The 70,972-nt window shown below is 36.0% G+C and overlaps 6 protein-coding genes and 1 non-coding gene across 10 annotated transcripts; 5 read left to right on the top strand and 2 right to left on the bottom strand.

Moving 5' to 3' along the window:
* Positions 1–15,055: 15,055 nt before the first annotated feature.
* Positions 15,056–16,269, bottom strand: LOC140176206 (uncharacterized). The gene is made up of 4 exons (XM_072206120.1): positions 16,211–16,269; positions 16,048–16,140; positions 15,366–15,617; positions 15,056–15,269 (listed from the first exon to the last, which is right to left on the bottom strand). Exons 1-4 carry the CDS (start codon positions 16,267–16,269, stop codon positions 15,056–15,058), a joined length of 618 nt encoding a protein of 205 aa, XP_072062221.1.
* A 7,970-nt stretch (positions 16,270–24,239) lies between these two features.
* LOC140176207 (uncharacterized) lies at positions 24,240–31,192 on the top strand. Its single transcript, XM_072206121.1, has 13 exons — positions 24,240–24,305; positions 24,891–24,998; positions 25,156–25,463; positions 25,570–25,893; positions 26,304–26,497; positions 26,613–27,080; positions 27,637–27,777; positions 28,004–28,312; positions 28,399–28,725; positions 28,807–28,895; positions 29,002–29,122; positions 29,185–29,546; positions 30,923–31,192. Exons 1-13 carry the CDS (start codon positions 24,240–24,242, stop codon positions 31,190–31,192), a joined length of 3,087 nt encoding a protein of 1,028 aa, XP_072062222.1.
* LOC112722643 (inorganic pyrophosphatase TTM1) lies at positions 30,601–37,972 on the top strand. 2 transcript variants are annotated; one of them, XM_025773747.3, is made up of 12 exons: positions 30,601–31,091; positions 32,919–33,290; positions 34,462–34,576; positions 34,684–34,879; positions 35,011–35,124; positions 35,213–35,386; positions 35,788–35,982; positions 36,085–36,207; positions 36,277–36,389; positions 36,544–36,667; positions 37,041–37,307; positions 37,574–37,972. In XM_025773747.3, exons 2-12 carry the CDS (start codon positions 32,948–32,950, stop codon positions 37,790–37,792), a joined length of 1,983 nt encoding a protein of 660 aa, XP_025629532.1. In that variant the 5' UTR covers positions 30,601–31,091; positions 32,919–32,947; the 3' UTR covers positions 37,793–37,972. The 2 variants fall into 2 exon arrangements, with proteins under 2 accessions (XP_025629532.1, XP_025629533.1); XM_025773748.3 differs by having other exon boundaries at positions 36,277–36,377.
* Positions 37,973–38,296: 324 nt separating this feature from the next.
* On the bottom strand, positions 38,297–39,416 carry LOC112722646 (H/ACA ribonucleoprotein complex subunit 2-like protein). The gene is made up of 4 exons (XM_025773752.3): positions 39,265–39,416; positions 38,978–39,047; positions 38,699–38,804; positions 38,297–38,572 (listed from the first exon to the last, which is right to left on the bottom strand). The coding sequence occupies exons 1-4, from the start codon at positions 39,398–39,400 to the stop codon at positions 38,411–38,413; spliced, it is 474 nt and encodes a 157-aa protein (XP_025629537.1). The 5' UTR covers positions 39,401–39,416; the 3' UTR covers positions 38,297–38,410.
* Positions 39,417–39,910: 494 nt separating this feature from the next.
* LOC112722644 (phenylalanine--tRNA ligase beta subunit, cytoplasmic) lies at positions 39,911–47,620 on the top strand. Of its 3 annotated transcripts, none has more exons than XM_025773751.3 (20): positions 39,911–40,196; positions 40,282–40,337; positions 40,427–40,544; positions 40,689–40,818; positions 40,974–41,089; positions 41,418–41,484; positions 42,120–42,161; positions 42,358–42,399; positions 42,558–42,634; positions 43,368–43,494; positions 43,572–43,739; positions 44,158–44,286; positions 44,389–44,520; positions 44,666–44,800; positions 45,871–45,945; positions 46,060–46,167; positions 46,390–46,485; positions 46,604–46,687; positions 47,020–47,106; positions 47,250–47,620. In XM_025773751.3, exons 4-19 carry the CDS (start codon positions 40,792–40,794, stop codon positions 47,086–47,088), a joined length of 1,494 nt encoding a protein of 497 aa, XP_025629536.1. In that variant the 5' UTR covers positions 39,911–40,196; positions 40,282–40,337; positions 40,427–40,544; positions 40,689–40,791; the 3' UTR covers positions 47,089–47,106; positions 47,250–47,620. The 3 variants fall into 3 exon arrangements, with proteins under 3 accessions (XP_025629536.1, XP_025629534.1, XP_072063394.1); XM_025773749.3 differs by having other exon boundaries at positions 40,441–40,544; XM_072207293.1 differs by lacking the exon at positions 46,604–46,687 and having other exon boundaries at positions 40,441–40,544; positions 46,390–46,533; positions 46,996–47,106.
* LOC112725762 (small nucleolar RNA snoR135) lies at positions 45,212–45,354 on the top strand. Its single transcript, XR_003164847.1, has one exon. It is a non-coding gene; the product is annotated as a small nucleolar RNA snoR135 (small nucleolar RNA).
* A 7,152-nt stretch (positions 47,621–54,772) lies between the features above and the next one.
* On the top strand, positions 54,773–55,930 carry LOC112722647 (protein STRICTOSIDINE SYNTHASE-LIKE 11). Its single transcript, XM_025773753.3, has 2 exons — positions 54,773–55,317; positions 55,388–55,930. Exons 1-2 carry the CDS (start codon positions 54,806–54,808, stop codon positions 55,875–55,877), a joined length of 1,002 nt encoding a protein of 333 aa, XP_025629538.1. The 5' UTR covers positions 54,773–54,805; the 3' UTR covers positions 55,878–55,930.
* Positions 55,931–70,972: the final 15,042 nt, after the last annotated feature.

Consider the following 70,972-nt stretch of genomic DNA (forward strand, 5'->3'; position numbering starts at 1 on the left):
ACTTTACGTTTTAGATCATTTTGGGATTGCTGTACATATTTATGCTTTTGTAGATACTCTTATTTTGGTTGTTGCACACTTTTAGTATAGATATATATATTTTACATCTTAGTTGTTGATTGTGATTAGAAAATTAATGGATTACTGAAAGTCTAGTTGACCCTTTTTATATAAGAAATGTGTTTTGATTGAAAAAAGGGTAAATTAGGAGAATTTTTAAAAATTTTTCTAAATCACAATTTTGCATTAGAATAAGCTCAATCAATATGATGAAATTTCCAAGAAACTCATTTTTAGGGCACCACCCCAATTGGTTAAATTTTTTTTTTTTTAGAACTTGCTTGAAGTATATACTTTGTGGATCATGTTTTGAGCAAAGAACACAAGCATGTGAGATTTGAGCCTAATCGTGTGGTTACATCATATATAACCACTTATTTTCATTCTTGTGTGAATTATTCTCTCTCTATGATTGTAATCTTTGATTTGTTTGATTCTTTATGTCCATTATTTGCGTATACATGCATTTATATGATTGAGGCCATTGTTCAAATAGCTCACTTACCCAAATAGCCTACACTTTTATCTTCCATTGTTAGCCAAATGTTGAGCCTATGCTTAACCCACTTATTCTTAATTATAGCACACTACAAGCCTAAGTGAAAAACAATAAATGTCCATTGTTTGGATCTTTGATTAGCTTAGGCTAGTGAGAGTGTTCATTATTTGATTTTGGGAGAGTTGGGAACATTGGGTAGAGATAAAAGTGTGTTTATATTTTTATTAAAAAATTTTGGGAATTGGGTATATACTCATGTATTAATCAAATGTAAAACCATATGCATTAGTACTTGTATATATACTTTATAAAAAAAATAAAATAAAATAAAATAATATATATATATATGGAAAAAGAAAGAAAAAGAATTGCAATAAAAAGGGCACAAAATGCCCCAAGGTTCAAGGTTCAATAATAATCAATGCATATGTGTGGTGTTTAAAATAGAATGCATGAGTATGCGAAAAAAAAATGAAGAATGGGTAGTTAGGTTTGTTTAGAATTGTATAGGTTGTCATAGGTTAGGTGGGAAGTTTAAGTTAATCAAAGATTCAAATCTTTAGCTCACTTGACTATATGCATCCTACCTTGACCCTAGCCCCATTACAACCCATGGGAAAGCCCTCATGATATTTGTATGCATGCATGAATTAATTGTTGATTGTTAGATGAAAAACAAATCTTGGAAAGCATGATTAGAGGAGAATTGAGTGAATCAACCCCATACACTTGAGCGCATAGAGCAGATACACATCCGGTACGGGTTCGATCGCTCAATTACATGTTTCCACCCTTAATCATCTTTTCTTGCAAGTTTGTGAACTCTTTCAATGATTCAATCCAATTGTGGTTTGCTTGATTGCTAATACCTTAGCCCTTGTGCTTACATGTGTACTCTTGGAAATTGACTTGTTTTGACTGAGCCATTGCATTCATGTAGATAACTTGCATATAAATAGATTGCATTTAGTTAGTAGCTTGCATTGAATAAATGTGATACCCTTTGCTTCTTTCTTGATTTTAGCATGAGGACATGCTTAGTTTAAGTGTGGGGAGATTTGATAAACCCCGATTTTGTGCTTTATTTTATGCTTATTTTGGGGGATTTATCCACTTTTTCCCATATTTATTCAATGAAATAACATGGTTTTGTAATTCTCCCTTAAATTATACTTAATTGTAAAAACATGCTTTTTAGGCCTTAAATTGGTGATTTTAACCCACCTTAATTCCATTCGATGCCTTGATGTGTTTGTTAAGTAATTTCAGGTTCATTAGGCAATTATCGGATGAAAGAAATGAGGAGAAAAGCATGCAAAGAGGAGAATGCATGAAGAAACAAAGATTTGGAAGGAACCAATGGACGCGCACACGTACAAGGCGCGCACGCGCAAAAGTGGTCTCTCACAAGGACGCGCACGCGTACATGCCGCTTCCGCGCAGATGGAAATTTGCCAATCAACGCGCACGCGCACATGGCGCGCACGCTCCAACACTCGTACTTGGCCCACTTAATGGCAAAACGCTGGGGGCGATTTCTGAGCTGCCCAAGCCCAAATCCAACTAGTTTCTGAGTGTATTTCATGCAAAATTGAAGTCCAAGCAAAAGGGGGGGGGGAGTGATTAGTTGTAGGTATAGCATTATGTAGGTTAGTTTCTAGAGAGAGAAGCTCCCTCTTCTCTCTAGAATTAGGTTAGGTTAATCTCTTCTAGAATTAGGTTTAATTACATGTTATCATCTCATTTCTTTTATGATCTCTTACTTCTACTCCTTGATTCTCATGATTTTGTAGCGTTAATTTTACTTTTATGCTCTCTTTTACATTCATGATCTCATGTTGGATTTGTTTACATTTAATGCAATTTTACTGTTGATGTCTCTTTAATTGATGTTGATTTGAGCTGTGAGTTTACTTTTCTTGCAATCAATAGTGGTAGATTTTAGTATCATTGCAAGTTATGATGTAAATTTTTATTGCACTCTAGGTGTTTGATGAAATGTTTTCTTCAGTTCTTGAGTAGTTTTGTCAACTCTTGGTCTAGGCCAAGGGACTTAAGTGATCTTGAGTTTTGGATACCATGGAATTGGTAATTTGAGAACCCTGTGTGATCAATTTGAAGCCCATTGACGCTAATCCACTACTAAACCAATTGGTGGGGAGGTTAGGACTTATGGGTGGATGTGATTAAGCCTATTTGACATACTTCCAGTCTAGGAGTAAATGTTACGTACTTAAGGCTTCGAGAAGTAGACTTAATGAGTTGGCCTCTCATAATTGTCGATAATTGGTATTAACTAGGATTGTGATCTTAAGTACCCAATTCTTTGCGAAGAGTTCTTTAATTTGCTTTCTTTACTTACTCGCTCAATTTACTTATTTTCTTGCCATCTCATAAACAAAACCCCCTTTTTCCCCTCTATAGCCAATACATATGCACTCCGTTGGTTCCTAGGGAGACGACCCGGAGTCCGAAATACTCCGGTAAATTTTCATTGGGGTTGAACTTGTGACAACCCAAATTTTTGATTGGGTGAATTATTTGTTGGTGTAGAACTATATTTGCAACGAGATTTCAATTGTGAAATTCTATACCGACAAATTCACGTTCGCCCATCATGTTTTTTAAAAACTCCCACAAAAGGCCTCGTGGCACCTCAAATTTTGGGGGTAAACCCCCCCCCCCCCAAACAACCATTTGGTGGGGTTATAAACCTCCACAAATAAAAAAAAACTGTCACAAATAAACAAAAATCTTGTAATGGAAAAATGCTTATTTGGGTGGGTATCTGTTCCAAACCATCGGAGTACAGGGCGGCACCCACACCCACACCGCTCTGGTACTCAAGAGGCTCTGCTCTGACTTTCCGCCCCTGTTGTTGATCGAGTAGAACTTCCCCCCCCCCTTCATTTGCACGTCTAACCATCGTTCTAAACAACACAACAACGACGGAAAAAAATGAACACAAAGGGAAGAAGAAGAATAAAAAGAAGACGACGAAGAAGTGGTGAGCTACTACTGCAGTTAGGGTTAAAAAGGGGATAAGAGACCAAACTAGGTTGTATAGTTTCGATTGCCACCTCATATAACCGTTAGACAATCCAGTATGTCAGGTCACTCTCGACAGCAAGCAATTTCATTGGAAAATAGGTAAGGGACCACTTAGGTGCATTTTATTCAATCTTGGAAATATAAGTAGTACAATTAGGAAGTTAGAGGCCAAATTAGTGCATTTCGTAAATCTCAAGGACTAGTTTGGATTTAACTCCTTTGATTGGTGTAGACTTGAGCGTCTACTTTTGAATAAAGTTAAAGATTCTTATTCTATATAGTCCTAAAAAAAGATGGTTATCCTAAAATAAAATATTCGAAACAGACCTTACAATGAGAGATTTTTGTTTAGATAAAGTAATAACAGAGGTTTGGTGGCCTAAAACCAGAGCAAACAAGAAAGAAAATGAACAAGAGACGTATTTAAGAGGTATATTAATTTCCAAAGCGAATACTAGTCATATTAGATTGTTTTTACTTTTCTTTTAATTTGAAAAACATATTATTTTAAGAAATAAATAGTTATTTCTGACCATAAAAGATTCAGACATAGATAAAACAGACTACGAAAGAACTAACTAAATTTTATATCCATAAAAGATGAATTATGTTCGACAAAAATATTCAATTATTAAATTTTTATTAATTCTGTTTAAAAATCACACCAAAATCTAAAAGGTGAAGTCTATGGTGTAGAAGTCACTGTCTTTCTATATATTGTCTTCTACATATGTAAAAATGCCATGTATGATCTCACTGAATGACAAGTATTTTACTGAGGGACAGAATCAGTATTTATTGCAGGTTTTCTATGTTACGATAAGATCAAACACATGGAATGGATGTCCATTTATGACTTGGGCGGTGAACCATGAAAGGGTCATTTTTCAAGGATGAACTAAAATAAATGAGAGTTGAATATAAGAGCATTTTACCTGTATAAATAGATGGCATCACTCGATACATTTTACACACAGTGAAAAAACAACAACAACTGAATATTATTCTCTCTCCCTTTATACATATAGCAATAATAAAAGCAAATGCTATTTTATCTCTCTTTACTTTTTATACTCCTTTCTATCTTTATATATATATTTATGCAATTCTCTCTCTCTTTACTTTTTATACTCCTTTCTATCTTTGTATATATATATACATTACAACATATAATATTATTATTATTATATATATATATATATATATATATATATATATATATAAATTATTATTGAGCTAATTATTTTAATACTAGAGTCTTCTATTAATACATCTTTATTTTATATATCTTTTATTTTACAACACGTTATCAGCACGAGACTCTGATCAAATTTTTAGGAAGACTCAGGTAACAAATTTTTCATTATGTCGAAACTCTTTCATCTTGAATTCAATGCTCTTGATATATCTGGAAACAATTATTTATCATGGATATTAGATGCTGAAATCCATCTTGATTCAATGGATCTTGGAGATACCATTAAGGCTGAAAATAATGCATCCCAGAAGGATAAAACTAAAGCCATGATTTTTCTTCGTCGTCATCTTGACGAAGGATTGAAAAATGAATATCTTACATTAAAAGATCCTGCAGATCTTTGGAAAGACCTTGAAGAAAGGTATAATCATCAGAAAACGGTGATACTTCCTCAAGCCCGATATGAATGGACGCATTTGCGTTTACAAGATTTTAAATCTATAAATGAATATAATTCTGCAATGTTTTGAATCACCTCACGAATGAAATTGTGTGGAAAAAAAATCACTGATCATGATATGTTGGAGAAAACTTTCTCAACCTTCCATGCCTCGAATGTGCTCCTGCAGCAGCAGTATCGAGAGAAAGGGTTTAAAAAATATTCTGAGTTAATTTCTTGCCTTCTTGTTGCTGAACGCAACAATGAGTTGTTATTGAAAAATCATGAAGCGCGCCCAGCTGGCGCTGCCCCATTTCCTGAAGTAAATGTGGAAAATTACCCTAGAAGAGGTAAATGGCAAGGTTTTAAGAAAAATTATGGAAGGAAAAGGAATTATGTTCAAAAGAGAGGATCTCACCAGAAGTGGGATAAAGAAATGAATATCGGGCAGAATAAATCAACCGAGGATAAGTGTTTCCGCTGTGGTGAAAAGGGCCATTGGTCACGTACCTGTCGTATCCCAAGGCACCTAGTCGATCTTTATCAGGCATCTTTGAAAAAGAACGACAAAGGAAAGGAAACGAATTTTGTTTCAAATGATGATGAGAACTCCACCACTCATTATGATGTATCTGATTTCTTTGAGGATCCTGAAGGAAATATTGGTCATTTGATCAATGATGGAATAGTTTAATATGTGGGATTGTGAAGTATATATGTAAATAAATAATGTAAAGAACTTATTGTTAAGTTTTATTTAAGTTTCAAATGTGATGTACATAAATAATGAAATATTAATGTTTATGAATTTTGAAATTATTAAATGTGTCAAATTTTAAAATAAAATTTCAGTATATGACATTATTTTATGTACAGTGTTTCTTAGAAAAATTCTGATCAAGTATTCAATTTAACCGTGCATACTACTCATTTTATTATTATTTGTTTTTGAAGAGAATGGCAAGAATATGTAATGAAGATGTATGCCTTGCGGATAGTGCAAGTTCACACATTATTCTCAAAAGTGATATATATTTTACCCATCTTGTGCCAAAAGAGGAATATGTTAATACTATTATTGGCTCAGGCAATGTGATTGAAGGCTCCGGAAGAGCTATAATTTTGTTTCCTGGAGGAACAAAATTTATAATAAATAATGCATTGTTGTCTACCAAGTCTCAAAGAAACTTGTTGAGCTTTAAAGATATTCGACGAAATGGATATCATATTGAGACTATGAATGAGGAAAATCATGAGTATTTATATATCACAACTCATGATTCAAATAATAAAGTTATATTAGAAAAATTACCCTCACTTTCATCTGGGTTGTATTATACTAAGATTAGTGCAATTGAATCACATGCCATTGTAAACCAGAAGTTTACTAGCCCAAATGAATTCATAACTTGGCACGACCGTTTGGGTCATCCAGGAACAACCATGATGAGAAGAATTATTGAAAACTCTCATGGACATTCACTAAAGGACCAGAAGATTCTTAAAACTAGTGAATTTTGTTGTGTTGCATGTTCTCAAGGGAAGTTAATTTTAAGGCCATCACCAGTAAAGATTAGATTTGAGTCCCCTGAATTCCTAGAAAGGATTCAAGGTGATATATGTGGACCTATTCATCCACCATGTGGATCTTTTAGATATTTTATGGTCCTAATAGACGCATCTTCGAGATGGTCACATGTGTGCTTATTATCTTCTCGCAACCTGGCGTTTGCGAGATTACTGGCTCAAATTATTCGATTAAAAGCACAATTTCCAGAAAATCCAATCAAAGCAATTCGTCTTGATAATGCTGGTGAATTTACTTCCCAAGCTTTTGATGCTTATTGTATGGCTAATGGAATAAGTGTTGAACATCCAGTAGCTTATGTTCACACACAAAATGGTTAGCAGAATCACTTATTAAACGCCTCCAATTAATTGCTAGACCCTTACTTATGAGAACAAATCTCCCAACCTCGGTTTGGGGGCATGCTATTTTACATGCCGCAGCACTTATTCGTTTGAGGCCAACGAGTTATCATCAATTCTCTCCTATGCAATTAGCTTTTGGCCAACAGCCAAATGTTTCCCATTTAAGAATATTTGGGTGTGCGATATATGTTCCCATTGTACCACCTAATCGCACCAAAATGGGACCCCAAAGAAAATTGGGAATATATGTTGGATATGATTCTCCCTCTATAGTGAGGTATCTTGAGATACAAACTGGTGATGTGTTTAAAGCCCAGTTTGCGGATTGTCATTTTGATGAATCAAAATTTCCAACATTAGGGGGAGAGAATAAGCTTCCTGAAAAGGAACTTAATTGGAATGCATCATCGTTGATGCCTTTAGATCCTCGATCAGGGCAATGTGAACTGGAAGTTCAAAAGATTATACATTTGCAAAGAATAGCAAATGATTTGCCTTATACATTTTTCGATACAAAGAGGATAACTAAATCTTATATACCAGCGGAAAATGCCTCAATTCGAATGGATGTCCCAGTAGGACAAGTAGCCACTGAAGCAAAATCACGCCAGAAGCGTGGCAGACCTGTTGGTTCCAAAGACAAAAATCCTCGAAAGAGAAAAGAGGTAAATAATATTCCTGTTGAAAAAGACATAGTAGAGACACCTGCAGTTGTCCAAAATTCTAATATAACGCCAGAAGACGTTCAGGTACCTGAAAATTGTGAAAATGACGAGATCTCGATAAATTATGTCTTTACAGGAGAGAAATGGGACCGAAATAAGACAATTGTCAATGAAATATTTGCATATAATGTGGCATTAGATATCATGCATGAAAGTAAGGATCTTGAGCCAAGATCAGTCGAAGAATGTCGACAAAGGAATGATTGGCCAAAATGGAAAGAAGCCATGAAAGCTGAATTAGACTCACTTGCAAAACGTGAAGTCTTTGGACCTGTAGTCCGTACACCTGAAGATGTAAAACCTGTTGGATATAAGTGGGTATTTGTGAGAAAACGAAATGAGAAAAATGAAGTTGTGCGCTATAAAGCCCGACTTCTGGCACAAGGTTTTTCACAAAGGCCCGGTATAGATTATGAAGAAACATATTTCCCTGTAGTGGATGCGATAACATTGCGTTATTTGGTCAGTTTATCTGCATATCATAAACTGCATATGCATTTAATGGATGTGGTAACAGCCTATTTGTACGGCTCATTAGATCGGGATATCTATATGAAAGTCCCTGAAGGACTAAAGATATCTAAACCATCCAATGAATATTCGCAAGGGTTATACTCAGTCAAATTGCAAAGATCTTTATATGGTCTAAAGCAATCTGGACGAATGTGGTATAATCGTCTTACTGAGTATCTGGCCAAAAACGGATTCAAGAATGATGATATCTGGCCATGTGTTTTCATAAAGAAAACTACATATGGGTTCATTATAATTGCTGTGTACGTTGATGATTTAAATATCATTGGGACTCCTGAAGAGATTCCAACAATTATAAAAACTCTAAAAGAAGAGTTTGAGATGAAAGATCTTGGAAAGACTAAGTTTTGTCTCGGCCTGCAGATCGAGCATATAAAAGGTGGGATCTTTATTCATCAAACAACATACACAGAAAAGATCTTGAAAAGATTTTATATGGATAAGTCACATCCATTAAGTACCCCGATGATCGTAAGATCTTTGGATGTGAAAAAGGATCAATTCCGTCCTAAAGAAGAAAATGAAGATATCCTTGATCTTGAAGTACCATATCTCAGTGCCATTGGAGCACTAATGTATCTTGCTAATAATACGCAACCTGACATATCATTCGCGGTAAATTTACTAGCAAGGTATAGTTCCTCTCCAACCAGAAGACATTGGAGTGGAATCAAACAAATTTTTCGATATCTTCATGGAACTGTTGATATGGGATTGTTTTATCCATATGGATCTAAGTCACAACTAGTTGGCTATGCAGATGCCGGATACCTGTCTGATCCACATAAAGGGAGATCTCAAACAAGATACCTATTCACATATGGTGGTTCAGCTATATCATGGAGGTCCACGAAACAGACGATAGCATGCGCAGCAACCTCCTCTAATCATGCTGAAATACTGGCGATTCATGAAGCTAGTCGTAAGTGTTTTTGGCTGAGGAGTCTGATTCAATATATTCTGTCATCATGTGGACTGATTGATCATAAGATAGCTCCAACTGTCCTGTTTGAAGATAATACAGCATGCATTGCTCAACTTAAGGGTGGATACATCAAAGGTGATAGAACAAAGCATATTTCTCCAAAATTCTTCTTCACTCATGATCTTCAAAATCAAGGGACAATTGATGTCCAACAGATTCGCTCAAGTGACAATCTGGCATATTTATTTACAAAGTCACTCCCAAAATCCTCATTTGAAAGATTGGTACATGAGATTGGGATGCGCCGATTTCGAGACATTAAATGATGTCGGCAAGAGGGGGAGACTGTACTCTTTTTCCCTTGGTCAGGTTTTTTTCCCGTTGAGTTTTTCTTGACAAGGTTTTTAATGAGGCAGTCTCTATCACAGAGGATATTGTACTCTTTTTCCTTCACTGAAGTTTTTTCCCATTGGGTTTTTCTTTAGTAAGGTTTTAACGAGGCAATAATCCTAAATGGTCATCTAAGGGGGAGTGTTACGATAAGATCAAACACATGGAATGGATGCCCATTTATGACTTGGGCGGTGAACTATGAAAGAGTCATTTTTCAAGGATGAACTAAAATAAATGAGAGTTGAATATAAGAGCATCTTACCTGTATAAATAGATGGCATCACTCGATACATTTTACACACAGTGAAAAAACAACAACAACTGAATATTATTCTCTCTCCCTTTATACACATAGCAATAATAAAAGCAAATGCTATTTTATCTCTCTTTACTTTTTATACTCCTTTCTATCTTTATATATATATATATATATATATATATATATATATATATATATATATATATATTATTGAGCTAATTATTTTAAATTTTTAATACTAGAGTCTTCTATTAATACATCTTTATTTTATATATCTTTTATTTTACAACATTCTATAGTTTATTTTCACGTGATGTGAGTGATAATTGATAAGTGAATATGTTAATGTAGAACATTTGCAGTAATTGTGTTAGCATAACTGTGGGCATCTAATTTTGGCCTTTTTTGGTTTTTGAACAAAACAGTGAGTTTATCATATAACAGTGAGTTTATCATATAGCCCGTTGATGTTTCTAAATAAAATAAACAATTTTGTAGAAAAAAATATAATATAGTTACTTAATAGTAAAGTCCGTTTATTGATGAGTCATTAGAGGAACAAAAAAAAATCTATTTCTTATTTTATGGTTCTTATATTATTGTGTGAATAATTAATGAGTCCAAATATTTTCTTTTTGGTTTTTTCGTAATAATAATTATTTAAATTTTAAACTCATAATTCGACTGGTTTATGCTGTCATATTTTTTTTATAGCACTAATAGTTATGAAAAAACAATGGATAGCAAATAAAGTCATGAGGAATAGCATCTCACCTGCATTCACTTTATAAAGCTTTAAATATGTATATAAAATCATATGTTCTATTGCACGTAGACTAAGGTCTACAATGTAACGACTTAATTTTCAGTACGTCATGATCATACTGAAAATTAAGTGTCATTAACTTGTTCACCTAATAGCTAACTAAATATTTATTATTAAGCCTGTAATCGTATTAGCGCACGAATCAAATTTTTGGAAAAAAAATTTTATTTTATGAAAAGATTTGCGAGGACAGCTAATTAAACATACACAAGCCATAATAGGGAATCAAATATAACATACACAAGGCCAACATCATATATCAACATAACATAGAGTATAGATCATACATACATATAAAGGTACTACCATATATCGCATGAGTTAGCGTACAAATCTTCATATCTTGCTACTATATACATAGTTAACGCTCCGAGCCTTGGTCCATATAGGAAGCCCCTAAGCTGGCACCCGAAACAAGCCTAACCAGTATTTACAGCTCCTATTCTCTCGGTGGATCTATCTAAAAGTGAGAGACTAAATCAAAATATCTAAGCTACACTGTAGGCACCACCCAAAATACGCTACCAACTCTTACTGTCTCTGATCGATCATTGCAGCCAAAAGACGAGTTTTCTATCACCTTCATATCCTTTGCTGGGTCCTCGTATATATATAGGGGTAATCTTAACTAGAGTTCCTGTTTCCATCTGAAGGGGGAAGAGCAGGGGTAAGAACTGGGGAGTTCTTAATAGGGTCGGGGTGGTTAATTAAGTCCGTTTTTAATACTATACCCAGTCAGCAGTAACAACCGAATCACGCATCAAACACAATAACTAAAGAACATAAAGAGAAAACAAACACAACACATACACAATCACAGAAAACAAAATTCATAGAAGATATACTCAATCAATCATGATGCATGTCTATCCCTAGTGCAGGTAATGAGCTCATCTGTCGGTTTTGACCCGTTCCCGACGTAACTCAACAACCTTTGTCTGAGTTTGGTTTCCAGTGTCATAACCTCTATAAGCAACCTCTGTCTTACAGGTGCGACTCTCTTGAGCCGATGTATGCAAACATAACCTCTGTAAGCAACCTTTGTCTTACAGGTGAGTCTCTCTCTGGCCAATGTATGTATTGATAACCTCTGTAAGCAACCTCTGTCTTACAGATACGACCATCCCCTGGATTGGAAGATGTATCTCTGGAAAGCAAATCTCGATGGACTCACCACCATATCTTTGCTTTCCTGTGGCAGAGATCCCTTTAACTAATATATTCTTTTCTTGTCTTTTCTCATCATTCTTTTAATTCCTTACTTTTAACATCAAAAACTATCTTCACACTCTTCCTTCATCTTTCCCTAAATGTTTTATGAAGATGGGATCATGAGATCCTTAACTTAGATTTGTCTTTCTAAAACTTTTAGAAAAAACTTTCCTGTTTACCACTCTCTGTTTTATTTTTCATAATACATACAATAATATTTTTATAAAATAATATCTTGATAAATAATAATTTGTAATAATAATTTACTCTAATGTAAATGAATAATTTTAAACAAATATTTAAAATAATATTTATAATACTCTTAAAACTTATTTTATAAAACCTTATTTTTAAACTTTTATTAATTACTTTCTAAACCACGAATTCTTTAATATTTTATAAAATTATATTTAAATATTCACTTTGTTTCATATTTATATAAATAACTCTAAGCTTTTATAAAATACTCGTTTTACCCCTAAACTTTATTTATTACCCAAAATACCCGAAAAACTTATATAATTATAATATTAAACTCAATCTTTTTCTTCTAAATAAAATTTCAAATAAATTCTTAAGACTTAAAACAAAATTTCGGCGGTGTTCCCCCTAAAACCCATACTTTGCCACCCTTTTCGGGTTCCATCCAAAGCATTTTCCACACTCTTCTCAAACTATTTCCAATAGATCAAACTCGACAAATTTCAACATTTTCAAATTATCCTTCGTAATTCAAAAATTAAATTCATCAGAATAACTCAGTTCCTGACTGCACTAAAACCCTCTAAACCTCAAACTTATCACAAATATCAATATATCATAAAATTCAATATAAATTCAATCAAATTCAATCAACAAGTAATCACGACATCAATTCACTTGTCCAATATCAATTTAACCGGTGAGAATTTACCAAAACCCTACCTTCGTACGAAATCAAAATACTCGAAGCTCCGGAGAAGCCTTCTGACCGAGCCGTCGAAGAAAAAAGTGTCCGGAATTGTCTGTGCCTCCTAGAACTCTAGTTAGCCGAACTCAAGGACTAGGGGAGCTACGTTACCATCGACTTCCACCGAACAAAAGCGACACCAACACGTAGAAGAAGAGGATACAAACACTTTTACCGGATTAGATTTTTGATTGGGGTTACGGATTAAGTAAAATCAAAGAAAGAAAATGTTGAAGGGTTACAGTTTCTTTGATGAAAACTCTCGGTCACTTAGGGTTGAGTGCGCGCACAAGGTGTGCTAGCGCCTCCAACCGCATGTCATTCTCAACGTGTGCGTGCGCACAGGCCTGTGCTTACGCACAGCTCACAATCCTTCGTTGGTTGTGTGTGCGCACAGGGCGTGCTATCGCTCCCATCAGCAGTCCTGCCCCCGCATGTGCGTACGCACAAGGCTGTGCATGCGCACACAAACCAAAAATCACAAATTCTGCAGAAGTTGCAGAATTCAGATTTCTACCAATGATCATACCTGCTTCCACAAAATTCAGATTTCTACCAAATTTAAACCATTTTAAAGCTTATGAAATCCTCTTTCAATTGATATAAATATCATCAAATTCCGAAAACAATAGCTCAAGATATGATCCATTGAAGTTCATCAAAGTCCATTTTTACCAAAACTCATAAACTCCCAAATTTCAAAACATATACTTCCAATTTCATTCAAAATCAACCAAAACTCAACCATCCCAACATCAATCATTTCTAAGTCCTTATTTAAACCTCAATCCACCAATTTCAATATATTTAACCAAATCTCAAAATCATAATCAACATTTCATAATTCAAGTTCCAAACAAATGTTCAATCCATCAATTACCATATATACATACATATTTCAATATCACCCTTCAACTCATGCTCACCAACAAGAGTTTTAACATAATCATCAATTAAACACATTATTGCACATCACATACAACATCACATGCTTGCCCACCATTATCATCGTAATTCATATATCCAATCCTAATCCAAATCACCCCATAATTACATCAACATTTCATAATCCATCAAATACACATATAACCACGCAACATATATCATTCATCAACCACATCCATAGTTCCAAAAATCTTATCCTGGGACAACTAGCCTATATTTTCACAACCACATTACATTTTAGATACAGGAAACCGAAACCATACCTTGGCCAATTCTCGTTCCACCCGGAACACTTTCAAATTCAACTTCCAAGGTCCCCCAAATTCCACCAACAGATTTCCAAGCTTGGGCTCCACACCAAAGCTTTCCAAAACCACCAATCAAGCTCCAAAACACATTAATATACAATGCCTAAGCCACAATATCACTCTCAAACACATTAACTCAATCACTAAATCACAAAATTCTAAGTCTTTAGCTTAGAGTTGAGAATCTCACCTTACCCAAGGACCAAGGGAGCTAGAACAAGCCTTCCCTTCAAGCTAATTTGATCTTATAACACAAGGAGCTCACAAATTTCAACATTTTTGCCCAATAAACTCGAAATCAAGGGCTGGAAATCGAAGGATAAAACATGGTTTACCTCAAGATTGATTATATGGGTTTTGTAGAGCTCAACGCTGTGGTCGCGTGGCCGTAAACGGTGCATCAATTGGAGCTCCGGATCAAAAGTTATGATCAAAGGAAGATTGATGTGAATAGGAACAAAGGTTTCATGTTTCCCCCGTTCCTTCTTTAATTTCAGCGTGTGTGTGTTTGTTTAAGGGAGAAAGTGCTGAACTCTCTTTAATAAATGAGGCTTGGTTGGGCCCTTGGGCCCAATTTGGGTCCGGTTGGCCCGGTTTGGTCCGTTTGGCCCAATCTTGAGCCGATTTCTTTAAAATTAGTGTCAAAATTCTCGTTTTTAATTTTTCTATCAAATTAAACCATAAAAATCTCATTTCTCACTTTCTAGAATCTATTTTAATTTATGGGTTAATTATCCACTAATTAACCGGATTTTACATTCTACCCACCTAATTAGGAATTTTGCCCACAAAATTCGATTTCAATTACCAGAGAATAAGTGCGGGTAGTCTGCTCGCATCTCTGACTCAAGCTTCCAAGTGTGTTCCTCAAAACCGACTCGACTCCATGTCACTTTCACTAACGAAACCTCTTTTCCGCGTAACTTCTTAATACTCGTGTCATCAACCCTGACCGGAGTCACCGGCAGAGTCAAATCTTCCTTTAACTGGACCGATTCCGGTTCTAGCACATGACTAGCATTAGGAGTATACTTCTAAAGCTGCAACACGTGAAACACGTCGTGCAGGTTCGAAAGGTGAGGCGGTAGAGCCATCCGATACGCCACCGACCCAACCCTCTCAAGAATCTGAAACGGACCGATGTATCGGGGATTCAGCTTTTTTGTCTTAATCGCTCTACCTACTCCTATTGTCGGAGTAACCTCGAGGAAAGCATGGTCTCCTTTCTCAAACTCTAAGGGCTTCCGCCTCTGATCGGCGTAACTCTTCTGACGGCTTTGAGCAGTGAGCATCCTATCTCTGATTTTCTTAACTTGTTCGGTAGTCTCAGCTATCAATTCCGGCCCTAACAGACTTTTCTCCCTGTCTTCATACCAACATAGCGGAGATTGGCATTTCCTCCCATACAGAGCCACATACGGAGCCATTCCAATGCTCGCATGGTAGCCATTATTGTACGCAAACTCCACTAGCGGCATATACCGATCCCAGCTCGCCAGCTGATCCAGAACACAAGCCCTCTACATATCTTCTAGGGTTTGAATTGTTCTCTCAAATTGTCCATCTGTTTGAGGATGGTAAGCTGTACTTAAACTCAACGAGTTCCAAAATCTCTCTGAAATGCACCCCAGAAAATCGAAGTAAAACGGGGATCTCTGTCAGAAATTATAGTCGTAGGCACACCATGAAGTCTCACAATCTCCTTGATATACAAGCGCGCTAACTCCTCAAGAGTATAGTACATCCGAATGGGTAAAAAGTGAGCCGACTTTGTCAGCCGGTCCACCATTACCCAGGCAGCATCGAATCTGGTCCTAGTTCTCGGTAGTCCCAATACAAAATCCATCGCAATGCTCTCCCACTTCCATTGCGGAATCTCCAAGGGCTGCAACGTCCCAGAAGGTCTCTAATGTTCAATCTTCACCTTTTGATAAGTTAAACACTCCGAGACATACTCTGCCACATCATTCTTCATACTCGGCCACCAGAACATAGCCTTTAGATTATTATACATCTTAGTACTCCCAGGGTGAATAGAAAATCCACTTTTGTGCACTTCCTTTAGAATATCCTGCTGCAGAGTCCCAACATCCGGCACAATGATCCTACCCTTAAATCTCTATAGCCCATCTTGATCCTCTGACACTTTCCACTACTTTCCTTGTTCAATAGCTGGCAACACCTTCGGTAACACGTCATCGTTTTGATGAGCCTTCGGGAGCTCGTCCATTTCCAAAGGCGACATTCTATAAGGGGCAATCGAGATTGGCCCTATTCCCGGCACCAACTCAATTGCAAACTCAACCTCAGCAAGTTCTGGGTCGTGCATTGGGTAATTAACTTCGTGCGGTCTCAACTGCTGTGAGGCATACACCACCACATTCCGGTGTTGCATTAACACGCACCCCAGACCCTTTAGTGAGGCATCACAATACACCTCAAACGGTTCATTCGGCTCGGGTAGCACCAACACAGGCGCGGTAGCCAACTTTTGCTTTAATGCTTGGAAGCTCTCCTCACATTCAGAAGTCCAAACAAACGGCGTGTCCTTGCGGGTTAATTTTGTCAATGGAAAAGCTATCTACGATAACCCTTTGATAAATCTCCGATAATAGCCAGCTAAGTCCAGAAACTCCTTATCTCAGTAACTAAGGTCGGTCATCCCCAACCCATCACTGCCTCCACCTTAGAAGGATCTACAGCTACCCCCTATTTACTCACTACTTGGCCAAGAGACTTCACTTCATCCTTGAAAATATCGTTCGCTCCATGAGTCCGCGTGAGTGGTTCCCTTCTCCACCTAGTCAATAGTCACTCGCATTTTACCGATCCTTGTAGCGTCTCACCTCCGGAGTCTCTCACCTTCGCTGCATCACTCTGATCGTCTTTTATTAAGGACCTACCCATCCATCTATGCTAGCCAAACCTTCTATTAAAATAACTTAGGGTCGTCTAGAATAGATAATAATTATTTGACCATGTGTTATGAGCGAATACCAATCTCCAATATTGTCTAACGTAGCAAAGAATTAAGTTATCATTTTTCTTATTACCTCAACTCTGAAGATCGGATCCGGCAGTACCTCGGTCCCTCCTGTATAAGCAATCTCTGACCAAATGCCCTAACTTTCTGCAATTGTAACACAAACCCGAACCATAACGACACGGCCTATTTGGGAGATGACGTCCATATCTCTGAAAGCTCAAAACATCTGAAGCAGCCACTGTCTGTTTTTCCTTACCTTTTCCTTGTAAACCCTCATTCGTCGCAAGGTTATTCCGTCCTTGGGGATAATGCTGTGGGTATCCTCTTCTCTTAAACTCTTGTCCTCTTGTTGTGGATCCTTGGTTATGCTCCCTGCGGTGGGATTCCCGGCAGTCATACTCCGCCTCAGCAGCCTTCCTCACACATTCTTCAGCGACACAGCTCTTGTTCACAAGTTCGAAAAAGACCCTAATCTCCATCGGTCCAATGGATCTCAGAATGTCACTCCGAAATCCTCTCTCATACTTGATGTACTTCCACTCCTCGAAGTCTCCTGGAGCCCCTTGACACATGTGGGAGAATCTGAACAACTCCTCAAACTTATCCGTATACTCAGATACAGACATAGTTCCCTAATTCAGCTGTAGTAACTCTAGTTCCTTGGCCGTCTGGGCGGAATTTGGAAAGTACTTCTTGTAGAATTCCACCTAGAAGGCATCCCAGGTGATAGGATCATCGCCCTGCTGTATGAGACGTCGGGTTCCCTGCCACCAATGTGATACTTCCCCAGCGAGCAGATAAGTAGCAAACTCGACGCACTGCTCTTCAGGCACCAGCTGTGCTTGCAGTGCTCGCTCCATAGCTTAATACCAAGTGTTGGCCTCAGTTGGATTAGTAGTCCCCTTGAACTTCGGTGGATTGACCTTTAAGAAAGTCGCCAAGGTCATTGGGCCTTGAGTCCCGTTTTCGCTATTTCCTCATTATGATTATTGTTGCTCATCTGCTGTCCGAGTGCCTCAACAGTGGCCTACATAGCAGCAACCATGTTTTGCAATGCAGCCATGAAGTTCACCGGATCATTCGGATTGGTTTTCGGCTCATGAGTGCCGGTTCATCCTCTCCCATGGCCTCGACCACGTCCACGAGGCGCCATCTGGTTCCTATACACACCAAACAAGTGATATCAAGTTGATTAGTCTCAATATCAGAAGTCTAGTGCTCAAAGTCCCAAATGTATGCTCATGAATGTTTGTGCCAGTTATATCAGTCAGATATCCTAATAGCACAAAAACACAGACACAGAGAATGCACAGAAGCATAGTCAATCCGTCCCTCAGGCTCTATAGGAACGAACTGCTCTGATACCATAATGTAACACCCTACCACACAGAGTCTTATGCTTAAGTCATAAAACAGAGGTGGCGAGGTATTACGACCTCTAAAAATAAAATTTAGTACGTATAGTATTGCAAAGATGTTCATAACTAGGAGCCTTTGAAGAAAAAGGGATAAATTAAAACCGATAATTCAAAATGCGCAACACTCCGATCGGTAACGTAAATTAACAGATAGAGGACAAGTTGACGCTAAGAGATATACAAGAGTGCCAAGATACGTATAGCAAAACTCGGGACCCGACTTGCGAAGATAACCGGTCCGAGCATATAAGTATATGTACATATATAAAGGAATTGCCCAAAATAACCCAAAAGACAAAATACAAAACATGTTTCTCCAAAATAACCTCTAAGAAGAGCAAATACAAAATGTATATATACAGTGAAGAATATGGTATCTAAACAAGTATACATAATCAAAATAAAACCCCAAGATACTAAGGATCTCCGCCAAAAGGAAGTCTCCAGCATGCCTCAGCAATGAGCCTCACGTCCTGCATCTAAAAACCACAAAATCTGCATGGGTGAAAACCGGAGGTTCTCAGCATGGTAACAGTGCCCAAATATATAACATGTAATATCCTGGGAAAGTGGAAGGCAATCCTAGAACTTCCAGATTATAATCAAAGCATATAAATAAGTCTAGACCATAAGAATAAAAAACAGGTAACTAACTAAAGGTCTTCATTCTAACTACAAATCCCCATTCCAAATCCTGCAAACCTCCCAACCACTAACAACAATTGACAAGCAAACACAAGTATATCAAATAAGAGATGCACAAGTAGGAGGCAAATAAGTCAATCATGCAATTAGCAAGTAATGATGCAGTCAATTAGGCAATCCAGATAAATCACACATAATGCATATGATGCATGCCTGTCCTAGTGGCTGATGAGTCTCATCTGTCGGTTATCTAGCCAACCCGACACGTCCGGTAGCTAACCCGGACGCCGTCTCTCTGGTGCGCATTAATACCATTAGAGGGATTACGTGCCCTGTCACCGTTAGAGGGTATCTGTGCCCTGTCACCAATTTACCATTAGAGGGTATCTGCACCCTGTCGCCAATTTACCATTAGGGGGTATCTGCGCCCTGTCGCTCATTTACCATTAGAGGGTATCGGTGCCCTATCACCCTTACAACCAGAGAGAAGCATTACAAGCGTACTCACACCCAACCTTTCCATTCATTATTCATTTTTTATATCCCATCATGAATTTACATATACATTTATCCTCAGCCATAAATCAACATTCATCTCATCCATCCGGCTTAATTTCATAATTCATTCACATTCATAAACGATCATCACACACAGCCATTCGGCTCACATCAAACTCAGCCTTTCACCTCATATCACACTCAGCCATTCGGCCCATATCATATACAGCACTCCACCATCTTCGTCAACAACTCATATCATCATAATTCATCATACTCAACATAACATCCCCCTTCTTCCTCCACAAGTTACCCTCTTCCCTAGCTTACTCTCATTCACTAGGCATTTACATCAATTTAAGATTTAGGGGATGAAATTCAGGGTTTATAAGTGTGAAACAACATCTCGGAAGGTGACAAGCTTGTTGGGAATGTGAAAGACTTGAAAACAATAGTTTTAGAAAAGAACTGGGTCGCGTGCATACGCACAGAAAGCAAAATCTCCAGGGTAGAGTGCGTGCACAAGGTGTGCTAGTGCCTCCAACCGCATGTCATTCCCAACGTGTGCGTGCGCACAGGCCTGTGCGGACGCACAGCTCGCAATCCTTCGTTGGTTGTGTGTGCGCACAACGCGTGCTATCCCTCCTATCAGCAGCCCTGCCCCCGCGTGTGCGTACGCACAAGGCTGTGCGTGCGCACAGGTCCGAATTCCCGCGGGGTGTGCATGTGCACAGGGCTGTGCGTGCGCACACAAATCAAAAATCACAAATTCTGCAGAAGTTGCAGAATTCAAATTTTTGGCCCGAACTTCCAACGATCATATCTCCTTCCACAAATTTCAAATTTCTACCAAATTTAAACCATTTTAAAGCTTATAAAATCCTCTTTCAATTGATATAAATATCATCAAATTCCGAAAACAATAGCTTAAGATATGATCCGTTGAAATTCATCAAAGTTCCATTTTTACCAAAACTCATAAACTCCCAAATTTCAAAACATATACTTCAAATTTCATTCAAACTCAACCAAAACTCAACCATCCCAACATCAATCATTTCCAAGTCCTTATTTAAACCTCAATCCACCAATTTCAACATATTTAACCAAATCTCAAAATCATAATCAACATTTCATAATTCAAGTTCCAAACAAATGTTCAATCCATTAATTACCATATATACATACATATTTCAATATCACCCTTCAACTCATGCTCACCAACAAGAGCCTCAACATAGTCATCAATTAAACACATTATTGCACATCACATACAACATCACATGCTTGCCCACCATTATCATCGTAATTCATATATCCAATCCTAATCCAAATCACCCCACAATTACATCAACATTTTATAATCCAATAAATACACACATAACCACGCAACATATATCATTTATCAACCACATCTATAGTTCCAAAAATCTTATCCTGGGACAACCAGCCTATGTTTTCACAACCACATTACATTTTAGATACAGGAAACCGAAACCATACATTGGCCGATTCCCGTTCCACCCGGAACACTTTCAAATTCAACTTCCAAGGTCTCCCAAATTCCACCAACAGATTTCTAAGCTTGGGCTTCATACCAAAGCTTTCCAAAACCACCAATCAAGCTCCAAAACACATTAATATACAATGCCTAAGCCACAATATCACACCCAAACACATTAACTCAATCACTAAATCACAAAATTCTAAGTCTTTAGCTTAGAGTTGAGAATCTCACCTTATCCAAGGACCAAGGAAGCTAGAACAAGCCTTTCCTTTAAGCTAATTTGATCCTATAACACAAGGAGCTCACAAATTTCAACATTTTTGCCCAATAAATTCGAAATCAAGGGCTGGTAATCGAAGGAAAAAATGTGGCTTACCTCAAGATTGATTATATGGGTTTTGTAGAGCTCGACGCTTTGGTCGCGTGGCTGCAAACAGTGCGTCGATCGGAGCTCCGGATCAAAAGTTATGATCAAAGGAAGATTGATGTGAATAGGAACAAGGGTTTCATTTTTCCTCCCTTTCCTTCTTTTTTTTCTGTTTGTGTGTTCTCCAATCATTGCAACCAGATGAGTGTATGCCGTTAAACATGGAATTTTATGGGTTGGATTTGCTTATTCACGTTGCTTTCTTATGGCATGGGGGGTTTTCTTTCAACTGGGGTGCTATTGGAGGTTAAGCTCATTTTTTTGGAGATTAGTTATGCGGTAACCACGTTCCATTACCTGATTAGTGGAGCTCTATATGAAGCATGGGACCTGTGTACGAAATAGTGTGCTCATTTCCATACTTTCTTTGTTAATTATTTCCTAATAACTATTGATAGTGTTTGGTTTTCTGGAGTTTCGTCATCACAGCATGAACGACAAGCCATTTCAGTTGCACCCCACACTTTCCCACACTAATGTAGCTGTTTTGTGCATAATGATGGATTTATCACCAAGCGGTTTCTTGCAATGTGTTCCTCGAGGCTTAATGCAAATTAGTTGGATGCATAGGTTTCTTTTTCCATCCTTCAAAACATCATGAACATTAGTCATACCCAATCAATAACCAACCAGCATAACGCATGATAGAGTTGCGTACGACAATAAGTTTTGCCTTTCATTGCTACTGCATATATATATATATATATATATATATATATATATATATATATTTCCTTAAACAGACTGCCATCCGACAATAATGTCACATTAATTGAACTATTCAATTTGCATTAGCCTCATGTGATTCAAACGCACACGTCGCAATCTGATTTGTGCCATCCTTCTTACTTTGTGAAGACACACCATATTTATAAGTACTTATATTTTTCCAATAGTGCTAGCAGATTTATCTTTAAATAGAAAGCCCATTTTTTCCTATATTGTGTGTGTAGATTGTATGCTTCCACGTTAGAGTATTGTCAAGATTTGTAGATACTTAGGTGGGATAAAATAGACCCAGCGGTTTTAATTTTTCACTAATTTAAAGATAAAAAAGTCTTATTTATAAGCAAGGCTATCTTATACCTTATCAGTAGTGGGTTTTATTCTTCTGTTGTTTATTTATGTCTTGCCTTCTGCTAGGATTTCGATTTCAAGTCAGTTTGTTACCAATTTATGGTGGTGCTAATAAATTGTAATTAAGCACAAAAGATCAATGAAAAATTCCATTTACCTACACGCATGAAAGATGTTTGCATGCTTCAGCACTCCAAATTCTTGCCCAACAGTTGATTGTCATATTCTAGGAGGTAGAGAAAATTAGTTTGGATACAAATTAATATCTTATATCGAACAATCATTCTTAAAATATTAAAATATGATATTTTAACCAAAGAGATTTTCCCTTATGTTGAGATAAAGCTAAAATATTCTTATCACCTCTTTTATATGAACAATGCATATTTCACACTATTCCTTTTGAGCCTGCATAATAAGTTGCACGGCTCGTTTTGCAGATTAAGTTAAAACACAATGCATTACTTCTATTCTCTAAAAAAACCACTCTAATTCTTTCCTGTGGCACATTTGTTTGTATACCAGAACTCACTAAACATTCGTTTTTCATTATTTGCTTCCCTTAGATATAGCAGCTATGTGGTGAGTAGTCATACCGAACTAGTGCTTACTTGGACTCATGTTTCCGTGTTCCAGTACTCCTTTTAATGTTACAAATAAGTGTAACTATCATTCTATAATTACAATTTTTCCCTATCAGCTAACTTCCTCCTCTCTTTCTTTTGGTCACTTTGAGGTGATCGGTTGACTATGTCTTGAGTTCATTGTATTTTCAATTTGTTTCAGTCACGGGATGCCAAATTGATCCTTTCCCTTTGTAAAGTGGTTTCTTTTCCTTAATGGTCAAAGACTAACCAAGCGGCTAAGCACATGTGTCTTTCATAGTCCAAGTTTGACCTCATTTCTGATGCAGATCTTTCGGTCTTCTCCCTTCTTCCCATTCTTTGTTGACTTTTATCGCTGCGTGTAGCCTTTGCTGTCTTGCCGAGATGTGTCCAATTTTGCAATAGTCTAAAATCAGTTTGAACGCCTGTAACAAAATTATTTCACACACCTACCCCTTTGCCAAACGGTTTGGCTGCCTGGGTTCCATGGAACACCAAGCTAAGCTCGCACAGCAACGGCGGATGAATTTGCTGGGTCATAAGAGGCGCCAGGTCAACGTGTTGATGACTCCATCCGGCCCCGAGAATGGTTTGTTAGTCGTTATCCACTGCATAATTCGCTTGATGCTCGTTGTGATTTTTTCATTAGACTTTTTCATTTTGGGCATGATCAACTCTTTCCTCCGTGGGGAAACATGTGAACTTTTGTTGGCAATTTTGTGTGACCCTGAGCTTGCTGGTCTCCTGGTTTGTTTATGCATGATTTATAAACTTTCAACTGCAATTTTCTATTGTTGCAACTGATACTAACAAATAGACGTATGAGTCCTCCCAAACCGCTATCGGTGTGCTCTAAAAATCACTCGCCACTGTTGTCGCAGTCCAAGGTTAGCTTTACTTTGTCATTCGAAGTTGGATCTCTTTTCTAATTTATTCTTTGGCTAATTGGCTATCCGCGGAACTTAACAATATTCCCCCCACGTGCGATACTCACCGCTGGTATTGCTTAGTTGTTGTGATCACTCGTGCTGCTCTATTTCATTTTTTACATTTTGTTCCTTTTTTAAATCCTGCCCCATACCACGGTATTGGCTTGTCCCTCAGCGGATAACACCCTGTTTTTCCTTGCAGGTTCCTCACCATGGAACGTACCTAGGTTTGGTGACAAACAAAAGCCTTCCATAACACGTACCACGTAAGTAATGCCTGAATTTGCCATTTTTCTTGAAACTCTGGAGCGTGGAATTATGCTGCAATTAACAATTTTCCTGCATAAGCTGGTGCGGTTTTTTTCATCATTAGTATGGGACCTTTTGCCGAGCCTAAACCGCAGCCACAGTTGAACATGGCTCTTGCACCGGATTGTTCCGCCCGCTAACTCAATCGTTTAATTGTTTCGAATTTTGCTCCGACAATTGATAACTAGTTCTCATCAAATACGCAGTCTGGTTGGCTATTCCCCTTTGTCCCAGTTTTCAAATTTTTATCTGGCTGAGGCAAGCGACGTCCAAGTTGAAGCTTCTGTTGCATCTTCTACTGAACCAGGTGTTATTCTCAATGACTATGATTATGAGTTTATCGTTATTTTGACCTATTCTTCCACACCTGCATAACTTGAATTTGCTTTATTTCATTTGTTCACTAGATGTTTGGTCAACTGGGCTGCCCACGCAAAGATGTGTTTTTTGTGGGGCCAATAACACTATATTATTTGCTATTTGTTGTATGAGTGGAAAGGTCACTCTCCCTTTGTTGCCCGTTCCGCCTCCATTGTTGGGGGTGTTGTTGGATGGTGATGATGAACGAACTTTGCATTATCAGAAACATATCAGGGCCTTTAATGGTATGTTTTTGTTCACATCTATGGCTGGGAAGATTCAGTACACACTAAACAAGGGTCCCGCTCCCCCCATGTTTGTTATTAGTGGCCAAAATTACCATTCAATTGGAAGTTTGATGCCACAGCAGTCTAGCAAGCTCAAGTTTGCTCAGCTCTATTTTTATGATACGGAAATTAAAGTCCAGAATAGGATTGACGCAATTGGGTGAGTTGGTTGTACTTATCGTCTGTTGATATTTTAATATGTGTATTATATGATTCCGGTGTGACCTTCATTTATCTTGATGTATTTTATTTTTGGTTTAATGTAGCCTGTCTTATCAACACAAATCTATAGATCAGACCATTGTGGCCGACCTCAGCAGCATGCTTGATTCCCACAATTCTCTTGCTAAGTCTTTTCAATATGCTAGGCAAAGGTTCGCTGAAGATTCAACCACTCCGCTACAGCTTCATCTTATTAAGAAGAGGAATACTGATGGTAGGAGATATAATCTACCATCAGCGTCTGAAGTTGCTGCTCTTATTGTAGGTGATTTTGATACAGATAACCTTGCGAGGGACATTGTACTTCAGACGCGTTCAAATCAGTTGAAACGCATTGATGTTAATCATTCCCAGTACCTTGCATTACAGTACCCCTTGCTTTTTCCGTACGGATAAGATGCTTTTCGGAGTGATATCTTAATATCCGATGAAAGATCTAAGCAACATTTACATAAGCGAGAACAATTAGCATGAGGGAGTTTCTGTCTTTTCAAATCCAAATGAGAGCGCATGAGTCGCAAGTTCTTCTCAAATCAAGACGTTTGTTCCAACAATTTTTGGTTGATAGTTATACTCTGGTAGAAGCTGAAAGATTACAATATCATAGGTTCCACTAGAGCAAGTTTCGCTCCCATCAACTGCAGGGCCTACATGAGTGTCTAATTCGTGGTGAGACATAAGCTGCTAGAACTGGCAAACGAGTTATCCTGCCATCGTCCTTTGTTGATGGTCCCCGGTACATGTACAACAATTGCAAAGATGCATTTGCTATTTGTAGGTATGCCGGTTACCCTAGCTATTTCATTACTATCACATGTAACCCAGATTGGAACGAGATTAAAGATTGCGTTGCGAACTATTCATTAAAGCCAAGTGACAGGCCTGATATCATATCAAGGGTTTTCAAGATCAAGTTAGAAGCCTTGCTAAAAGACTTAAAGGATGGGTCCATATTCGGAAAGCCTAAAGGAAGTAAGATTTTTCATTCAGTATCTTCAAGTTCACGCTAACAGATTAGTCCTTTTTCCATCAGTGGTTATTTGTCCCCTAACATATTCTTTTCTTTTTTCCATTTTCTTTATTTTAGTTGTGTACACAATTGAATTCCAGAAGCGTGGTCTTCTCCATTGTCACATTTTATTATTTGTTCAGCCAGACGAGAAGCCTAGATCATCCGATGATATTAACCATCATATCTCGGCAAAGATACCCGACGAACACACCCAACCTAAGCTGTACAGGTTGGTCCAAAAGTTCATGGTTCATGGACCCTGTGGGGTTTTAAACACGAGTAGCCCGTGTATGGTTAATGGGAAGTGTTCTAAGTTTTATCCAATGCCATTTCGTGAGAAAACCGCCATAGACAGTGCAGGTTTTCCCAAGTATAAATGGTCGGATAATGGTCGTTCAACAAGCAAGAGGAATGTTGACCTCGACAATCGGTTTATTGTCCCGTACAATGCAACATTGCTTCTTAAGTATGGATGTCACATAAATGTCGAGTATACTTACCAAACGTCTGCTATTAAGTATTTGTTCAAGTACGTCCACAAAGGTAATGACCGTGTCACAGTTTCGTTTTTCGGATCACATGATTCAGTTGATTCTGTCGACTGTCGTCACTGTGGATAAAATCCAAAACTACTATGATTGCTTATATATATCTACTTGTGAGGCATCCTAGCGGCTATTCGGGTTTGAGATTCAGTTCAAAGAGCCTAACGTCATCTGCCTTCCATTCCACCTGCCGAATGAATAGAATGTTTTGTACGAAGATCATTAGCTTATTGAGAATGTAATCGAGGCTGCGGTCTCAAAGGATAGTATGTTTATTGGCTGGTTTAAGGCTAACAAGGATTTTGATCTGGCCCGTACACTGAGCTACGCGGAGATGCCATCATTTTTTGTCTGGGACAAGCAGGGGCATATGTAGAGACCATGGAAGCAAGGGAATGTGATTGGTCGTCTCACACATGTTCCTCACTCGCATGGAGAGGAGTACTATCTTCGTTTGTTATTGAACTATCAAAAAGGGTGCTAGACATTTGCTGATGTTCATTCTGTTGGTGGCATTGTGTACGATACATTCAAAGACACCTGTTATGTGCTAGGGTTGTTACAGGACGATAGGGAATTTATCGATGCACTTAATGAAGCCAGTGTGGGGGCTTCACCGAATTATATCAGAAGGCTGTTTGCAATGCTTTTGATGTCAAACAACATGGTCCGCCCGGACATGGTGTGGGAGCAATGTTGGCAACATTGTGTAGACAACTCGATGCTTTCTAGAAGACATAACTTGGGTAAACTTTGTAGATTTTTTTCCCTATAATGTTACTGTGTCGCCAAAAAATCAGACCAAACAATTTAAAAACTACCCTTTTTCCTCCTCTTGTAGTGTGTTGTGCATTTATTTTTTTCCCTTTATCATTGTGGCGAATTTGTTTTTGATGTAACTATCTTCCATTTTGATTTAAGGTCTCCAGTGTTCCGTTGATGAGATGAAGTCCACCACGCTTGCCAAAATTGAAAAACTTTTGCAGCTGAATGGTAGGAGCCTAAAAGAATTTACTGACATGCCGTTTCTTGATTCTGTTGATTCGACTGAACCTTCCGACATAGTCTTCTTTGATGAGCTCAATTTCGACAGGACAGAGTTGGCAAGTATTTCCGTTGATTTGGTTTCCCGGTTGAATCGAGACCAGTGCGTTGCGTTCCACACAATAGCAAATGCAGTTAGTCGTGGCGCTGGTGGTTTTTTCTTTGTTTGTGGATATGGTGGAACTGGTAAGACTTTTCTATGGAATGCACTGTCTGCTTCAATAAGGTCGAAGGGTGATATGTTCTCAACATGGCATCCAGTGGCATTGCAGCGCTGTTGTTGCCTAACGGGTGCACTGCTCATTCACGCTTTAATGTTCCACTCAATGTTAACCAGGACTCTATTTGTAATATAAGGCAAGGCACACCCCTCGCGCGTCTTATTTCATCTGCAAAATTAATTATATGGGATGAGGCACCTATGTTAAATAAATTTTGCTTTGAAGCGCTTGACAAGTGCCTTAAAGATGTTCTTCGTTTTGATAATGGATATAATCCTGATGCTCCATTTGGTGGAAAATTTGTTGTTCTGGGAGGTGATTTCCGTCAAATATTGCCTGTGATTCCGCGTGGTTTCCGGGAGGAGATTGTTCATTCGTGTATTAATACTTCGAACCTGTGGCAATGTTGCCAAGTGTTGCAGTTAACTGAAAACATGAGGCTGGGCCATGGTTTGTGAGATATCCACGGTGTACAGTTAGAGGAATTTGCTGAATGGCTGCTTCAAATTGGCGACGGGTTACTCGGAGACAACACCGATGGCGAATCGGTAATTAGAATACCCGACAACTTGCTGCAGGATATTGAGTCTCCATGTCTGCATGATTTGGTGTTGTGACATTTTACTCCATTCTTCTAGTGTGGATTATTTTAAGAGCAGGAGTATATTAGCACCAACACTTGATGTTGTAACTGAAGTAAACAATCATGTGATGTCTTTGATCCATGGCAACGAGAGAGTTTACTTGAGCTCTGATGCACTAATTAATGAAGATGGTCACCTGGAATCTGAATTATACACAATGAGCACGGAGTATTGAATGCGTTGAATTGTTCAGGAATTCCCCAACACCGGTTAGTTCTTAAAATTGGTGTTCCTATGATGCTTCTTCGCAATATTGACCAATCCAATGGACTATGCAACGGTACGCGAATCCAGGTTAGACGTCTTGGCGACCACGTCATTGAGTGCATCATATTAGCAGGTCGTAATACTGGTGAGGTTGTCTTTATTTTCAGGATGAACATGTTCCCTAATAATGAGACATTACCGATCAGGTTTACTCGACAACAATTTCCGGTTGCGCTTTGCTTTGCGATGACCATAAACAAGTCCCAAGGACAAACACTGTCAACTGTTGGCGTGTATCTTCCAAGACCTGTTTTTACTCATGGTCAACTTTATATTGCACTCTCTCGAGTCAGTATGCATTCTGGACTAAAGATATTATCTGTTGGATCTAACAGCACAATTTCAAATCATACTATTAATGTTGTCTATAAAAAATTTTTTACTAGCTTACTACCTAACATTCTGTCTTGAACGATATATTTGTCGTGTGGCTCTTTCGTCATCTTCTCGGTAACCATTTCTTTAATGTCCCGTGCTTGGCACGGTCTTAAAACTAGTTCCACTTATTTTACAGTTAGTAAGTAGCTTAAATAAGCTTAGTACTCTCAACTCGCAAGAGAAAGAACACAAATTCTATTATTTACTTTTGATACACACTAGGGGTGCACAGACCCGGCCCGGCCCGGTCCCGAACACTTTAGAGACTAATTTGGTGTGATTTTATCGGGTTTAGGGTCGGGTACGGGTCTCAAAAATAGACCCGGTCATTATTTTGGGTCGGGTCCGGGCCATAGCTCGGGTCACCCGAAGTCGGCCCGGTGGCCCGATCATCATACACAATTAATATTTTGTGTTATTAGTGATAGATCATGACTATTCTTATGTGGAATTTAAGTATTGTAAACCTTAATATTTTGTGTTATTAGTCATTATAAGACTATAAGTTAATGTTTTATGTTTAGAATGCATAAGACTTTAGACTAATACATAAGATTGTGTTATTTATATTGATTTAAATATTTGGTATTATTAGACAATATTAATATTGATTGTGGTTATGCTTTAATTTTGAAGAAGGGTTGGTTCTTGTTATATTTTTCTAAGTGAATTTTACCATGTTAACTAATGGTTGGAGTCTTAAAAATTTGGATATTTTTACATGCTAGCTTACAAGAAGGTATCAAATTAATGTAATGTTAACGGCCCGGTTTTCACCCGATTTTCACCCGGTATAATTGTGGCCCGAAAGTGTATTGGTTTCATCGGGTCTAGGGTCGGGTTCGGGTCTAATAAATAGACCCGGTGTATATTTCGGGTCGGGTCTGGGTCACATCAAACCCGGCTTCACCCGGCCCATGTGCACCCCTAATACACACAAAAAAAAAATCAAAAGTAAAAGCTTAAGTACATTATTAAGGCATTGTTGAATTGGTCGGGACGATCAGGATCAGGAAGACTCCTCTGACCTCGTGTCCTTCGGATGTTTTGTATTAACCCATAACTTCTTTCCACGTGTCCTTTTTTAATTCTCTCTGAAAAATTGAAGAAAAGAAAAAAAAAAAGAAAAAGAAAATCGCAGAATCCGACAGGTGCCTGAAATTTTTACAGCAAAACAAAAATCAAAGGATCTTCCACTCTGCACAGCACAGCACCGTTCAATCTCTCCGAATTTTCCACTTTTTCAAAGGTTCGAATTCGAACTTTGCACTTTGCATAAGCTGCAGGTCCGGGTTGGTAGTCGTAGTCGCTCTTTGTCTCGTCACCGTCTCGCACTCAGTCGCGCGCCTTCCCTGCGCTCATCACCGGTGGCGGAAGAAGCAGCACGTCCCGGGGCCGGTCGTCGTTGTCGTCTTCTTGCTTCGAGCCTCGCCGTCAGCAGCTGGTCCCGATTTCGTGAGTTCCAACAAATTACCCTGTTCTTTCATGCTCAATCTTGTTGCTGTAATTCATCTGTGCACCTTGATTTTGTTGCTGAAAGTTGTATTTGTTGCTGATAATATCACTGAACTAATTTTTTTGTGGCTGAAAATCATCACTGAGTTAAATTTGTTATTGATTATCATCACTGAAGCTTGAATCTGTAGTTGTCTTGCTGAAATAATCACTTAGCTAAATTTTTTGTTGCTGTAAATCTGTAAATCATCTTTTGAGCTAAATCTTTTGTTACTGAAAACTATCATAGTTGAATTTGTTGTTGAAAATGAGGCTCATGCTCTCTGCAACTCAGAACAAAATTGTTCAGTTAAATTGTTGTTCCCATGTTCTCTGTTTGCTTTTTTTTTCCTAGAATTTTTAAAATGTCTTCATCACAACTCAGTTGCTAGTATGAATTATTCTTGGTATAGTTTTGTGAAAAATACACAAATGTAAATATAGATACAAATCAAAATGAAAGAAATGTTGGTCAAGCTTCAAATTTGTCCTATGAAGATATAGATGTAGACTTTGAGATCACCCCATGGATTTGATTTACTGATTGTGTTATCTTTTGGTCTCTCTTATTCATTTAAATTGAGAAAGTATTTTGTACTAGTAACTAGTTGATTATCTCTTTTTGCATCATTAGTTATGTCTAAAAATTAATACTTGATTGTTATTAATATGTTTGTGAAGACATGCATTTTAAGTTTTAACTTTTGATTTTAATTTTAACTTTATAATTTTACATTTTTATTTAATTATGACCGAGTCAACCGGGTGAATCAGTGACCACCGGTTGAACCAGTGATCGACCGGGTCAATTACTGGTTTGATTCTTATAACTATGACTTCATGAGTCCTTTGATTCAGGTCAATTAATCTAGTGTGTGTGTGTGTTTTTGGCTACCCTCCCCAAATAAATTGTTGTTATGAACTTATGATTATTTTCTTTGTAGGGATTCGGAATTTTGGACCAGGAAAGTGTTTATGATCTTCAGTTATTACTATTTCGTTTATGCGTGCATTTTTGCGGTTCATTCTCTTTTACATGGTGTGTGGAATGTTATGAAATTATGATATGATATGATAGAAATTTTCAATTAGCAGGAACTAGATTCAATTCTCTTATAAGTTGATGGGTTGTCCTCCCCTGTTGTTTGTGACTGTGATTCTGCAATGAAATGGTGTAAAAAGTTTTATCGAAGGAAAAAGTACATGCTGCTACTACAGCAGCAGATTTAGTTGATACTTGTAACCATGTCCCAATATATTCCATTTCTGAAAATTTAGAGTTTTCTGTTTTGTGCTTTCTTTCCACGTGTTGTGGAACAAATTACTCACGTTAGAATTCGTGTATTTATGAATTGAATAGGATGATATCAAAAAGTGGATATGAACATTCATTACTGTTATTAACAGTGTGATGGTAGTAGTTGTTCCCTTCAACTAGTTGTTTTGCTATGATGCAGGAGTCAACTCTTTTAGTCCTTTTTACTGATACTGTAGCATGAAATTGTGGTTAACTTGTATTTGAGTGGCTACCAAGAATATAACCTATAATTATGAGTTGGATTTGTTAACATCCATTTGAATGCAATATTAATTTGTGGTTGACACATCTGGTGATTTTGTAAATTCACTGCGGAATTAAATTATATTTTGTTTCTACAATATATCTTTTATATATGATAATGTGACCCCTTGATTCCATAGGAATTTGCAGTTTCAAGTCATAATTTGTCCCTGTTTTTTTCGGTCTCTGCCATTGAGTTTTTCATTGCTCTCTTCCATTTTCTGCAGCATATGGAGTGAACATCCTTGGTTCCTTAATGGCCCAAGACCCAACTTCTGGTGCTGATTCGCCTCGTACGAGGCGTTATGGCCTACTACGGGACCAAGTTCAACTGGTTAAAAGAAAGGATTGTGATCGCTATGAAATTGTTCCAATCCAGGATTCCTTGTCGTTTGAGAAAGGATTTTTCATCGTGATTCGTGCATGCCAGTTGTTGGCTCAAAAGAATGATGGGATCATATTAGTAGGACTTGCAGGTCCCTCTGGAGCAGGCAAAACTGTTTTCACTGAGAAGGTCAACAATTTTATGCCAAGCTTAGCCGTCATCACAATGGACAATTATAACGATTCTAGTCGAATCATAGATGGCAATTTTGATGGTAAGGTCTCTCTGTTGTCGTTGTTGTGTATAATTTATTCCTACAATTTTGATTGTGAACATAATAAGAGAATAAAATTAAGATTGAACATAAACTATAAAGAAGAATTACTTCTTTTCCCTTCATGGTTTTTGCATAACTGCATAGTGGGCATAAGGTTATCATTTTTTTCTGTCCTTTTGTAATATTTAAATTCTAAACGCAAGACTCGAATGATCACAATGAATTTCTTTTCTGAATTCCCCTTGTCCAGAAAGGCAAGTTTTTATTAGTTTTCCACGGATTGATCTCAAGCTATTTGGTTATTAGCTAAAAGTAGCATTTTGTTATCTAGCGTAGCATCCACACTCTCCATAGCCATCCCTTTCGTGCGTTCGAGAAGATAATCCTAAAGCCACTGCCCTTAGATAGGTGTAGAAGTATTGTGGATCAAGTTAGGGCTTGTTTGGGCGCCATTAAGTTGATAAAAAATGATCTTTTTTCAATGAAAAAAGATTTTTTTTTTATTTTTTCGCGTGTTTGGTAAATTTCTAGTAGTAAAAATAAAAGCACTAGAAAAAAAATATTTCTTTTGAGAAGCTACAATTTATATTTTTTTTTTTAAATCTTTTTGCTTTAAAGAAAAGATGTTTTTCACGTAATAAATAAACAAAAAAGTACTCTTATATGGTTATACCCAAACATAATTGATAAATAAAAAAGATCTTTTTGCATGAGATATCCAAACATAAAATTATTTTTACTTTTCTACAAGATCTTTTGAAAAAAAATCTTTTCTTAGAAGCTCATCCAAACAAACCCTTAATTAACTAATTGATTAAATTAGTTAGTTAATGATTAGTTGATAATGTAATCAAGTTAGTTAAATTAAGTGTGATCCACAATAAGAAGCCCTCGATATCATTTTTTTTCTGCAGAACCCAATATTGGATGATCTATATGCCATAACCTATACATTTACATATCCTAGGAAAAAATCAGTTAATCAGAGTAACAAGCATGTCTATATGTATATGCAATGCATGAGTTTCCCTTAGTATCTACATATGCTATACTCATTTCTTTTTGCCTTAAAATACTTTTTACTTGTTTATTATTGTAGTTAATAAGCAAGAATTAGGAGGGGATGCCATATGACCCATATTTCTAATGTCATGATATTTTGAAACAGACCCTCGTTTGACGGATTATGATACCTTGCTTGAAAATATAATGGGTCTTAAAGAAGGGAAGGCAGTACAGGTTCCAATATATGATTTCAAGACTAGTTCTCGCGTAGGTTACAGGTTGTGTACCTTTGAATGTCCTCTTCGATAGAATATTTTAAATCAAATGTATTTTCATCATACTACTAATATCTTTGTTGATTGCATTTGTTATATTTTGCTTACAGGACTGTTGAAGTCCCTAGTTCCCGCATTGTCATCATAGAAGGCATTTATGCCTTAAGTGAAAAATTACGACCATTGCTTGATCTTCGAGTTTCGGTCACTGGGGGAGTTCACTTTGACCTTGTCAAGCGTGTGCTGCGTGACATTCAACGTGCTGGTCAAGAGCCTGAAGAAATCATTCATCAAATCTCTGAAACGGTTTTACACTGATCCCATGTTAGATATTTTTATTTTCTTTCTAATTGTATTTTGTAAAACATGATTGTGAAGTAAGAGGTATCTGCTTTGATCTTTACTTTTCTTTTTTTTTAATTCATTTTTTATTGTAGGTATATCCTATGTATAAAGCTTTTATTGAGCCTGATCTTCAAACGGCACATATAAAAATTATTAACAAGTTTAATCCGTTCTCTGGATTCCAGAATCCCACCTACATATTGAAGGTGAAACTATGCCATATTATCATAGTCCGGTGTTTTTGTTTGCAAGCGTCTTGTTGACGATTCCTGATTTTTTAAAATACTTCTTTAGTCACTAAAAGCTGTGACAGAGGATCAAATCAAGTCAGTTATTGCTGCTGAGCATACTGAGACGAGAGAGGAAACATATGACATATATCTTCTACCCCCAGGGGAAGACCCTGAAGCATGTCAATCATACCTGAGGATGAGAAACCGCGATGGGAAGTATAATCTCATGTTTGAGGTTTGGTGATCGAAAACTTAACCTTTTGGATTCTTGTATTTATAAACTTAAATTTAATTTTCATGCACTATGTAAGACACATACAACCAATCGTGTATTGCCACATTAGTTAAAATAACTAATTTTCAAACTTATTACTTAAAGTCATATAAACACACGAATCTTATTAGATGACACTGCAAATCTATTTACTCTTTGTCAGTACATCAAAATTAAACTCTATATACTTATATTATTGTTGAGACAATGTTGAAGAAGGTATACTTTATTTTCTTTTAAACTAATTTGGCAATGCAATGCTTCCTTGATAATATTTGGCCTTCAGATTTAAGATAAGTAGTTTTCTTTGATCCCGCTGTTAGGAATATCCTTTATTATTAATAGACATTTCTTCTTTTCAGGAATGGGTCACAGATATTCCATTCATAATATCACCCAGAATAACATTTGAGGTCAGTGTGCGCCTTCTAGGAGGGTTGATGGCATTGGGTTACACAATTGCAGCTATACTAAAACGAAGCAGCCATGTCTTTTCCGATGATAAGGTGACTGTAAAAACTGATTGGCTCGAACAAGTTAACCGCCTATATGTTCAGGTATAACAAGATATTGTACAAATGTTCACACCTGTTCTCATGTTTTTGTCTACTTTCTTGTCGGCAACTCTGATAGTTGTTTCATTTTATTTTGTTTTGAAGGTTCAAGGGAAAGATAGAAACTATGTTAAACTTGTTGCAGAGAAACTGGGATTGGATGGTTCATATGTTCCTCGCACTTACATAGAACAAATTCAGCTAGAAAAGCTTGTTAATGATGTAATGGTATGATTCTTCTGCTACATTTTGTTTCCCCCCGAGCTATATTTGTATACTGATTTATCCAAAGTGCAGGCACTGCCAGAGGATCTTAAGACAAAGCTCAGCATTGATGATGATATGGTTTCAAGCCCTAAAGAAGCCCTTTCTCGAGCTTCTGCTGATAGGAGAATGAAGTATCTGAATCGGTGCTTAATTTCTTTATATATTTTTGTTGCCATGAAGAGAATACTGATATATCCTCTACTTGTTTTCCTTGTTTATCATAAGAATCTATAAATCCTACTGAAATAAAGTTGAAGTATGGCCTTGTGATGTTTTTCTCATGTTTGTCTTCTGTAGTGGTATTTCTCACTCATTTTCAACTCAGAGAGAGAAGCATCTATCTAAGTTGACTAGACTAGCTATAAATAACAGAAGATTTGATGGGAGAGCTCTTGAATCACCTGCGCCAGTTGCCAACCAAGTAAGATATATTTATATCGAATGACATGCAATTGTACTACATAATGGCAATGAACCTTAGATGGTATGCATAGCAAACTGTATTGAACTTCGTGGGAAATTAATCAAGTTTATTTTTATTTTCCTTTTTCTGTGATAAGTTGCAAAGAAATATAATAGCTGGAATCCATCATTAGTAAGGCTTATTTTTCTGTTTCTTACTTTCCTATCCATGTGGACAAAATTACACTAGGAAAATGGTGTTGTTTGCTTTGTATAACTAACCGAACTTGGTGTAATGAGACTTGGTTGTTAATGTTATTATCGTTTCTTGACTATTTTTCTTTATCCACATCAATGAGTCATATGCTGATATTTGCTTTTGAGTTGTTCAGGGAGTCATCACTCAGCTTTCTGAACAAATATCCACATTAACTGAAAGAATGGATGAGTTCACGAATCGTATTGAGGAGCTAAATTCAAAGTTTGCATCCAGAAAAGCCAGTCAACAGAACATAGCCTTGCCTGCTGAAGCCTGCAATGGCTCAGGTCACACTTCTCTTTTTGTAACTGGATTGGGAAATGGTTCATTGACAAGATCATTGCTGCCTCATTCTTCATCATCTTCCCAATTAGCCAGGGATGCTCCCCTGATGGAAGAGGTAGATCACTATATACCCTTACAAATTCGTATGGCAGTTCATATGAGACCTAGATGAGAACATTATATAATCTCTTGAGCATGATATTGGTCTATTTAAAATGCTTATAGAAAGGGAATTATGAGTTGGATAATAGGATATATGGGCGTGATGATGTTTAGATTTTAAGTCATAGTGACATGGTTTAACATTTCGCTAACTGCTATGCTGAAAACATCAACTTGAAGCAATAAAACACTGTTCTATTGTCGTTTAATGTTTAATAGGTTTTGCTTGTTGCACGAGGACAGCGGCAAATTATACATCAACTAGACTCTCTAAGTACTCTGTTGCACGAATACTGCGGAGAAAGGTCGCGACAGGGAAGGACAGACCAGACAAACAGAATGCACGAAGTGGAAACCATTGCCATCCCCCTGGTTCTGACTTTGGCCATTGGTGCTGTTGGTGTCTTCTTGTTCAGGGGTTTCACATCCCAAAAATAATACAGATATACGTAAATATGTAATTTTTCCCCATTACTTGACACGTTGAGAAGGAAGCCTAATAAGTAATAAGTATATGCCAAATGTGTCTGTATACAGTAAACACAACCATCTATGTGTAACGACAATGGGAATGATGGTGGTATATTTTGTTTGTCAATATATTTGTTCTTAAAATAATTCATCAACTTTTTTTTTGTGGAGTCAAGTATTAAACTTCATCTTAATGGGCTTTACACTTCCCATTTGATCTTACCAAGTTTGCTGAGTGAGCAAGAAGTACAAGAATTCATTGCTCATTCCATATGAATGTATCGTTCCCGGTTTGCTAATGAAAATTTTTTAAGTAATTTCAGTGAAAAGATGTTTTAATGAACCAAATACCTTACCAAATTCAATGGCGATAACCATGGTTTCAGTTGATCCATTGAAAGAAGCAAAAAGAAAGCAAACTAAATAAAAAGGAAAAATAGTGGCAAGTAGAATCTACAATCCACACAGATATTAACCCATCTAGAAAAACGACGCCAAATAAATTGATTGCAAAAGGTACACTACTGATAACGTTAACCCAACCGCCAACTGGTACAGCGGGCATAAATACATGTATTACTGATTTCAAAAAAGTGAAGCTGCAATCTCATTAATTTCAGTTACAACTTGATCATAATCTGACTTCAGTTTCTCTTGCTCCCCTTTCTCCAGTTCTCCCTTTGCAGGCTTGGTCATCACCAACACACAGCAAGTAGGCCTCTTTGTTGCTCCAGCACTTGCAAGATCCTGAACATTCATGAACACAGCATCTTTGAACAACAGTTCTTTTCTTCCTATAGTTGTAATAATTCCAATAACAACAACAATATAATCTAAAAGACATAAAAACAAAAGTATTGGTAAGGTACATACTTCTTTGGAGGGGACATAAACATAGGGAATGTCAGCCTCTTCACACAAGATAGGAACGTGAGTGATCACATCAATGGGTGATATGTTCCCAGCTATAACACACACTCTGCACTCACAGAACAAACACACCAAAATTAGGCAAACCACATTCCTTTTGCTCAATGAAAAACCACAAAATAAAAACCAGAATTCACATAACCCCATTGAGTATGAGTTTTTTTATCTTCCTTTTGTGAAAAAGAGGAAGTTCATGTAATAATGTAATACTAACAAACTTACCCTTTATGACCACGCCTTATGCTTTTGACAACTTCCTTTACTCCTCTCTTCAAGCACTTATGTTCAGCAGCTGAAACCAATCAACCAACAGCATCTTCATTACATTGCAGATTCCAACAACAGAAAAAAATTTACAGCACACATTCTCCATCATTTAAATAACAGGAGATGTGATACATACGGTAGAAGCTAAAAAAATGTTAATTTTTTCCTACTAAGGGCAAAAATTTTAGAGAGCAGCATCAAAGAAGAACCACAACAAAGCATTAAGAATAGCATAGCGATACCCTTACGAACAAGCTTCAAGGTTCGCTTGCAGAGCTTCTTGCCAGCAAGGGGCTTCGCAATAGGAGCAAGTGCAAGCATCTTCTTCCTCTCCTTCTCCTTATGCGCCGACTTCTCTGCTTCGCTGTCACTCCCCATTCTCTCTCTCTCTCTCTCTCTCTGCCGCGAAGACGATGGTGGAAGTGAAGGTGAAAGAGAAAGAACCTCCTAGGTCAGGGTTTAATTAGGGTTTGACACCAAAACAACACGCGCCTGGCGCGTAACCATGACCAACTTTTATTTTTGGTCTGGGTATGGGCCGAATATGACCGACCCGCACCGAAAGACCCACGCTCGAAAACAACACCAGAAATTCAAATCGCTCCCTAAGACCCCCAAAAAAAAAAAAATCACTTCCTGAAAGGCCGAAACTACCCGTAAGTTGCGCCTCATCGCCTCTCCCTCCTGCTGCTCGCATGACGCATGACGCATGACGCTTCGGAGACTCCGGCGGTTGATTCTGCGCGCCGGCGAAGGGGAACAAACCAAGAGAACCCTGCTTCTGAGGACAACAGCTTGAGGATAATTTCCGATCTTCTGGCTCTCCAATGACAGACTGAAGGCTTCTGATTGAATCCCCACCATTGCTACTAAATTCCAGTGAACAACCAAAGCAGAGGATTCTGGCCGACTAACGATCTTTTTTTTTTTACTGATTAACGAGACGAGATTAACCGAAGCCCATAAACAAGGGCCCAATGGGCCGAGATGGCATGACCCGGCCCATATAAGGAAAACCTAAACACACGGTGTTTTTGGGATTCGTCTACGTCGAGGACTAGGAGTGTGGCATCTCATCGCATTTGCAGAGTAAGAAGTGAGAACTAGGAAGTAAGAATGCCTACCATCAGTGTGGGGCGGGATCGCCTGTTTGCGGCTCTAGGAAGAACCTACAGTGAGCCTCCATTTTGACAAAAAAACTACTTTTTATTTTTTTTTCAAATCATAGCTCGCATTCGCGCTGACACTTTTTTTTCCAGCGCAAGAGGAATTCGAAGACTTGTGCTTCAGCTTTGGGATCGAGCTGGATGACGTCGTAAGGAGCTTTGAGCAATGCGTCGTTTTCTTTTTTTTATGAGTTAATTTTGGATTTTTTAGTGATGAATATGGTAATCTGATGAACAGTGTGATTGTATCAGACGACGGAGAAGGCGATTGTGAGGAAAGAGAAGCATTTGGAAGCAGAAGAAGATGTTGACGAGGATGAAGAAGTTATCTACAAAATTGAAGTTCCCGCCAATAGGTATATATCATAACAAATTTGAAGAAAAGAAAAGGTTTTTACTCAAGAGTGTTGATTGTAATTGTTCATTAATAATTAATTCATGAAGTTGAGAATTGGTGATAACTTGCTTTTGTGTATTTAATTTTTGGGGCTATTGTTCAGATATGATTTGTTGTGCCTTGAAGGGCTTGCACAGGCCCTTCGAGTATTCTGTGAGTGGCAGCAGATCCCCACTTACAAATTGGCAGATGTTAGTAAAGATGCAATGCTCAAAATGCATGTTAAGCCTGAGGTAGTTATTATGTTATGTTATGCATGAATTAGTCCTTTTCTATTTTTTATTTTTTCTTCTTTTTCCCTAAGGAAAAACGATTGAGCTTGGTCATTTTTTGCTGAGCTGAAAATGTGATGCCTCTTAAGTTCTTATGGTTTATTGAATTATTGCAGACATCTCAGATTCGTCCATACATTGTCTGTGCCGTGTTGAGAGGTATTACTTTTGATAAAGCAAGATACAACAGCTTTATTGATCTCCAAGACAAGCTTCACCAAAACATTTGTAGGTAATGTGGTTTGACTCACTGATTTGTTTGCTTGAGTGAGTTTAAGTGCTGGCCCTTTTCTCCTTGCTTTGTTTGCTTGAAGTTGCATGTGTATTCTAAATATAGTAATATCTTCCTTGGTCTTACTCTCTTTATGTTGCTAGCTTTCATATAAGTTTCGGGATTGTGTTGGATTACCTTAGATTTTCACCTTTTGGTGGTTTCTTTCTTTATTGGGTTGCATGCTTATCTTTATGTTATAGGTTTCGGTCTTCTCACCTGACTGCACCATTAACTTAAGAATCGATTTTCAGTTGCTTTGTTTTCATCTTCGTCATCGATTTTTCAGGAGAAGAACGCTTGTTGCTATTGGCACTCATGATCTGGATACATTGAAAGGACCTTTCACCTATGAGGTTGGTACCTATTAAATTATATAACGAGGAAAATTTTATTGTACTCTTAATAGACAACTCACGAATTTAATAGTAGAAATACATTTGGGTGCTAAGTTTGAAGCTACCTTGTGCCCTTTCAAAAAGGAATTTGTTACTTGGGTATGTCGGTTTTTGTGATTAAACATCCAGCTGTGGCATGGGCTTTCTTGGAGGGGCCTTCTGCAAAAAACTGCATAAAATTTCAAATAAAACTTAGTTTTTCTTCCTTGTGATGTAATGGAATATTATTATTGTTACCTCACATCTTACTTCATCATTATAAATGTGAGGCGTAAGAAAATGTTTTACTGAATTGATCTGTCGTTGTGGATTCATGGATGTGAATTCCGTTCCCGAATATAGCCTAACCTTGCATCATAATGTGATCTCTTTAGAATCGTTAACACATCAGTGCATCACTATGTTTTGAAGCTTGTTGGTATCAAAGGAAACATGGTGGTTGCTTCTTCATGTTGTGATGTGGTGTTTATGTACCAAAACTGTCTGAATTCTCTCAAAATCAGTTGACCAACTGAAATATTAGTCAATAACTATTTTCTCATGTACTTTGATTATATTTGTAGCATCAGTGACTTATAGACGTGTTTCTACAGGCTTTACCACCGTCAAGTGTAAATTTTACCCCGCTGAAGCAGGTAGTTTTTTTTTTTTTTTTTTTTTTTTTTTGCATTCAATTTGTTGGTAAGCATGTTTTGAAATCAAATACTCTTACCACGTCTTTATTGGAAAGGTGTATGATTTAGTTTATACTTGCATGATTTAATGGAAACCATACTTAAAAATTTTGAGTACCAACGGCAACTAATAATTGAAGTTTTCTTTCCATGCTAGGAAAGGAGCTTCAGGGCTGATGAGCTGATGGAGTTCTACAAAGTGAGTTTTTGTGTAGTATCTCCTTGCTGCATACATTGAAACATATTATAAACCTAGCTCAAGTTGGTTTATGCATTGGCATCCACTTAACTATGTTGATTATCCATGGTTCCTTTTAGATCATGCTTATTCCGAGATGTGTTGTTCATGTTTGACAGTCAGATTTGAAGCTGAAGAAATTCTTGCATATAATTGAGGACTCCCCTGTTTTTCCTGTTATATATGACCGTAACAGGTACTACTTTTATATAAGTACACTTTAAATTTACAAAGATATGAAATCTCTTGGCTCATATTGGGGTACCCCAATGCGGAGTCGTGTCAAAGTTGTTTTGTCTTCAATGTTATGGGATTTTTATAGTTTTAATTACAAATTTATAGTTCTCATCTTCATTCAGTATGCTGTTACGGATGCGTAGCTCCATATGCAAAGTGAATTCGTCGCATCTTGATTCATTTTAATTTTAATGTCACTCTCATTCACATAAGATAGCCCCCCCCCCCCCCCCCAAAAAAAACAAAACAAAACACACACACACTAGACAAAACATGTTTTTGCTGTAGAAATTAACTTTTTTCATGTTTGTCTATATTTCTTATTTAATTTTAGAAAATATTTATAATCTTGAAAGAAAAAGAAAAACTGTTTTAAATAGTATCTTAAACAGTAGGTTCAGAGAAATGTTTCTAGAATTTTCATCGGTATAGAATGTGTTTGTTATAAAATCATCTTTTTAAGAATCTGAAACAAATGCACTGCTGTGAGATCTCCTGGTGGACTATGGTGACTGGTTTACATCTTCCACGCTGGGCTTTGATGCCTGTATAAGTGTATAGTCTATACAGGAATGTGATCTCATAGATTATCTTTGAATAACGCTCACGGCACCAACCTTTTAAGTTGCTCATATGCTCTTCCAACCTATCATTATTGAATTAAATTTTTGATATACTATATATTTTGACAGAACTGTGTTATCTTTGCCTCCAATTATCAACGGTGCACATTCGGCCATCACTCTGGAGACAAAGAATGTATTTATTGAATGTACTGCTACTGACTTAACAAAGGCAAAGATTGTTTTAAACACAATGGTAAAGTTTTATTGTATGTTACTCTTTGCATTTTGTTTATGTACAATTGTGAGTTTGCTGATCAACTATTTTTTTAGGTCACAACCTTCTCGGAATATTGTGCAAATAAGTTTGTCATTGAACCAGTAGAAGTGGTTTATCCTGATGGAAAGTCACATATATACCCCGACTTATCCATCTATAATATGGAGGTTTCTCTACCTTACGTCAATGGATTAATCGGGGTATCCTTGGAAGCAGAAGAGGTAGTTATTTCCTGTAACTTGCTAATATAAATTTTACAAGAAATTTGGGGCCTCGTACAAAGTGTTTTCTTCCTGCTGCTCTTTCAAATTGATTATTATCAATTCTTTAATGCTTTTTTTAACACTTTTCTCTTATCTCATGTAAAGAGTACTTGTAATGCTTCTATTTGTTGATTTTGTAGGTTAGTATACTTTTATGTGATGATTTTATACTCTTGTTTTATCTATATATGCATTTACCTTATATGTGGTTGAGTTTTTCAGTTGTTGATGTCATGAATTAATTCTAATAGGTGGTCTTTTTATCCGAGTGTATTCTCTCTAATGCAATATTCAGTGCTCTCATTTTTTTCCAAATGAAACAAATGATATTTCAGTAATTTTTCTAATTTCATTAATCTTTCTCCCTTTTCTTCAGGTCACTAAGCTCTTAAATAGGATGCAATTGCATGCCAAACAGTCTACATCTGATAATAAGCAGGCTAAATTTGTTGTATCTGTACCCCCTACTAGAAGTGATATTCTTCACCCGTGTGATGTTATGGAGGTATTGGCAATAATAGTATTGATCATTCATGAATGAAAATTGGATCCTTTACATGTATATGTAGTTGGAAGACCTTTTTTGTTTTGGTTTTTCTGTGCATAGGATGTTGCAATTGCTTATGGATTCAATGCTATCAAGGATAAAGCAATAGTAGATAATAAGGGCTCAAAGAGATTGGCTGCTTCATTGAAGCTACTTCCTCTGAATGAGCTCAGTGATCTGATCAGAAAAGAGGTTAGAATAAATATATCATCTTGACACCTGTGACTGTATCAGTGTCAGAATACTTCAAATCACTGAATATTATTTATGGATGATGTTTGTTAATTATCAGAAGTGCCTTGTTATCTGAGTCCCTGTATTCCTGAACTTCTTTCAGGTGGCAATGGTTGGGTTCACAGAGGTCTTGACATTTATACTTTGCTCTAAAAAGGAAAACTTTGCCATGCTAAACCGCAAAGATGATACATCAAAAGCAGTTATCATTGGAAACCCTAGGTCTTCAGACTTTGAGGTGTATACACCTTATCCTTGTTCACTGACAGTGTGTTTATTCAGTATTATAACAACAATTTTATCTCACTGCGATTATTGATCCACATGTTAGTAATCTGTATGGTCCTCTATCCACATGAAGTTATGTGAACTACTAATGGTTTTCACTGTTTCTCATACGTAGCTCTTCTGATAGCCACTTATTTCTGTTATTACTTCTGCTCACTATTAATTGTCGTTGTTCATTATTTATGTCATGATTTGTCTGGTTACAATGCTGTTAATTTTATATATACTTGTACTTTCTTACTTCCCCCGTGCCTATAGCTTACTTTCTGGTTCTTTCATGATCCCCGAGGTCTTTTGTAAATTTGTTTTTGTATTTGAATTATGATTATTTGATCTTAATTTGGAAGCAAAAGGAGTTGAGAGTGCAGGGATTGTGTGTATCGGGGCTGTGCTGAATTCAATGCACTCTTCTGAAAGATTTCCCTGCAAGATTACTGTGAGAAAATGGGCAGTTGTGGTTCATTTTTCCTGTTGATAATCTCAACAATCATTTTCCCTACATTTTTTTCCTTTCCTTTTGTACTTAGTACTTAAAGATGCAATAATGCAAAATTTTATTATATAAGAATTTAAATTAGAGTCACATAATGAATGACAAGATGGCAGTGCTGCTGCATTAAACCATCCAGTCTACAACTAAGTTTGTCAAAGTTTTCTGATCCTTTTTCTTGTTGTGATTGACTGGTTTTCACATCATTAATGATTATCTGACATTGCATTTCGGGTAGTAGTAGATTTACTTGAGGGTAAACTATTAAGTTTAGCTAGTTGCATACTTGCTTGGAATTGTGTAATGCCAACAAGTAATAAGGTAGGACTTGAGTTGCAGCCAAACCCAACATGCACCCAAGTCCATATCTGTTAATCTGTAAACTTTGGTTTCAATCTCAAATTTCTTTTTGGAAAGAAAAGTTCAAGCATATGGTTGGATGTCTGTTTTGTTAGAGTGATATAACAATTTAGTTGTTAAGGTTTTCTCTTAAGTTCAATTAATTTTAACTTTTATAGTAACATGTTCAGGCTGTACGGACCAGTCTTATGCCTGGCATCTTGAAAACTGTGGCTCATAACAAGGATCATCCAAAGCCCATAAAGGTATTATTTTTCTTCCCTTCGATGGTGGATCCTTGATTTTTGTATCACCAGCTTATGGTAATCATGTTTTCTATGATAGAAGTGTGACCTTCAGATCTTAACATTTTGGTTCAGATTTTTGAAGTAGGGGATATATCAGTTTTAGATGACAACAATGACGTTGGTGCAAAAAATCTTCGCCAACTTGCTGCACTATACTGCGGTGCTAATGCAGGATTTGAGGTTCAGATTTGGCTCTTTGCTCTTTAAATATAAGTTCTGAACATACAATATTGGATATATCGTCTTTGGTTGTTTGATGAAACTTGAGAGTAAATTAATTTTTTTTTCCTAAAAGGGTTAGGATTTATCATACTTTCTTTCTTTTTAACTGTAATAAATGTTTGATATCTAGATTCTAAAGCAAATGTCACTGCCCCTCATATTTCACCCAATGTTATGCAGGTTGTTCATGGTTTGGTGGACAGAGTAATGGAAAAGAATGGGGTTCCCTTTGTTTCATCCGGTGATAAATCAGGTTACTATATTGAGCGATCAGATGTAAGTGTAATGGTGTTTACAGCATACGTTCTGTGTATGTATTTGCATGTGTTCTGCCCCTTTTTTCTTTTAAAGAAAATTAACTTGCTTTGGATTGCTTTTCTACTGCTTATTGAAGGAGCCTGAGTTTCTTGCGGGTAGACAAGCTAGAATCATTTACAAGGGAAAGCACATTGGCACTTTTGGCATTGTCCACCCGGAGGTATCCGTGATCCCTGAAATTGTCATCTTGATCGTAATATCTCCAGTTGTTGACATAACTTTTGCATTCCCGTTAATGTCATTTTGCTAATTATTTTATTGTGTATGTCAACCCTATCTAATGATCAATGGAACTATTTTTAGATTGTTATATCACCACAAAAATAAATAAATAAATAAGAATTGCACAATGGATGCTTAGTTGTTCAGTTTGTTTTTGAATTGGCATCATACACTTCATATTTATATTTCTAACTGACGTACAAATGTACATGTATTTTGGAGTTATATTCCTCTAATACTATTGAGTTTACATGTTATGCGTTATTTCAGGTATTGAACAATTTTGACATTCCTGATCCGTGCTCCTTTGTTGAACTTAACATTGAAAGCCTATTATAATGATCATTTACAGCAAATGTGAGTGTCTTCCACAACTATTTCATCGATGTCTGTATGATGCTGCTGTTCATGACCCATGTTTCCCCCCATTTCCCTGTTCCCACTATCCATCTCCACCCTCTGATAAAGTTTGGTTGTCTGATATTTTGACATATTTGTAGGTTAAGTTGCCGTTTTCTCAATGTGCTCTTTTGAAGGCACTGTTCCTTTTGAAACTGGGAATCAATAAGTTCAAGTGCTTCAGTGACATCAGCTTCTTACACTTGCTTGATAGGGAACTGAGTTTTAATTATTTACCCGGGATTAAGGGCTTGCTAATTAAATTATACAATTGTATCATTTTCTTGTTTCTTAGTTCATTGTTTAACATTAGAAGCTATAAATTACTGGGTGGGATAGTTTCTACTGTGAATTATGGAGCGATTGTTGGAAAAGATTATGGTTGGCCTAGAAGCCAAGACGAGATTTTGATGAGTTTGAAATTTTTGTTAATACAAAGTGAATAGTCACATGTTATGTCTCATATTTTACAGCATTTATTGGTCTGTTACTTTTTCTCATTATTGCATAATATGATAATATCCTTGGGATATAATTGAGGAATATTGCTAAACTCAATGCCTTGGCATCTTTTTACTTCTTAGTGAAGATGAATCCTGTTGATCATCATTATTAAGTTGAAGAAACTTTTGTTAACCGATTTTTTTTCTCGCTTCATATTAAATGTTTTCGAAAGGTCTTAACAGCGTTTAGATCGTATTGCTCAACATTAATGAAAAGTCTCGTGAGGGTAATGATGTCATGTCATCTTGGTTTTACTTGGCCAAATGCTGGTACATGTTTAGTATTTGCACTTTTATTTACAGCAGTGTATTTGGTCGCATTTTTTGTTTTGTTGTACACTAAAACAATTTTTTTGTAAAAAAAAATTTATTAACAAAAGCAGAGCATATAACATTCCTTTCCTTTCCACTTGCAACTTTTGACTCATAAACATGTTATTAGTTGAACTAGTTACATAATTTTGCAAAACTGAATAATCAATGGGGATAACTTTTAAGTTGTTGAGATTTTAAAAAAGGGTCACTCTAGTGTAAAGATCTAAATTTATATAGATGTACAGATATTCCTTTTCAATGTATCTCCTTTTAACACCTGTTGTTTTCCTTTTGTAGGATGAAGCAGAATGTCAGTAATATATGGGCGCTTATGGGATCAGCTGAGCCGAACGGGATTTTCATTGTTTTGCTTTTCGCCAGTGCCAGCTTGGAGATTTAGGCCTGATTGGTTGTTGGGTCATGTGATGTTTGATCTTTTATTATATGGCTCATAGATAATAAAGGGAAAAAATGAATGTGCGGGAGAAAAGCACAACTAGCATGGTTGGCGGAAGAACATTGACAAAGGTGAGATGCTCAAAAACAGAGTGTTCTTTTTATTAGATGAAATTTATTATTAAAGTTTCTTTTATAATATTTTGAATTTTTAAGAACTAAATAATTGTACATATAAATTAAGAATAATATTTTAAAATAACAGTTAAGCGTTTCTTTAAATTTGTTCGAACATTACAACTTAAAAAAAATGACAAAGATAAAGCTAATTTAATATTAACTGAATTTATTTTATTTTAATTAGGGGATGAGCATACACAAATAATATTACAAATTATTTTTGATAATTTTGCTTCAAACAAATTAATACTTAATTGTTAAAATGACTTGATCACATAACATTATTAAAGATAAAATATCAATTTAGAAAAAATTAGATGATATATCATGTAACAATCAAATAATAAATTAGAATAATTGGGATTTTTTTAATTAAATTTTAAAAAATAATTATTTTTCAGAAACAATATATTCCATCTTTTTAATTTGCATCTTACATCGAATATTATCTTGATAAATATAATAACAATATCAAAACAATAATTATTAATTACTATATTACAAATAATTATTTCAAATTACTATATGCAAAATAATATAAAATAGTCTTTTATATCTTAAATTCGTCAACATATTCATACAAAAAGAGAAACAAAATTAATAAGTCTCAATTCGAACTCATTTCTATAGAAAAGTTATATCTACTCTCTGAATTAAAATCTTTTGATATAAATTTGATCAACATCTGTAGTCGAATATCAAACAAGAATTAAATAAAACAGTTCCAAACAAATATGTATATATTCATAAATAAAGTTAATTTAATTTATTTTAGAGATAAATTAATTAATTAATTAATTAATTTTATTATAAAAATTTTTCTTCACATAGAGAAATAACAAAACATGGAATTGGGTTGCAAGATATACCGAAAATGTCTCATCTTTTTAAATTTTCTTTGGACTATATATCTTCAATATAAAAGGATTGGATTATAACTAAGATGGATTATGTTACGTGTACATTAAAATCAGCCACCAAAATAAGTCATCAGTATAAAATACATGTTAAAATATAAATACACATTGAAAATAAATTAAACCACACATGTATTTATACACAAATACATTGATGGCTAATTTTAGTGTACAAATAGCATTTTTCAACTAGGATTTGATTTGGTAAAATTTTTTAAAAAGATGTTTGAATTTTTCAAAAGCACAAGTATCTCGTTGTGCATCTAGTAAATTAAAAAGCACATATACTAATACTTGCAATTTTTAAAATTATGAGTGCTTTTAAAAGCACTTAAGATAAAACTTTTTAAAGTTAGCTTGTTCTTATTGCCAAAATTAAAAAAGTTTAATATAATCTCATACATTAATTAATATCTAAATTTAATTTTTATATTAACGTTTATTATAGTATTTTTAAATTTTAAAAGTTATTTTATCAAATACATTTGTTGTTGTTTATATTTATTAAAAGTCAATTTTATTTTAATTTATTTTATTTTTAATATTTGATAATGAAAAGGTAACCTGATTATTTTAATTTTATTTTTTTTAATTCAATGTTTGACACCTAATAATCAACTTGATAACTAAATGTGCAATCAAAATATGAATAATCAAACTTAAATTGAATTTGTGGTCTTTTTAATTTTTTGAGATTAAAAAAAATATGTTTATAAGTTAATTCTTTTTTTGGAGTTAGCTTCGATTTTGACAACTATTCCATGGCAAAACCTGAAATAAGTGGATTGAAATAAATTAGAGGTCCCAAAAGCTTATGGTAGGCGATCTCCAACTTAGTTTACGCTTGGGGGCCCTCGTCCGAGTTAATTGGTATGTGTGTTGGAGAATGGGGGGTGGCACCTGCAATGACACTCTGATGCCTAAGTTAGCAAGGGATTAAGCAGGTTTAAAAATATTGGAACTTAGGTTTACCTGAGTGCATCAATGTATTTATAAGTGATGGACTAATAACCACCGTTGAAGTAGTTCCACTTCTGATGGTGAATAACCGTCCCTTTATCTTAGGGTTGTTGAGATATCTCTTCCAGAAATAGGTGAGATTTGTTGGGGTAGTTATTTATTTGAATCTGCCAGCACGTGTCGAATCCGACCTCTTCAGGAGGTCAGGTGGATTTTGGATTGGACCTTGTTGGCTTAATTGGACCTGGCCATTGCATTAGGGCAGAGTATGAACAACAACCATAATTAAAATTTAAAAGTATTCTTTGCTAGAAATATTAAAATAAAGAGTCAATTTTGTAATTGTATAAAAGATGAATAATTTTTTAAATGATTATTTAGTAACGTATATAGAAAGAAAGATTATACTTTTTAAAGAGAAAAATTTGGTAAAATGAGAAAATAAGGTTCTAATATAATTTTAAATCAAAATAACAAACTCGCACGTTATGAAAATTATAAATTCAATAATGATTGAGATCTTATGTTTTTACTTTAAAAGATCATTTTCTTAAAATGAAAATGCTTTATTGAATTGACAATAAAATTCTCCTATATTTTTAAAAATATAAAACAAAAAATAAATAAAATTTCAATAACTTTTTATTGTTTTAGATTATTAAGTTCTTTTTAATAGATATATTAGTCAAATAATTTAAAAATTGATTATATTTGTCCACGCAAGACCGATTTTATCGGTTCAATCAATAACTTATTAGTTAAACCAAATAAGTAGTGAATCAATATTTTTTTTTGGTTCGGTTTTTTTAACTAAGATTCAACCCACTCTATTGACCGGTTTATCGGATCATGGTTTAAAGCTAACAGACTTCGGAATACGAATTTCGGTTTACATATTCAAATTCAAGATTCACATCTCATCTTACATGGCTTAGGGTTTTTGTCCAGCATACAGTGTTATGGTGTTATTTCACCAAACAAGATAGACAAATCAACTGCGATTTACGATTTCGGATATGGTGTTCATAAAATTTGGTTCTTGGGCTCCCCGCCGATGGTTCACCATTTTTGCGGTAAGGAGTTTCGGGTTGCGCATGCGGGGTTCAGCTAGCAGAATTAGTCTTGCCGTGTACTGTCCCCAAAAGAAATAAACAAATTAATTGACTTTTTACGGTCTAGGATTCGTCTTCTAGAAATTTGTATACATCATTTCGTCTCTCACGGGTATACGAATCATGTTTCGTGGATTAGGGATACGAGTTCCGTTCTTTCGGTTTTTCCTGTTTGGGGTTTAGGGCTCATGGTTGAAGTTTATGGGCTTAAGTTTACGGTTGAGTGTTTACGCTCTCCTATTTGCAGTTTAATGTGACATTTTATTTTCACCACAATGAATTAACAACTCGTTTGCGTTAATCATGAATCTCATCTTCATTTTGTCTCATCGTTACTTCTTCCACTATTTCATCACCTCCACTTAGAATACACTGAAGACCGACTGTTTTCTTATTTTACATTCTATGTGTCAACAATTTTATTTTCACATCGGAGGCATAGCCACATCCATACTAACCAAGCTCACTTTTTCTTTTCCCTCCTTTTAATTAACATTAATACTTAGAAAGAAAAAATAAGTCACCGTAACAATGCACACTTGACTAAAAGTTTTGCATTCAATAATTATACCGCAAACTGATGATGGACACCGACAAATTTATATTACGGTGCAAAAAGTAATACATAAAAATATTAAGGTTTAATTACTCTGCAAGTCCCTATAGTTTCACCAAATTTTCAATTAAATCCTTATACTTTTTTCTTTTTAATTGAGTCCCTATACCATATAATTTTTTTCAATTTAGTCCCTACCGTAACAAAAACGTTTAAAATAACGGAATATTCTATTAAATAAACGAATATTCTCATATTTAAAAAAAAAAAACTAATCAAAGATACCATCATATTTTAAAAATTCCCAAAAAATCCCTTATTATTTTGTCCCACACTCACCCCGTCCTAACCCAATAGCCCTAACTTCTTAAGCTCCCACTGGATCCACCGTAAGGTCCCCTCTTGCGGCATCTCCTCTGCTCGGCGTCCCTCCCATGCTCGTCGCCACTAGAAGAAGGCCATTCATCCACTACCAGCAACAGTCGACGGAACAAAGATGAATCAAGGTTGGAAGTGTTAGCGACAAATCTTGAAGCTTCGATGCCGTAACAAAAATCACTTAAGCTGTGGTTCTTTCTCCTAGGAAAATATTTTGTTGTGGCAAAGACAGTGTGAGGATGCATTGTATTCCCTGCTCACTTTTGGTTGTCGACGGCCTGTGCGTCACTTGGCATCAGTTGCAATGGCAAAGATCATATCCAACAGAGATGGAATATCTGTTTATGCTAGAGCAAGTAGCCTTTAGGGATTTCTTTCTGATGGTACTTATTACCATAAGGAAAATTCATTTCTTCAATATACTTGTTTTTGAGTTTTTGTCAGCCAAATTGGTTCTCTTGTTTGAGGAATTATATAGAACTCAATTTTTGTAAACAATTTTACTTATTATTCTATCAATGATTCTTATTACCATATGTCATATGCAAGTTCTTTCATTATGTTGGTCATAATAAATACTTGAATGATGAAAATTGAATTTTATATTATACTTATTACTACTATTTCTCTGTTTCATTTTAACCATTATTTTTTTTATATTCTTAAGATAAGGTATTTTGAAAGTAAAAAAAAAGAAAGAGACGGTATTTTTGGTACAATTTGTATATAAATAAGAAAAAAATGATAGTGATAAAATAAAAGGGATTATAGAAATATTTTTTATGTCGTAGAATCATTAAATAGGAATTATAGGAATATATTTTATTGAATATTTATAATTTTTTTAAATTTTCAATTAAGCCCCTATATTTTTTTCTTTTTAATTAGGTTCCTAGGGGTATACAAGTAATTTCACAATTCACTAACATTTGTTTAACGTTTAACGTTAACAAGGACTAAATTGAAAAAAAAATAATGTATAGGGACCCAATTGAAAAGAAAAAAAAGTATAAGGATCTAATTGAAAATTTGGTGAAACTATAGGGACCTACAGAATAATTAAACCAAATATTAAATTAATTTTTGTTTCTAAATCCTAAACTCTCAATTCTACTGCTGATTTCGTTCACACTAATTTTCAAAATCTAAACCCTACACTCTAAATTCTAAAATCTAAAGTATATTACCTTTAAAAGAATTTTTCATTACAATTTTTTGGCAAAATTGACTATGTCATACATCTATTTTTAATATAACAGTGCCGAACACATATTAAATATTGTTTAACTCATATTTATTATATTAAATTAATAATTTTTTTATCCTATATATATATTTTTAATTTGGGTCAGAAACCCTTCAATTATATGTTCTTCGTATAACATCATTTGATCATTTTTTTTTTGTCTCCAGACCTATTCATTGCAAAGGCTTGCATTGGTCCACTTATATGAAGCTTGTGAAAAAAAAATAATTTAAAACCAAACGACCCTTCCCCTGCCTCAACGTAGGAAGCTCGGCTCTGTGGTGGGCACAAATCATTCTCCACACAATTTCATGCTGCCCCCACTTGCATGGCTCATGGACACGTGTTGTCGTTGCCTTCTTCCCATCCAAAATCTGTAAATCTTTAAAGATTGGGGATCTGTACATTATAATTTTCCTTTAAATAATTAAAAGCAATATTAATACCAGCCACAGCCAGCCCTATATTAAGTGTACTCACATTTATGGTGATTTTGGAAGCTTCCCATATCGGCGTGGGACAACTTAAATTAACAATAATTTAGTCTTATATTATGGAAAAAGAAAGTTTATGTTGTCAGCAGGTTTTTAGCTAGCATATAAGCAACAATTACATCTCGCCTCTCTCTCAGCAAAAATAACTAAATAAGTGCTATCAATTAAATGTTGGAAAATTTGAACATGCTTTCACACTCTAAAGACGAAGATCAATTCATGCGAGGGCGTCACGAGAGAAACCTCCTTGAAGAGCAAGTCTCAATCAAGCTAGCTAGTAGCTTGTTACTGCTGACTCTCTACTCTCCAATCTCCATAATCCCTATCATTGATTATTCACATTTTCCTTCTTTCCCATAATGCACATATTGTACATTTGAGCTTTTTCTATGTATGACTCCAACTAAAATTCCTAACTCATAACAAACATGAGCCTTTCTAACATGAATCTCTTGCTATCCTCTGTGTTCTTTTCACGAGGTGGTTGCTTTTGTTGTGTCCATAATCTTACTCTTATTAAGGTTTCACGTAAGAGCATTGCATGCATGCCTATAAATATTACTGGTTTCAAAAGCTTTGTGAATCACATCAAACGTTACTATGGTGATGGGTATCTTAACAAGTTTGATCCTCCTATTTTTCATGTGTTTCCCATCAGCAGCCTATTTACTCAACCAACTCCAGCTACCAAATCCGTTGAGAGGCCCTGAGTCCCTCGCATTTGATCGAAACGGCGGAGGGCCTTATGTTGGTTCTTCTGATGGAAGGATTTTTAAATATGTAGCTACCGGACCACGAAATGGTAGTTTTGTCGAATATGGTTACTCTTCGCCAACGAGGAACAAGACAGTATGTGATGGCCTTACTGACTTCTCAGACCTCCAAACAACCTGTGGGAGGCCTTTGGGGTTGGGTTTCAATCATCAGACAAACGAATTGTATGTTGCTGATGCATATTTTGGTTTGGTCAAGATTGGTCCCAATGGAGGGCCTCCAACCCAGCTTGTTGAAGCTGTACAAGGCACTCCTCTTCGCTTTACAGACGCCTTGGACGTCGACCCTCAAACTGGAATCGTTTATTTTGCACAGTCTAGTGCAAATTTTCAGATCAGGTAATTAATTACTTCATTCTTTAAGTTGAAGGATTTATTATTTCTCAAATTGACATGTAATTTTTTGCAGAAATTTGACAGCATTGATAAACAGCAGAGATAGTTCTGGAAGCCTATTCAGATATGACCCAAGCACCAACCAAACCACGGAGTTGCTCCGTGGTCTTGCTTCTGCAGCCGGGGTGGCAGTGAGCGGTGATGGATCATTTGTCCTTGTTACTGAATTCTCAGGAAGAAGAATCCAGCGATTCTGGCTCAAAGGACAAAAAGCAAACACATCGGATATATTTGCGCGAATTCCGGGAAGCCCAGATAACATCAAGAGGAACCCCAGGAACCAGTTTTGGGTGGCAGTTAACAATCCCTTAGGACCACCTCCACCTCCACTGCCCCCTTTTATGGCCTCAGGAATCAGAATCAGCGATTCCGGGATTCCTTTACAGATTGTGCCTCTTGTAGATGAGTATCGTACACAAGCAGTCAGTGAAGTTCAAGAGTTTAATGGGACGCTCTATGGAGGATCCCTCTTTGCTTCCTATGCTGTCGTTTTTACACCCTAATTATGAAAAGTATGAGCAAAATTCTTATAAATAAAAAAGAAAATCTTGATGAATCCAGGGAGTAGCACTGAAAAAACCTCTTGCTCTTCTTATTGTCACTTATAGATCTCAACAACTTATAAATCAATGCCGTCCATGTTAGATATTTTATAAAAACAAGTAATTTAAGTACTTTTAGTCATTGTTATATTCTTTAATTTAATTTAGAATTTTTAATTTTTGATACACCAAGAAAGATGAAATCAGAATGTGTTTGGTTATTGTGTTTATTAAAATTGGTTAGAGATCCAAACTTTATAATTTTTTATTAACAATTGTGTTCTTTTCGTCAAAAGAACAAACTAACTGTCAATAACACTTAAACTAATTTCTATATTAATAAATTAGACTACAAATAAAATAAAAATTTTAACATTTTCGTATTTGGTCTAATTTTTGTTACATATAGTTTGTGATTACATACTATGCTTAAATAATTAAGACAACTTACACAAATTATAGTAGTAAATCCTCATTAATCGAGTATTACCTTCTATATATTGCAATGTAATATCTTCTAATTGAATAAATTTTTTTATGTGATATTTTTGTAGGAATAAACCCAATGCTTATTTTAGGTCCTTCACTAAATTTTATTTGTCATTCTCAATCATGTATGTACATATATACTAACCAAATGAGAAATAAATAATAATAAGAATTTCATATTCAAATATGTCATATAATACAACATAAGTCATATAAGTGACGTTACAGAACATAAATCTATAATAGTAACGTGATCCTTAAACAATTTTAGTGGCATGTCTTTTGTCAAAGGATCAGCTATCATATGTTTAGCACTAATATGCTTTATATGTACCTCATTAGACCTAATTCGGTCTTTAATGGTTAAGTACTTAATGTCAATGTACTTACTTCGACTACTATTTCTATTATTTTTAGTCATAAATACAGCAATGGAATTGTCACAATATATTCACAATGGCCTAGAGATACAATCCATAATCTTAAGCTTAGAGATAAAATTTTTTAACTAAACACCTTGTGATGCAGCCTCAAAACAAGCAATAAACTCGACTTCCATGGTAGAAGTGGCTACAAGTGATTATTTTGCAATCTTCTAAAATACTGCTCCATCAGCAAGCATAAAGATGTATCCTGACGTTGACTTCCTAGAATCAACACATCCCGCCATGTCTGAATCTGAGTATCCAACAATTTTTAAATTGTCGGTTCTTCTATATGTAAGCATGAAGTCCTTGGTCTCTTGAAGATATCTTAAGACCTTCTTTGCAGCACTCCAATGGATAATTCCTGGATTAATTTGATATCTTTCTAACATTCCAACAGCAAAAGCAATGTCAGGGCTTGTACAGACCTGAGCATACATTAGCTTTCCAATGACTAAAGCATAAGGAATATTTTGTATCTATTCTTTTCCAAGTTCATTTTTAAGAAATTGATCTAAGCAGAACTATCACCTTTCACAATAGGTGCAACACTTAGTGAACAATTTTGTATTTTAAACCTCTCAAAAATTTTATTAATATAGGTTTTTTGAGATAAATCTAAAATTTCTTTATGTTTATCTCCATGAATCTTTATGCCAATGACATAAGATGCGTCACCCATATCTTTCATATCAAAATGTCTAAGAGAAATTATTTCACTTCATGTAACAATCCCAAGTCATTTGTTGCAAGTAAAATATCATCTATATATAAGATGAGAAATATGATCTTACTCCCACTAATTTTGTGGTATATACATTGATTAAAAATATTCTCAATGAAACCAAACGAAGAAATCACATTGTGAAACTTCAAATACCACTGTCAGGAAGCTTGCTTAAGACCATATATTGCTCTCTTAAGCTTGCAAACTAACTTCTTACCAGAGATTAACTCTTTGGGTTGTCTCATATAGACATCTTCTTCTAAATCTCCATTAAAGAAGGCCGTTTTCACATCTATTTGATACAATTTTATGTTAAAGTGTGCTACCAATGATATAATGATGTGAAAAGAGTCTTTCTTTAAAACAGGAGAAAAGGTTTTCTTGTAGTCAACTCCTTCCCTTTGAGTAATTCCTTTGGCAACAAGTCGAATCTTGTAGCACTCAATATTTTCTGATGAATCCTTTTTTGTCTTAAAGACCCATTTACGTCCAATGTCTTTTTCCTATCAGGCAATTCTATAAGATCCCAAATTTAATTATTCGCCATAGAATTCATTTCATCATTCATAACATCTAGTTATAAATTAGAATTACGACTTTTCATTACTTGTGAAAAACATCGTTGGGTCTTTTTCATCACAAACATCATAGTCAGATTTAGCAAGATACACTATATAGTCACTAGAAATTGTAGGTTTTCTTATTCTAGTTAATATTTTTAATATTGCATCATCAACCTCTTGTAAAGGTAGTGGCATAACAAGTTCTTTCTCTTCTTGAGGTTGTTCTTGAACAATGTATTTTTGAACAATATTTTCATTATAAAGAGTTTGATTTTCCACTATATGATCTACTAAAATATTATTCTCATAATGTGAAATATCAGTAATAGGTTGTTCTACATTGACCCTATCTGTATGGGCATTATATTGAACAATCACTCTTCTACATGGAGAGGTTTGACAAATATTATTATTCTCAATAACCTTAAGAGAACAATTTCTCCCACTTTTCACATCATACTCTAAAAACCTTGCATTTATAGATTTAACTATTTTACTTGAATGGGAGAGACAATAAAACCAATAACCCTTAGACTTTTTTGCATAACCTATAAAATAAGCACTTATTATCCTTAGGTCCCACTTCTTTTTTTTTTTTTTGTGGATTATAAACCCGAACTTCAGTAGGACAGCCCCAAATGCGTATATGATTAAAACTAGATTTTCAACCTTTGCATAGTTCAAATGATATTTTAGCAACTGTCTTGGTTGGAACTCTATTTAATATATATATATGGCTGTCTTAAGGATTTCACTCCACAAAGATAAAGGAAGATTAGAGTTGCTAAACATACTCCTCACCATATTCAGCAAAGTCCTATTTCTTTTTTTACCTACACCATTTTGATTTGGTGTGCTAGGCATGGTGTATTGTACCACAATACCATGTTCTTGAAGATACTTTGCAAATGGACCAAGTCCTTGTCCACTTTCAATATATCTCCCATAAAATTTTCCACTTTTATCTGATCTCACGGTCTTAATTTTCTTTTTACATTGTTTCTCTACTTTAACTTTATAAACTTTAAAAGCATCCAATGTCTCATATTTATTATGAAGCATATAGAGATACATATATCGTGAATAATCATCAATGAAGGAGATGAAGTATTTCTTACCAGTTGAGGACATATTAAGACAACATATGTTAGTGTGAATTATTTCTAATATGTCAGAATTTCTTCTAGCACTTTTTTGAGACTTTTAAGTTTGCTTTTCCTTAATGCAATCCATATAAGTATCAACATTAGTAAAGTCTAGAGGTTTAAGAACTCTATCATTTACTAATTTCTTCATTCTTCTAATGGAGATGTGTCCCAACCTACGGTGCCATAACGTGGAGAATTTTTTATTCATAACATTACCATGTATAACCATTAAACCTGATGGAACATTATTAGTTAAATGAACAGTGAATAAATCACCAATTAAAGTACCACGTCCAATAATATTAGAATTTGTAATAATGTCAACAATATCATCATAAAAATATATACATAATTCTTGTTTTACAAGTTTTGATAAAAAAAAAATCAAATTTTTAGAGAAGTCTGAAATATAAAATGTTCTTTCTAAATCTAAAATACAATCAGTACTTAATACAAGCTTAAATGTTCTAGCAGCTTTCACATATGAACGCATCCGATTGTTCATATAGATGTTCAGTTCACTTCCTATCGATTTTTTTTCCTTATGAAATCTTGCATGATATTTGAAATATGAATTTTAGTACCAGAATCAATCCACTAAGTGTCATGACATATTTCAATAAAATTATATTCAAAACATACTAAAGGAATAAGATCACAAAGGTTAGTACATTTTTTCTCAAGTCAACTTTAAACTTTGGGTACTCCTTTTTCATGTGTTTCTTTTTTATTGCAAAAGAAACATTGTGCACCTTTTTTTATAGAATAGGATACAATACCCTTTCCTTTCTTCTTATGAACTTGCTTCTTACTACTCATTTATCACCAACAGTGCATTTTTACCAAATTTTTGAACTAGTCTTCCTTCTTCTTGGACACACATCACCAGTAATTCATTAATGGACCATTTTTATTTATGTGTGTTATAAGAAAATTTAAATGGCTCATACTGGGTAGGAAGAGAATTCAAAATAAAATGCACCAAAAATGAGTCAGAAATCTCAACCTCTAAAGTTTTTAATTGTGCTGCTATGTCTCTCAACCTCATGATGTGCTCATGCACACCTCTTACGCCAGTAAGCCACATGGATGACAATAGTGCCATTAGGTTTCTTGCAAGTGCCTTACTAAAAGACTCAAATTATTCATCAATTGAAGGTTGTAGATGGCTTAGAGAAGGGGGTTGAATCTATGGCCTTCTTTTACTTTAATAAAATAACCTTTTAATTACAAACTTTCAACCTGAATCTATTTGAACTCAGCAGCGAAAAATTTATGAGACAATTTCATTTTGTCTCATAAATATCAGAAAACAGAACAGAGAAGGGAAAAGAGAAACTGACACCATCATGTATCTTGGTTCAGTTACTTTGTGCAATGCAACCTATATCCAGTCTCCACTACAACAGTAGTAAAAGTTTCACTATAGTTAAAGTGTTACATACACCAATTCCATAGGATTGACACAATCCTTTCCCTCTCAAGTTCTAACCTAACTTGACTTGGTTATGCTAATATCTAACTCTTCACTCTTAGTGCTTACCCAACTAAGAAAGGGGTACCTCACAGGTACAAGATACAAGATACAATAAACAACCTAAAAAAATCTGAAATCACTCTAGGCTTTTCTCTCAAGTGTATCACTCAGCCTTTTTATCACTCTTTGGCTTTTACTTGATCTCTCTCTTTATGCTTTTTTACATTCAAAAAATTACAGAAAGATATACATTAAAAAGGAAAACTACAATCTGTAAAACATGAAGGAGATTGATTACTTCAACAACCTCTATTACTATGCGATGAACCAGATTTACTTAACTCTGATTTCGTTCCTCATTCTGGCAGAATGCTCCTTTGATAGAAAACACTGTCCAAGTTGATGAACTCTGATAAACCACTATTTCATGGTTTATATTGTGTTTAATTGTGTGGTTTTATCATGATCTTTACCCACTTATTCATTAAATAAGCATGCATTTATATTTCCTTCCTAAAAATGTTTTATGGTTGAAAACTTGCTTCCTAGAGACTTTTAATTATGTATTTTTTTTCTCCCTTATTCCATTCGATGCCGTGATCTGTGTGTTAAGTGTTTCAGGCTTTATAGGGCATGAATGAGTCGGAGATTGGAAGGGAGGCCTGCAAAAATGGAAGGAACACAAGAAATTGAGGAGATGACCAGCGAGAAGCGACGCGGCCGCATGGATGACGCGACCGCTGACAAACCCCATTTGTAGGGTTTATCTTGTATTGATTTTTGGGGATTTTATCACCTTTTACCCATATTTATTCAAGAAATGGCATGGTTTTGTATATTCTCCTTTAATTGTGCTTGAATGTGAAAACATGCTTTTTAGGACTCAAAATAGCTAAATTTAATTCACCTTGATTCTATTAGATGCCTTGATATGTTTGTTAAGTGATTTAAGGTTTAGGAGGCAAAGATTGGATCAAGGGAATGAAGAAAGAAAGCATGAAAAGTTGGAGAACTCATGAAGAAATGAAAGAACCGGAAAGCTGTCAAGCCGACCTCTTTGCACTTAAACGACCATAACTTGAGCTACAGAGGTCCAAATGATGCGGTTCCAGTTGCGTTGGAAAGCTAACATCCGGGGCTTCGAAACGATATAAGATTTGTTATAGCTTCATTGCGCATAGGGGCGCGCACGCGCATGGTACGCGGACGCACCGATGGTGACACATGACCCACTTAATGCAACTCGTGGCCAGCGATTTTAGAAGCCTTGTGGGCCCAATCCAACTCATTTCTGATGCTATTTAAGCCAAGAATTGAAGGGGGAATGGAGAGACTTTTCATACTTTTCATACTTTAGATGTTAGTTATCATTAGTTTAGTTTTAGCTTAGTAGTGAGAGTTAGTTTCTAGAGAGAGAAGCTCTTTCTTCTCTCTAGAATTAGGATTAGGATTAGGTTTAGTTCTTAGATCTAGGTTTTAATCTTTGCTTTCTTCTACTTCTACTTTTCAATTCTTTGTTGTTACATTCACCATTCTTCCATTCTTTTGTTGCAATTTCCTTTATGTTGTTCTTATGTTTTGTTGTAGATCTACTTTTGCTCCTTCTATTTTCTTTCAATTCAATTAGAGGTAATTCATAATAATTGTGTTCCTTTTGATTGTTGTGTTAATTCATTGCCATAATTGTTGTTAGATTCTATTTTTGTTATCAAATTACTTTGCCTTTCTTTTATGCCTTCTAAGTGTTTGATGAAATGCTTGGTTGGATTTTAGTATAGATTTTGTTCCTCTTGGCTATGGTAGAGCAATTAGTGATGCTTGAGTTATCTAATTCCTTTGTTGATTGGCAATTGGAGAGATTGCTAATTAGTTTGGAGTGCACTAAAGCTAGTCTTTCCTTGGGAGTTGGCTAGGACTTGTGGCTCAAGTCAATTCATCCACTTGACTTTCCTTTAATTAGTAAGGGTTAACTAAGTGGTAGCAATGAACAATTCTCATCACAATTGAGAAGGATAACTAGGATAGGACTTCTAGTTCTCACACCTTACCAAGAGCCTTTTTTAGTTGTTAGTTTATTTTCATTGTCATTTACATTTCATGTCTCTTATCCCAAAACCCCAAAATACAATCCATAACCAATAACAAGACACTTTATTGTAATTCCTAGGGAGAACGACCCGAGGTCCAATACTTCGGTTTATAAATTTTAGGGGTTTGTACTAGTGACAAACAACTTTTTGTATGAAAGGATTATTGCTTGGTTTAGAAACTATACTTTACAACGAGATTTTATTAGTGAATTTCTAAACCATCAAAAATCCAATCGTCAAAATGGCACCGTTGCCGGGGAGTTGCAATGGTGTTATGTTATTGGTTATTGTATATATGTGAATATTGTGAATAGCTTGATTTTTGGATTGCTTGTTAGTTTTTGCTAGTTCTAGGACTTTGTTTCATTATTTCTTGTTAGCTTTTGCTTCCTATTTTTACTTTTCACTATGAATTCTCACTTTGGCTATGAGTGTGATTACAACTATGTTGTAGGTGATGGGAGCTACAATGAAGATGTGTATCAAGAATGGGATGACCAAAGGTGGGAAGAGCCACATGCACATGATCAATCTTCATGGCAACAACCTCCACCAATGCACTATGAAGAAGAGCCATTCTATGATGCATACCAATCCAATGGCTATGGTGAATCTCCTTGTGACTTTCAAGAACCACCACCATATGCCTATGAGTCATATCCTCAACATGAGTCTCAACCACACTCACAAGCCTATTTTCAACAAACACCTCCATATGATCATGATCCTTACCCACCATACCAACCTCCTTTTGAACCATATGAGCCATACATGGAACCACAATTTCAAGATTACTACTCCCAAGAACCACCTCAATACACACCACCACCTTACCAAGAAGAACCACCTTCCTATAATGAACCCTTTCTCCAATATGATGAACCCTCCCATCCACCCCAACCTCTAATGGATGAAACCCTCGATGTTCTTCTTCAAGGACAAGAGGAGATGACAAGGGATGTGCAACAATTCATGACCGCCTTGGATGAGGTGGTAAACCGGCTAGCATCCCAACTTTTGGACACTCAAGGAACTCCCATGGCTACATGTGGAGACTCTAAAAAGGAACATAGCATGAAGGAGAGATTGAAAACTCCGGTGGAAAAGGAGGAATGCTACTTTGTGTTAGAACAATTGGAGGAGCCTATGATTATTAAAGAAAAGGAAGAAGTGGTTGATGACTTAGGAGATGCGGAACCTCCATGGGAACATAGAGTTGAAGAAAACCCCTCCAAGATGATTGAAATTGATGCTAGGGAGGAAAGTGCACACCTTCCAAGACATATTCCATATGAAGATTTGGATGGGATAGAGCAAGAAGTGAGTTCCCTTGGTGATGAAGATCAAGCATCAAACCTTAGTGGTGAAGAATCCTTTGAGCATGAAGAACCTTCTCCCAACAAGATGGAAAGCAATGTGGAGGTAAATTTTTCTTACCCTCCCATTTATGACTTGAGTAGGAGAAAAGGTTTATATAAAATTGTTGAACAAAGGATTATAATTGAGAAGTCTTGTGAAGAGGTGGAAATCCTTAGAAAAAGGAGGATGGGAATTGAATACGCTTTATCAAAACTCTTGGAGTTGTCTTTGCCTAGGTTGCCATCTACTCCTTCATTTGAGTGGGTGAAATTTATTTCTATTAGCTTTATTATCCCACTTGAATATGGTTTGCTTGAAACGGATGGCCAACTTAGGGAGCTTTGTGGGATGAAGCGTAAGCGAAAGATGTTTCGTGGTTGGCGTTGCAAATCAAGGCTCATTATGGTTGATGCATCAAACATGAGATATAAAGGTTGGAGTAGTGCTCAATTAGATGGGTCTAGGAGGATTGTTGGCCACTATATAGAGAATTCACCTCACTCACCACCCGGTTGGACTAATAATGATGATCAACCTCAAGACGGGTGTGAAAACAAAGTGTGGGATCCCGGATTACAAGAGGATCAACTTTGGGAGCCCCAAGCTTGTGAAGAACTCCATCAAGACTTGGCTCAATCCATGAAGAATCTACTTGGGGCACAATGGAGAACCAAGCATTGGTGGGAGTTCCAAGATGAATACAAGCACAAGCCACCTTGATGAGGAGCTCCCCATAAGTCCAACTTAAGGACAATAAACAAAAGTGCTAGGTGGGAGACAACCCACCATGGTAAAATCCTTTCATTTTCTCTTTTGTATATATTGGTAAAATTAGCTTAATTTCATGTTTTGTTTAGTTAGTTGAGTATGTTCGGTAGTTTAAGTATGTTAAATAAGGTTTTATGGTGTTTTGGTAGCTGTTTGGAGGTTTGGAATGCTTGGGTTGGTGCAAAAAAAAAAAAAAAAAACATAGAAAAAAATTTTGAAAAACAGAGCACCATCCACGCGTACGCGTACATGGCGCGTACGCGCACTTACAGCATTTCCGACCATCCACGCGCGCGCGCCATGCGTGCGTACGCGTGGATTGAGAAGTTCCAACCTCCATACATTTTCCAGAGAGTTGTGCCTGCGCCGCGCCAACGTTGTGCCTTTCGCACAAACCAACTCGCGCGTACGCGCACATGACGCGTACGCGCCACTCTCGAAATAAGCCAACGACGCGCGCGCGCCATGCGTGCGTGCGCGTGGATGCCCTTTCTTCCATCCATTTCTTTTCTTCTCCTCCTTCCATTTCTCCCCTTTTCCTTTCTTCTTCCCTCCTCCTACCCCTCATCCAACACTTCCAAACACCATTGACAACCATTTATTTTAGTTAACAAATTAGTTAGTTAGTTAGTTGATTAGTTAGTTTTAGTTTAGTTTTCATTTTATTTTCTCTCTTTTCATCATAAGTGTTGGAGTATTGACTTTGTTTACTATACATTGCTATATCCCTTATTGCCTAAATGCTATTTTAGCATGAATGTTTTTAGATAATCTTTGTTGGATTATATGATTGAGGTTATATTTTGTTACTTGGTTTTGAGTTCTTCATGCTTACCTTTTGAAAAATACCAAGTGATGAGAATTGTCTTCGAGCTTATAACTCTTTTGAATTGCATGTTGTAGCTAGCCACCATGTGATTTGAACCGTATTCTTTGATTAGGCAATCTCTTGATGGATAATGTTGAGCATTTACCTTAATGCATTGTATTTCATGATCATATCCATCCATATGTTTGACTTGAATGCTTTCATGCTTCTCTAATGCTTGTCTTACCTTACAAGCTTACTTAAAGCATCTCAAGCACACTAGGATAAGTGAAGTGCATGCTTCTTTTGTGACATAGCTTTTATGCTAATGTGTATTCTAAACCGCGCAATTTAGAATTCACACACCTAATATTTCTTAATGTCACACTAATTCACTCACCTCATTCTAGTGATTTACCTCATTCCAACAATGTATGCTTCCTTGCTTTTATATCTTCTCATCTTATGGTGTTATATTTTTGTTTTTCCTAACGAATGCACCACAAGCAACCATGGAAGCGGAAGAAAGAACACATAGCAATCCGGAGAGTCGCCGTACCCCCTTGCTCATCTTTGAGTGCACCGAGGACGGTGCAAACTTTTAAGTGTGGGGAGGTCGTCCGACCGGTCGGCGATTTTGGGTGACAAATTTCTAATCCCAACACTTTTGCATTTCATTTTAGGATTTTAGGATTTTTACTTGCATTTTCTTATTTTTGCATATGTATACACAATAAGCTTAGTCAAGATAATGAGAATTTTTCAAGATTTCTATCTATAGGGCATGTCAATTGATTTGAGTGAAAACTTTTCATAGAACTTGCTTGAATTATATATATTGTGGAACATGTTTTGAGCTAAGAACACAAGCTTGTGAGATTTGAGCCTAACGGTGTGGTTACATCTTACAACCACTTATTTTTCCTTCTTGTGTGCATTATTCTCTTTCTATGATTGTAATCTTTGATTTGTTTGATTTTTTATGTCCATTATTTTGTGTATTCATGCATTTATATGATTGAGGCCATCATTTTATTAGCTCACTTACCCAAATAGCCTTACCTTTTATCTTCCTTTGTTAGCCAAATTTGAGCCTACGCTTAACCCACTTATTCTTATTTTAGCACATTACAAGCCTTAAAGCGAAAAACAATAATTGTCCCTTAATTTGGATCTTTGATTAGCTTAGGCTAGTGTGTGTGAGTATCATTCAAGTGTGGGAACCTTGGGACATTGGGTGAATAAAAGGGTATTTTGTATTGTTATTGAAAATATTGGGAATTGGGTACATACTCATGTATTGATCAAATGTAAAACCTTATGCATTGATGCTCTTGTATATAGAAAGAAAAAAAAATGAGAAAAACAAAAGAAAAAGAAAAGAAAAAAAATATGGAAAAGAAAAAAAATAGAAAAAAAAGAAGAAAAAAATAATAAAAAGGGGACAAAATGCCCCAAGGCAAGGTCCAATAAAATCAATGCATAAGTGTTGTGAAATGAAAAAGAAAATGCATGAGTATGTGAAAAGGTGAAAAATGGGTAGTTAGATTAGAACTTAATTGTATAGGATGTCATAGGTTAGGTGGGAAGTTTAAGCTTATCAAAGATTCAAATTTCAAGCTCACTTAACCAAATATGCATCCTACCTTGACCCTAGCCCCATTACAACCAATGAAAAGACCTCATGATACTTGTATGCATGCATGAAATAAATGTTGATTGTTAGAAGAAAAAAATAAATCTTGGAAAGCATGAAATAGAGGAGAATTGAGTGAATCAACCCTAAACACTTGAGCGAATAGAGTGCAAACACATCCGGTGAGGGTTTGATGCTCAATTACATGTTTTCACCTATGATCATCATTCTTCATGCAAGTTTGTAAAAATATTTAATAACTCAATTCAATTGTGGATTAGACTTGCTAGTCCTTAGCCCTTGTGCATATATGTTTCTTGGGAATTGATTTATTTTAACCAAGCACTTGCATTCATTTAGATAGTTGCATATAGGTAGATTGCATTTAGTTAGTTTCCATTGAATAAATGCCATACCCTTACTTCATTCTTGGTTTAAGCATGAGGACATGCTTGGTTTAAGTGTGGGGAGGTTGACAAACCCCATTTGTAGGGTTTATCTTGTATTAATTTTTGGGGATTTTATCACCTTTTACCCATATTTATTCAAGAAATGGCATGGTTTTGTATATTCTCCTTTAATTGTGCTTGAATGTGAAAACATGCTTTTTAGGACTCAAAATAGCTAAATTTAATTCACCTTGATTCTATTAGATGCCTTGATATGTTTGTTAAGTGATTTAAGGTTTAGGAGGCAAAGATTGGATCAAGGGAATGAAGAAAGAAAGCATGAAAAGTTGGAGAACTCATGAAGAAATGAAAGAACCGGAAAGCTGTCAAGCCGACCTCTTTGCACTTAAACGACCATAACTTGAGCTACAGAGGTCCAAATGATGCGGTTCCAGTTGCGTTGGAAAGCTAACATCCGGGGCTTCGAAACGATATAAGATTTGCCATAGCTTCATTGCGCATAGGGGCGCGCACGTGCACGGTACGCGGACGCGCCGATGGTGACACATGACCCACTTAATGCAACTCGTGGCCAGCGATTTTAGAAGCCTTGTGGGCCCAATCCAACTCATTTCTGATGCTATTTAAGCCAAGGATTAAAGGGGGAATGGAGGTACTTTTCATACTTTTCATACTTTAGATGTTAGTTATCATTAGTTTAGTTTTAGCTTAGTAGTGAGAGTTAGTTTCTAGAGAGAGAAGCTCTCTCTTCTCTCTAGAATTAGGATTAGGATTAGGTTTAGTTCTTAGATCTAGGTTTTAATCTTTGCTTTCTTCTACTTCTACTTTTCAATTCTTTGTTGTTACATTCACCATTCTTCCATTCTTTTGTTGCAATTTCCTTTATGTTGTTCTTATGTTTTGTTGTAGATCTACTTTTGCTCCTTCTATTTTCTTTCAATTCAATTAGAGGTAATTCATAATAATTGTGTTCCTTTTGATTGTTGTGTTAATTCATTGCCATAATTGTTGTTAGATTCTATTTTTGTTATCAAATTACTTTGCCTTTCTTTTATGCCTTCTAAGTGTTTGATGAAATGCTTGGTTGGATTTTAGTATAGATTTTGTTCCTCTTGGCTATGGTAGAGCAATTAGTGACGCTTGAGTTATCTAATTCCTTTGTTGATTGGCAATTGGAGAGATTGCTAATTGGTTTGGAGTGCACTAAAGCTAGTCTTTCCTTGGGAGTTGGCTAGGACTTGTGGCTCAAGTCAATTCATCCACTTGACTTTCCTTTAATTAGTAAGGGTTAACTAAGTGGTAGCAATGAACAATTCTCATCACAATTGAGAAGGATAACTAGGATAGGACTTCTAGTTCTCACACCTTACCAAGAGCCTTTTTTAGTTGTTAGTTTATTTTCATTGTCATTTACATTTCATGTCTCTTATCCCAAAACCCCAAAATACAATCCATAACCAATAACAAGACACTTTATTGTAATTCCTAGGGAGAACGACCCGAGGTCCAATACTTCGGTTTATAAATTTTAGGGGTTTGTACTAGTGACAAACAACTTTTTGTATGAAAGGATTATTGCTTGGTTTAGAAACTATACTTTACAACGAGATTTTATTAGTGAATTTCTAAACCATCAAAAATCCAATCGTCAACCGCGCGGCATGAAATAGCACGAGTGACGCGGCCGCATAGACGACGCGTCCGCGTGGCAAAGCAAAAACGCGAATGACGCGTCCACATGAGCGACGTAATCACGTGACGTGCGCGATCTGCATAATTTGCAGATTCGCTGGGGATGATTTCGGGCCCTATCTTGACCCAGTTTTTGGCCCGGAACAGCAGACTAGAGCCAGAGAACATGCAGAAACCAAGGACAACATTCATTCTACACAATTTTAGTTTTAGATCTAGTTTTACTCTCCTCTAGGTTTTTCTCTCTACACATTCATAGTTTTTAGGATTATTATTTTACATTCATAGTTTGGGATATTGAGAAGAGTTATTACCTCATCAAGACTTCGTCATTCTAGTTCGTTTTCTTTACTTGGTCTTACTCTTCCATGTTCTTTGCTTTGTTTAATTTTACCCTTGGAATATTCTTAGGGATATTTAATACAGGGATCACTTTAATTTTTAATTGACTATTTTAATTTTATTTACAATGTCTTTCCTTAATTCCTTTTTATATGCTATGAATTTTACCTTTATGAGTGAGTAGTTTCCTAACTTGATGGGGAATTGATTGAAAGGAAACCTTGAGTTGGAAGGCTTGAAAGAAAAGTTGTAATTGGGTTTATGGTTGGATTGCCTCTTAATCACTAACACCAATCCCTTTTAATTAAGTGGATTGCAACTTGTGAACGGACGTAGTATTCCAACTTGTTTAACTTTCCTTCACCTAGTGAAGGATAACTAAACAGGATAACCTTTAATTGTCAATTAATCCTGAGAGCATTCCAACAATAATAGGGATTCCAACTAATCAATTCCCAGTCAAACTCTCTCAGAGAAGACTTCTCAGAACATGAACTTCAAACCTTGGTTCTCTCTCCTTGCTTCAGCAGAAACAAATTTTTTTTCTTTTTATATCTCCTTGTATGTTGCTGAGATGCTCTCTTCCAAGTCAACCCTCGAGTTTTGTGCTTCACCAACTTAGCCGTTCACTTTCTTCCATTAATCCCAAATTGAAATTTTGGAACAGATCCCTTTTTCTTGATCGAAAGACTCAGAACAGCAAAGAAAAAAAGTTTTCAATGGCAATCTCACATCTGAACCCTTGAGATACTACTTGATCCTCAAGAAACGATCTTGACCTTTGATTCACAGCAGTGTGTCTCAAAAATCACTTTCTCCATATATCTCAAAATGAAGTAGCAAAGAGTTGGAGAAGGAGGAAAGAAAGTAAGATGCATATAAAAGGAAATAAATCACCTTTAGCCTCTATCTTAGCTTGATATGGTTTGATTTAGGTGATTAGACCTCAACCTTTTTAGCTTAACCCTTCTCTTTCTTTCTTCTTCGATGATTGAGTTAGGAACGAAGCACTCTCTCTTTTCTCTGAGTTTTGTCCGAATTGAAAAAGGAACGTTACTTTGGAGGCAAGCACCTGGAGAGATTAGCTTGAGAGAATTACATTGGGCTTAGGTTGGCTTTGAT

Source organism: Arachis hypogaea, chromosome 11 (genome assembly GCF_003086295.3).
Source record: "Arachis hypogaea cultivar Tifrunner chromosome 11, arahy.Tifrunner.gnm2.J5K5, whole genome shotgun sequence".
NCBI classification, from domain to species: domain Eukaryota; kingdom Viridiplantae; phylum Streptophyta; class Magnoliopsida; order Fabales; family Fabaceae; genus Arachis; species Arachis hypogaea.

What these genes read in the sequence shown, in the direction of transcription:
- LOC140176206 (XM_072206120.1), bottom strand. Translation starts at nt 16,269, where the DNA reads ATGTATAATAATCTAAAGGCTATGTTCTGGTGGCCGAGTATGAAGAAT. An exon ending in ATGAAGAATGATGTGGCAGA is followed by an intron (nt 16,141 to 16,210) that starts GTATGTCTCGGA and finishes GGGACGTTGCAG; the next exon opens with CCCTTGGAGATTCCGCAATG. An exon ending in CAGATTCTTGAGAGGGTTGG is followed by an intron (nt 15,270 to 15,365) that starts GTCGGTGGCGTA and finishes TCCTAATGCTAG; the next exon opens with TCATGTGCTAGAACCGGAAT.
- LOC140176207 (XM_072206121.1), top strand. Translation starts at nt 24,240, where the DNA reads ATGAGTCCTCCCAAACCGCTATCGGTGTGCTCTAAAAATCACTCGCCA. An exon ending in ACTATGATTATGAGTTTATC is followed by an intron (nt 24,999 to 25,155) that starts GTTATTTTGACC and finishes ATGAGTGGAAAG; the next exon opens with GTCACTCTCCCTTTGTTGCC. An exon ending in GGAGGAGATTGTTCATTCGT is followed by an intron (nt 28,726 to 28,806) that starts GTATTAATACTT and finishes ATGGTTTGTGAG; the next exon opens with ATATCCACGGTGTACAGTTA.
- LOC112722643 (XM_025773747.3), top strand. Translation starts at nt 32,948, where the DNA reads ATGGCCCAAGACCCAACTTCTGGTGCTGATTCGCCTCGTACGAGGCGT. An exon ending in CTGCGCCAGTTGCCAACCAA is followed by an intron (nt 36,668 to 37,040) that starts GTAAGATATATT and finishes TGAGTTGTTCAG; the next exon opens with GGAGTCATCACTCAGCTTTC. An exon ending in ATGCTCCCCTGATGGAAGAG is followed by an intron (nt 37,308 to 37,573) that starts GTAGATCACTAT and finishes AATGTTTAATAG; the next exon opens with GTTTTGCTTGTTGCACGAGG.
- LOC112722646 (XM_025773752.3), bottom strand. Translation starts at nt 39,400, where the DNA reads ATGGGGAGTGACAGCGAAGCAGAGAAGTCGGCGCATAAGGAGAAGGAG. An exon ending in CTTGAAGCTTGTTCGTAAGG is followed by an intron (nt 39,048 to 39,264) that starts GTATCGCTATGC and finishes GATTGGTTTCAG; the next exon opens with CTGCTGAACATAAGTGCTTG. An exon ending in ATAAGGCGTGGTCATAAAGG is followed by an intron (nt 38,805 to 38,977) that starts GTAAGTTTGTTA and finishes CTGTGAGTGCAG; the next exon opens with AGTGTGTGTTATAGCTGGGA.
- LOC112722644 (XM_025773749.3), top strand. Translation starts at nt 40,139, where the DNA reads ATGCCTACCATCAGTGTGGGGCGGGATCGCCTGTTTGCGGCTCTAGGA. An exon ending in GGCTCTAGGAAGAACCTACA is followed by an intron (nt 40,197 to 40,281) that starts GTGAGCCTCCAT and finishes TTTTTTTTCCAG; the next exon opens with CGCAAGAGGAATTCGAAGAC. An exon ending in CTAGGTCTTCAGACTTTGAG is followed by an intron (nt 44,801 to 45,870) that starts GTGTATACACCT and finishes TAACATGTTCAG; the next exon opens with GCTGTACGGACCAGTCTTAT.
- LOC112722647 (XM_025773753.3), top strand. Translation starts at nt 54,806, where the DNA reads ATGGTGATGGGTATCTTAACAAGTTTGATCCTCCTATTTTTCATGTGT. An exon ending in AGTGCAAATTTTCAGATCAG is followed by an intron (nt 55,318 to 55,387) that starts GTAATTAATTAC and finishes AATTTTTTGCAG; the next exon opens with AAATTTGACAGCATTGATAA.